At 33.8% G+C, this 58,210-nt stretch overlaps 1 protein-coding gene across 1 annotated transcript; it reads right to left on the bottom strand.

Moving 5' to 3' along the window:
- Nucleotides 1-14,235: 14,235 nt before the first annotated feature.
- LOC129940631 (transcription factor E2f1) lies at nt 14,236-38,765 on the bottom strand. Its single transcript, XM_056049022.1, has 6 exons — nt 38,420-38,765; nt 29,361-30,319; nt 25,379-26,161; nt 21,959-22,142; nt 20,887-21,867; nt 14,236-14,534 (listed from the first exon to the last, which is right to left on the bottom strand). The coding sequence occupies exons 2-6, from the start codon at nt 29,844-29,846 to the stop codon at nt 14,407-14,409; spliced, it is 2,562 nt and encodes an 853-aa protein (XP_055904997.1). The 5' UTR covers nt 29,847-30,319; nt 38,420-38,765; the 3' UTR covers nt 14,236-14,406.
- Between the last annotated feature and the right edge of the window lie 19,445 nt (nt 38,766-58,210).

Raw genomic sequence — 58,210 nt, 5'->3', positions numbered from 1 at the left:
ATGAAAATTTAACAGAAATCTGTCAAACTGAAATAAAAGACTAAATAACTCCATTACTCGATATTCAACAAATTTGTTTTTATCAAATTATTAGCACATAAATAAATTATTAAAATGATAAGTGTTGAAATGTATTACAACACAAGCAGCGAAAGTGACAATGATGAAGAATTCGTAGAGCGAAATATTGCAAAAGCACGATTAATTCTATGGAGTCTGTTCAAAACGGAAAAGTTCATTTTTTTAAAATTTGAGTTAAGTATGTAGAACTATACAAAAAATATCCATCTAACCCGATTTTTTTTTTTTTTTTTTTTTTTTTTTTATATCCGATGGAAATCTTCAAAAGACACTCGATAAGAATCGGTACCGAGTAGTGTGGGACTCTTACCGCACTAAAACCACCGGTGAATCAGGACCAATCTATGAAAGATCGACAAATGATTTTTATTTCTTAATTTTTAAAATCGCATTGGGGGAAGTTTAAGGTTATAACACTTTCCCGTAGCTTTTAGCCCATCAGCTCATGAGGCTTGGTTCTTCTTAATCTCCGAACATTGTCTCGTACATTTAATACGGTCTCCATTTCAGAGTTAGTATGACTTTGCAGCCGCTTATTGTGTGATACAGCGTGTTTCTTAACCACTTCTGTAACCATTTCAATTTGAAGGTCACGATGTAGATCGCTATTTCTTATATACCAAGGGGCATTTATTATTCCACGAAGGACCTTGCTTTGGAATTTTTGGATGGGTTCAGCATTTGTTTTCTTTGTACAGCCCCATAGTTGGATGCCATATGTCCAAACGGGTTTCAATACTTGCTTATATAACATTAGTTTGTTCTGGATAGATAGGTCAGAGTTCTTTCCTATTAACCAGTACATTTTTCTGTACTTCATAGTTCTTCTCTTTTCTTTTTGATGTGTTCTTTCCATTTAAGCTTTGCATCCAAATTCATTCCAAGGTATTTGGCGGTATTGGAGTAAGGTACTTCTGTACTGTTTATAAAAATTGGAACATTGTTTATGTTTTTGTTTGTAAAGTTTATATGCGTCGATTTTGTTTCGTTTAATTTGATACGCCATTTGTGCGTCCAATCACTAACTTTATCGACTGCATTTTGCAATTTTTGTGTAGCCTTCGTAACGGATTTATCTGGCACCAATATTGCAGTATCATCAGCAAAGGTGGCCATGATAGCGTTGATGTCCACTGGAATATCCCTAGTATATAACAGATACAGGGTTGGTCCTAGGACACTTCCTTGTGGTACACCGGCTTCAATTTTCTTAAGTTCCGCGTAATTTTGGTCGTACCGTACTCTAAAGAGTCGGTTCGTAACGTAGGATTTCAGTATTTCGTAGTACTGCCTGGGGAAGTCCCTTTGCAGTTTGTACTCAAGTCCCAAGTGCCAAACCTTGTCAAAAGCTTGAGCAACATCTAAGAATACAGACGAGCATACTTGTTTTTCTTCAAGTGCCTTTTCCACAATATCCGTAATTCGATGCACTTGGTCTATCGTGGAATGTTTATTTCTAAATCCAAACTGATGGCTCGGAATTAGTCTTCTTTCTTCAATTATTTTGTTAAGCCTTTTAAGTAGCAGTTTTTCAAAAACTTTTGCCATGATTGGTATAAGCGATATTGGTCTGTAAGATGTAACTTCTGTTGGTGGCTTTCCTTGTTTAGGTATAACAATAACTTCCGCAATTTTCCAATGATGTGGCACATATCTTAGTTTAAGGCATGCGTTTATTATAAATTGGAGTTTCTTGAAGGCTATAAGAGGCATTTCTTTCAGAACCTGAGCAGTTATAAGATCGTACCCTGGTGATTTTTTGTTTGACAGCTTATGTTGACACATGCTTCTTACTTTTTTGAGCGTGACAAAAGGTATTTCACATTCGTCGTTTCTGTCAACAAACTGTAAGGGATCTGTAGCTGTGCTTGCTGGGAATGGCTTGAAAACATTCGAGAGATGTTCAGCAAAGAGATCAGCCTTTTGTTTCGGGTTTCCGATCCATTTACCATCTTGAGATTTTATCGGCGGGTTTTGTGTCTGAGGTCTTTTTAGGCGCTTAGTTGCTTTCCATAAGGAGTATTCTGTAGAAGCATCCGTTGTCAGACTTTTCAGGAATCTACTTAGTGAATCATTTTTAAACTCACAGATTCTTTTTTTTAATTCGTTGTTAAGAAGGTTAAAAACTACCTTATCATCTGGGAATCTCGTGGATTGCCATTTTCTTCTAGCTCTTCTTTTTTCCAATATCAACTCCTTTATTTCGATAGGATATTTTATTTCTTTTTCTCTCGCATTCGAAATAGTTTGAGTACTTTCTTCTGCAGCCTGCTGCACATCAGCAATAAATTGTTCTACTTCATGATCAATTTGTTCAATTGTTTGCATAGGGGATCTTAGGTTTATAAAATTTTCAAGTTTGTCTCTGAATTCGTTCCAGTTTGTTCTGTTATTCACGAGCTTGGGATTACTTTTTTCTATTATTTCTGTTTCGCTCAGTGATAAAATTACTGGAGTATGATCTGATCTAACCTGATTAAAAAAAATATTCGATGGTCCTAATCGCATTTACATTTCTTATTTAAAATTGTGTTTGGTCAAAACGGCATAACTTCACTCATATTGTTTTAACCAAACAAAAATGTTATATTTTCTAAACAACATAACTCCAACTAAACCTTCTTCGCTTTTTTGTCGCTTGAAGAAGTTATCATCTGTTACTGGAATTGTGCTTGCAGATCAACGCGGTTCACACACTTTACAGAACAAGACCTCAGATGATGTGATTGACTCAGTTAAGGATCCTTTCCTTTATATGAGAGCCACTAAAAACGAAGGACAAACGATAATCTTATTTTATCAGCAAATTTATCTCTGGCAAAAATGTTCGCCTTGTATAAAGACACAGGACAAGAAAAGTATGTTTCAAAAACAATTTACGAGAGAGAATTTCATAAAATGAAATTTAATTTTAAAACCCCCAAGCAGGATACATGCAACACCTGTGATACCTTACAAATGAAAATTAAGGTTGCATTGGAAGAAAATAGTGATGAATTAGACCATCTTAAAATGTTGGTGGAAAAGTGACAAGATTGAAGCTCAAGAAAGACCGAACGAACTACGATGGCTTGTTTTGTCTTCGATTTGCAACGACGCCTTACAACACCAAGCTTTTTTTTATTGAACCATACAAATTTATATACATTTGGCTTAATTCTAACATAAATAATATTTAACAATAACTTTAATTAAAACATTTGTTGGCACAAAGGGGCCTAACATTATACATTGATGAAATTCAAAATTTAACATGTGTTTAACATGAAGTCGATGGCTAAAAAAAAGTGTCGTTGGCGAGGTTCATCTCGGGTTGTTCAGTCCCGGTTGTCCTGATGGAGGTTGGTTGGGTGTGGCGGTGTTCAGCCGCGGTAGTATGCTGACTCCAGGCCAGCATAGAAGGAGACGTCGTCGTCAGTGGGGAGTTTGTCCAAGATATCCATACCACAAAGGTATCTTGGGTCCGGTCCGGGTGTCGTTCCTGATTGGCCATCCTTCTCATTAATTGGTTAGGGTGGCTGGCGACTTTGGTGATTATCTTCCTTGCTGCCTGTGCAAGGAATTGGTCAAGTGGCTTGATTTTAGCTTTTTCGTAGACTCTACGATTACTATAGTGCTTCTGTCGTTGACGGTCGAATTGTAGATCGGTGCATATCCTTAGTATCTTCCTCTCAAAGACATTAAGTCTTTCCCTTGCAGTTTTTGATATGGTGAACCATATCAGAAAACCGCAGGTGATAACCGGTCTTAGCAGTTGTTTGTATATCAACATTTTCGTTGGTTTACTTAATCCAATTTTCTTCTTTAAGAGAGGATGAACTCTATGGAGTGCGATGTTGGCTTTTGTTATCACAGCCTTAGAGTGAGGGTTGAAGCGCAGCAGCTCATTGAAGTGTATTCCCAGGTATTTGGCGTTCTTCTTGGCTTTAATCCTTGATCCATCCGGCAACGTCAGAACAAGTTTTTGGGCCACTGCCGCCGATCTACAGCGGCTGTTGTTGGTGACAGGTCTCCGGAAGCATACCAGTTCCGATTTGGAGGTATTTATCCTTATTCCCCACTTCTGGTAGTACTCGTAAAGTCTGCTTATGTGTGCTTCTTCTCTTCGGGCTGCGATCGTAGGAAACATGGAGGACGAATAGGTGAGTGAGTCATCCGCAAACAGCAGGTTTTCACAATCCGTTGGCACTGGCTGGTCAGATGTCATCAGGCTGTAGAGGAATGGTCCAAGTTTCGATCCTTGGTCGATTCCAGCCCTTACGTCTCTAATCGTTGACTTGCAACTACCTATTTCTACGAATAAGTTTCTGAAAGAAAGAAAAGAAAACAACATTTTATTATTGGCTGTGGGATATTAAAAATTTGGAGTTTATGGATGAGGGCATCAATCCATACGCTTCTCGACATCCAGAAAGCATCCAACTGTGGCTCGGTGGATATTGAGAGAAGCGGTGGCGTCAGACTGAAACTTTAGAAGTGGATGGATCGTTGAGTCAGCATGTCGGAATCCAAACTGCATGTCGGGGATGATTCTATGTTCGTTGCAGAATTTCTTCAGTCTCCTTAAAATTACTTCTTCCAGAATTTTGCTGATGTTGATGTTGTTTGAAATAAATGCTTATAATAGTGAGGGACTCACCTTGTCCCAAATCTATTCTCACTGCAGTGGCTTCGCTGGTATAAAGCTCTGGGATGATAACTTCGCTGGTACTGTAGGATATATTGTCCCTCACGAAGATGGCTGTTGCTCTATGACTCTGGGTTTTATCCTGTTGGAAGGTTTTGTATCCGACGACATCGATGTTGTTTCTGCGGGCTACGTTGGTTTCACTGATGAGGGCGATTTCCGGCTTGTTGTTCTTCATAAATATGTTGAATGATGTCCTTCTTTCCAAGCTGTACAATGAATTCACATTATAGGTCAGGATGCGGAGCTTTTTTAATTGCATATCTGGAAGATGAAAGTGGCCAAAGCCACGGGCCCTGATTATGAATTACGAAACGAACGGCAGAAAAAACGAAACTCGAAGAAACGAAAGTCATGGTGAAGAGCGATTATAAGATACGAAAATAGAAAGCAAAAAAAGTTGCCAGGCAAAAACGAAAAATGATAATTTTTTAAAGGAGCAACTAACTTCACTCCTATTAACAAATGTCAAAATATAAATAAAGTCGATTAAGTTTCAAAAATAAATGTAATTTGCATAAATTCTATAAAATTTTTTTTCACTGCGACTATTTCCTTGAAAGCGAAGATGAATCCCAAACTAACGAAGAAGAGGAAATGCGTATAAAAAGAAGAGTTTTAAGAGATTCATCGAACCCAATGAGCCTTCCACGCATTTTGCGCTTAATATTGTACCTAAAATTTCCATACCTAACTAAGAACAGAATTAATCATAAACGCAGTTTTGTTTTAAGGAAACCTAAACTTTTCCAACCATCCATTGGTTTCTCTGGAGGACCGCATGAATTTAGCTTATCAGTCAAAGCCTTCCAAAGAATTTTGGATTTGGCTTGGCTTGGCTCGTCGGCAAGTAATTTTTTGCTATGTTTGGGTTGGTTTCCATAAAAGCTTCCAGCAAATCCAACTGCTTAGCATTAGTTGTAGGCCTAGAAGGTTAGAAATAACTTATTTGTATGTTTTTGACAATTTTATTTATTATTTACTTACATTTTTTTGCGCACTTAACAAAACAAAAACCAACCAAACAAAAACAAAAAAATAAATGACATTTGACATCTAGCCCCAAAACGAAAGCGCACTCGTAAATAAAAATACGAGTATCGTCATTTTTACGATTCTCGTTTTTCTTAATCGCAATTTGACGATTTAGTGCCACTACAATCGTTTTTTCTAATCGCAATTTAACGAATAAGCGTTATTTTGAACGAGTTTCGTTTTTCATAATAACCCCCCAGATTGGCGTAGTTCGCTGGGACGGTGCTTTTGGCTTTTTCCATGATGGTGAGCAGATTACTTTTAAAAATTCGTTGAACTTCGTTGTTAAGGTTCATCGATTGAGTTCGTTTCGTTTTGTTTGCAATGGTCTTCAATGGGGACATAGTGGCTTGTTTGAATGGAGTCGCTGCTGGACTCTTTGCCACTTTCGCGTAGCTAATGTTGGCCGAGTGGTTGGACCCTTCGCCAAATTAGCGTAGCTAACGTTTGGACGAGTCGTTATGCATGCTGATCGGGCAGCAAATAGCAGGTGCGTCTTCTTTTCCGCCTCAAGTTTGTTTTTTGCCGTTCGTTTTGCTATAAGAGATGGACACTGGACAGCCCTTATACCTAGCTGGATGACCTGTCTTCTGGCAGTTAGCACAACAAACATCAGTCTCTGTGCGTTCGGCCCGCTTGCATTGGCCAGTTTCAATTTTATCCTTGCACTTTACGCAGACGTATTCGCGTCCGCAATTAGTGGCAATTTGTCCAAACCGCTGGCATTTCCGGCATTAAACTATGTCATTGTATTGAAGTTGTTCCACGTGTATTGTCTGGTTCATCACTAAAGTCTTTGAGTAGACCTAGGTGATGTTGCAGTCCTTACTTAGCTCAACTATAAAGTTATTGTAGGTTTTACTCTACAGCTTCCTTGATTTGTATTGTGAAACTTTGATAACCGGACCACCTTCGATCCTCAGTTCGTCCTCAACATCGATGGCTTTGAAGGAGCTGTAAATGCCCTTGAGCAACAGCAAATGAGTTAAACTCAATTTTACGGTCACGAAGGAAGTCCTTGATGTCGTCAAAGGCTGCTTTGGTTCCTACGCTTATGATGGCGATCCGGGTGTTCTTATTCTTGAATGTTGCCGCCCAGTTTTTGCTTTTGCAAAATCTGCTGATTTCAGTTACATTTGCAGAATAGCAAAAAATTGGTGGTAACTTGGCATTTTTGATCGCTGGTGTTGGCTGCGGTTGTTGGTGCTGGAGCTATTTGCCCCGTTGTCAATATGTTAGTTGTTGGTTAGGTAGGATTGGTGTTGATGTAGGGCTTGGTGGTTAGTTGGCTTTTGGTTGGACATCCTCAGTGGGTGGAGCGACCTTTTTTGCTCCTCTTGTCTTCTTTGTTTTTTTTTAACCGTTTTTGTCCAGGCTTGGGTGTGTCCGTTTCATCGGAGCTGGATGGAATTTGGTGGGATAAGTTTTTTTCTGAGGCTTCCTTGTTGGCAGCTTCGTTTTCAGTTGGGATGCTTACATCATTATCCAGAATTGTTGCGGTGGCATTGTTTTCCTTCAATACTTTTGCAAAAGTATCGCATATATAAGATCCAAATTCTGGTCCAAGGTCTGTAATGATTTTTTTGAGTAAATTTTCTAAGGCAGAAAATGCCTCAAATGAAATAATCTGTTCTGGGAATTTAGGTTCCAAACAATAGGGCAATAATGATCCGTTTCCTGGGAATCCCTTTTTTTCCTTGGATACAGGTAGGCGCAGGTAGTCCCTCGCTAATCCGCTAATCACTAGGTAGTTGGTACTTTGTTACATTTTATATGGCCGTAGGTTTAATCCGTAAACACGTCCGTGCGCTATGACTGACTGTCTGTGTCTGAGTTATGTTGCAGCTAATTTCAATACATTTGGTATATATGTAGAATTAAAACTTAGAAGGTGTGGATCAATCTCATCCAATACATATTTAAATGATTCCTTGTTCAGACGGAAAAGTTGCTTGAACCTTGAAAATGTTTTAGGAATTTACTTAAATACAGGATGAACAAAAGGATTTTCATTTACTAACGAGGAACTTGAAATGCGCATTGGGTCGGATGAATCTATTAATAGTGCCCTTGTTACACGCATTTCACCTTCGGATTCAGATTCATCTTCGCTTTCAAGAAAATAATCGCAATGAAAAAACATTTTACCGAACCGCATGCAAATGAAATTTAAACTCAAAACTTTTCCAACATTCACATTTTGACATTTGTAATTATGTGTGAAGTTAGTTGCGTTTAAAAAATACAATTTTTCATTTTTGGCTGGCAACATTTTTTTGATTCCATTTTCGTTTGTCATAATCTCTCTACGCCATGAGTTTCGTTTTTCTGGGTTTTGTTTTTTCTGCCGTTCGTTTCGCATTTCATAATAAGGGCCCTGTATGTACAAAATACTGCATGATCAAAATGCTGTATCTAAAAATTCTGTATTTCAAAATTCTTTATATAAAAGTTTTGTATTTCAAAAAATAAAACTCGTTTTGACAATTCAAAAAAGTGCGCACTTGGCAGTAGGCAAAACCTACAGGAATGGCATTTATGCTATAATAACCCTTTCTTTTATAATACACATGCCGAAGAACCTTTTCCGGTCGAATAATTTTAACATGCGGTCCGTCTAGGGCTCCAACTACATTTAGAATCCCACATTATTCAAAAAAGTGTGTTTTTACTTTACGTTGTTCTTTATGGGAATATATTGAAATTAAATAAATTTTTGACAAATATAAGTCTCCAATACTCGTAATAATTCACTTAGAACGACTGACATCGTTGTATGTGCCATGGCAATATTAAAGTCATTTTCAACACTCTATTGGTAATATCCTTGAGCAAAGAATTTTAAGACCGCTGCCAATTAAAGTATATTTCGAATGAAATGCTGACTTTTGATTGGTTTAAGTTAATTATCAATAAAGTTTAATACCTCCAGGAAGGCTTGTTTGGAAAGTCTAAAGTTTTGAATGAATTAACAACGGATTTTTACTAGCCAAAGTAAAAATTAAAAGAAAGTAATTAATTACATGCGTTCCTCCGCAGGGCAGTCGAGAGGAAATAATAATTTTTTGTTTACAAAGCGAACCAAAAAAAGTGTTAAAATTGGTGTCTCGACACTATTTTTATTAATTTGATAATTAGATACTGTGTGGTCCTACGAGCAGATTTCCCATGTTAGGGACAGAGGCCCGTGTAAACATTTACGGTTCATGAGGGGTTCGATAAGTTCCTCCTCTAGAATAACAGACAATGAGACATATTTAGGCACTGAAATTATTCGTACATTTTATTGTATATTTTCAAACAAGAATTTGTGGTTGATAAGAAAATGTATGTGTATCTATTTTCTTGATATCCGTAATACCATGCCTATCAACACAATAATGATAAAACCTAATAAAATGCACAGTCGATCACAAATATCTATCAAGTTTCTTGTTGATAGTTGCTAGCTTTAATAGAGTTGTTAAATAAAGAGAAGGGAACTCCATGCTTAACGCCCATTTAGGTACCAAACGCATCCGAAATAGTTTTCCATCCGAAATCTGTGCAACATTCTACATGGCTCTAATGACTGATATAACTTACGTTAACAATAAAAATTTTGTAAAAACAAAAGGTTTAAGGGGAATTAATGAAACGATGCCCGAAAATCCGTAAAAAACCATACATTTTCATTGCTTTACTTTTAAAAAAGTCGGCAATATTTGTCAATGAAAAAATCTGGTCAACTGTCGAGTGAAGCGGAGTACGTGGCTTAGAATAATAGAATTGTTACAAAAATTTAAATTATACCTTAATAGACAGGATGAAAATGTCATTGTGAACTATAAAATGAAATTTCAAACGAGTTGTCTTTGAAATTATTTCATTCTACCTTCAGTTTTAAGTTTTTTTCGAAACGTTTTTCTTTGATTCGGAGAGTGAAAGTGAAGGCGAAGAAGTGTCCTGTGCTAAAATCAAAAGAATATATGAGAGATAATAGCAACCCATTCGAATTGAGCGAAAATGAGTAAATATTCAAAAAGAAAAGAAAGATCATGTACAACATTTGTAAAACAATTTTTGTTAGCTATGTATGTATGTGCAGCAGTTTAGAGTTAACAAGGAATGTTTTCACACGAGAGATCTTCCAGAAGAAGAACATCAATTCCACCAGTTCTACAGTTTTAGGGATTCATTCAGTTTTCCCTACAGCATATTGCTGTTTTTCCTCCCTTGCAGTTAAAAGAATTCTCCTCGCTAAATCAACGTGGGAACTCATAAAATTGAATAAAATCTCTGTCTTTTTTGTATTTATTAAAATAATATGTCAATATTTTTTTTCCATTTTTCTCATACAAAAATCACTGCCGACAATAACTAATTTCTGTGGAGTGAAAATTTTTGTTTCAAACGTCAATTTGAAGTTTGTGTGCTGCCAAATGTGATAAAACAATCGAGGACACTCGATTGAACCAAAATGTATGATTGTATCGACTAAATTCGGTTGTACCAAGTTACGTGCTGGCGCCCCAGAAAAGGGCCCAGATGGCTTTCTTGGAAAACACCAGATTTGGCAACATAGAATCTGTTTTCAAGGTATGATTTAATCCAATCTAAGAAAAATGTTGGAAAACCAAGAGCTTTGCGTTTAAATAAAATAATTCCGTGGCTTAGTTGGTCAAAAGCTTTAGAAAAGTCAGTGTATACACAGTCAACTCCTCCTCGTCCATACAGCTTCTGCAAAAGGAATTTTATAATACGCCTAGTCTCGTAGCGTGCTTTCCTATTAGACAGTGTCTTTCACAAACAACTTGTTCAAACAATTTAGGAATGGAAGAAAGCTTTGCAATGGACCTGTAGTTTGTTATATCCGCCATGTTACCTTTCTTGAAAATTGGTGTTACTTCTTCCATAAACTGGGCAATCATAGCAAGTTTTTTTCTCGAGATAAGCTTTTGGTTTTAAGTGCAAGTTTTTAAAGCATGTGACCATAAAATGTGTATTCGTTACGTTGACTCAAGATATCCTGGATCAACCCTTTCCTTTGTATGCAACTCCAATAATCTTAAGTCAGTTCTTGAAACGTGGTACCAAAGAGGAGAACGTTCAATGTTCCTTTATTATTAATCGCATCCAACTGATTGATCATCAAAGCCCAAGAAACAAAAAATTTCTTACAGTTCCTTGGTAGGTAGGTAGAAATGGCGATCTCAACGCAACCTAGCCTGAGATCCAATTAGCGCTGTAGTGCGCCGCCGTTTTGATACCAAAAACTCGTTTGACCTTTGATTGAAAGGGATAGATTGATAGAGAAGCTTCATAGCGATTATGTTAGAGCCATTTTGTCGCATTGAGAAAAAAATGTAGGTCTCTAATCTTTGTATCAGATAGCTCATCAAGTTCTTGAAAGATTGCTTTTCCAAAGCATTTCATTCTGGTGTTTGCCAAAGCAGGACATTTGCAGAGTAAATGGATTATGGTTTCACTTTCTCTTTGGTCACTACAGCTACGACAAAAGGTGTTGTAGGAGATACCCAACTTCTCTACATGAACTCCTATAGGCCAATGTCCTGTACAAACCGCAACAATCCTGGCTATGTCTAGCCTTGGCCTGCAAAGAAGATTGTTTGTACGGGTTTTGTTATAGGTGGGCCATATCTTCCTAGATATAATTGGGTAAATTGGTCCACCTTCGGTTTAATTCAGTTTGGTAGATAGAAAAGATTTTACTCTTCATAGCACCAAGAGGAATGTTAACCATTTCCGCAAGTGAGCTATGAAGGGCCAATCCTTGCCTGGCTAGCTCGTCAGCCCGTTCATTTCCCACGATACCATTATGGCCCGGAACCTAGATCAGGGTGACACCGAGGTTAATATTCAGGCTCGCAAGCTCATCGTGACATTGCTGGACGAATTTAGATGAGGATATGGCCGAGTTAATGGCTTTCACAGCTGTCTGACTGTCTGTAAAGATAGCCACATTTCGGTTTTGTTTAAGTAGCTTACATGCCTCCCTTATTGCCAGCAGTTCAGCCTGAAAAACGCTAGCAAAGTCAGGAAGCCTAAAGGATTTGGCTACATTTAAAGATGGGAAAATAACCTTAAAACCCTTACTAAGGTTCAAAGTAGGAGTGCAGTAGTCAGTGTCTACCGAAAGGGAGTTAATTTCGTAGTGTTGCTGTGACCATAAGGTTTTGACAACCAGCTATTTGATTCCTTCAGCCTAATAGCGCTGCAGGAAACTATGTATTTAATAAAAAGGTCGATTGGTAGAAGATCCAAAATAACGTTTAAGGCGTCCGTTGTTGGGCAAGTACGCATGGCCTCTGTGGTGCCCAAGCAAGCTGTTCTCTGAACCTTCTTTAGCTTATTAATATTATAGGCTTTGCTAAGAGCAGGCCACCACACAATCAAACCATATGTTAAGATTGGGCGTACTACGGCTGTGTACGTCCATAAAAACATCTTCAACTGAAGTCCCCACTTTTTGCCGAAAGTTTTGCTACAGGCGTAGAAGGCAACACAGGCCTTATTAACCCGTACTTCAATATTTAGTTTCCAGTTTAGTTTAGAGTCGAGTATAACTCCCAAATATTTTGCACTGGAAGACAATGATAGGATTTGACCGTTGAGTCGAGGTAGCGTGAAGGGCGGTACTTGGTAGTTAGTATTTATATTTTTATTTCGTCGTTCAATAATTTTTCTTTTTCATCACAAGTAGGGGTCCCAAGTGAGTTGAGGGTTTTAGCAAATTAGTCCCAATTTTCATTTTGGTTTTTTTGAAGAACCAAACTCTGCAACAATTCTCGCTACATTCGGGTTCGATTCATCAGTTTGACTAACCCTTCGTACTGTTTTTATTAGTTTTCTTGGAGCTGAATAAAAATGCATTGATTCATGTTTCTTACATTTTTTTATTTTCCGACATTTCTTTTCCATAAGCTTCGACCTTTTTTCACACAATATAACAGGAACAAATAATAACAGGAATGACGTTCAAATCAACGAACATTCGATAACGACAATAGAGTGAGATCAATCTTCGAAATAGTACGCGACATTTAAGTCGAATCAACGGTTCTCAATTCGCCAACGGTAATACAAACTTCTAACACACGTTTATTCATTCGACTCGCCAATGGTAATAGGCGTATTAAAGGGAATTGATCAAACGATGCCCGAAAATCCGTAAAAAAACATGAATTTTGATTACATTACTTTTAAAAAAGTCGGCAATATTGATCAACTGTCGAGTGAATCGGAGTACGTGGCTTAGAATAATAGAATTGTTAGAAAGATTTAAATTATACCTTAATAAAGAACAATCTTACAAAACTTCAAAAATAAAACATATCATTTTAATTTTTTGCAATTTTATTTATTTTGCATTTGATGTTTTTTTTTTGTTTGTTTTAAATTTTATTTTACCTTTTTGTACATATGTATTATTACAAATAAAAACAATTTTTGTTTTAAATTAAAATTTCCTCCACAAAATTGTCTCCTTGTGTTTTATTTTTGTTTTTTCTTCTGTCCTCAATCTATAATTTACAAAGCAGTTAAGAAATAATAATAAATGGGAAAAAGAGACCCGAGATTTAACTATACAATAATCTTGGTTTTTGTTATGAAAATGGGCATAATGCATAAATGATGTTCCATTGGTAGCAACAAAACAAAAACAATAGACAAAGATTTTGTTGTTATTTAATTTATATAAATTAATAAGTGACGGAGGTGTATAATTTGAAATACCTCATTATTTTCTTTACTATTTGTCTCACTTAATTTTTCTGCTGGTCAACTTTTAATCACAAGAATAAATAAAAAGTAATTTTAAGAAAATATATACGTATTTTAATAATAAAATTAAAGTGGCTCAATTAAATTCGCCATTTTGCATTAAGGTTTTGATTGCTTTATCCAAAAAAGGTTTTTTTTTTTAATTTCTTTCCATGATTATGATGCTGTGGATTTTTGATTTTTAAGTGTTTTGAGAAAATATTACTTATTATCGTCCACTCTTCGGCCAAGTCCACACTTTGATTTTTATGAATTTATTTAAACAACAACAAAAAATGTTTTTATTTTTAAAAAAACAAATTGTGGAACCTCTTTAAAACAGAAACAAACTTGTGTTATTTTTAAGAGAAGGCAAAGGTACTTCTTTTTAGGCATTTTTCGATTTATTAAATATATACTTTGTTGACTATTCGATTGGTGTTTTAATAAATAAAAATTTTAAATTTATTTTCTAAATTTTGTTTTATTTTATTTAATGAGCCTTCTCATTGATTCTTTCTTTGTTTTTGTTCTATTATGTTGTTAGAGGTGTCTGTGTTTTGTTTGTTTGTTTTATTTCTAATAAATTAGTAACTCTTCAAATTGTGTGGATTTTTTGAAGATTTGGATGAATATGATAGCTTTTTTATAGGAAAGGGTAAAAATTGTTTTGTTTGTTTTGTTTTTGTTTTTACACACAACACATGCATAATTGATTTTATTTTTTAACCTGTTTATTAAGGTTTCTCTCTTTGTTATTATTTAATGTTTTTTTTTGTTTGTTTTGTTTTAAACTTAGAACTAATTAAAAATCCTCAGATTTAAACAATTTTTTTTCTTCATTTTCCTTTGTAAGTTACCAAATCATCAAATAACTCCATAAGGCCTTCAGAATGACCCAAGGCGAAATTGTAATCAACATCGAGTGGCGGTTCGATTGGCAGGAAGGGCGGAAAATCATCAAAATCTGCAAAAATATTAAGTTAATAATTTAGATTTAATAAAATTATGGAAAGACATTATATTAGGAGTGATAAAAAAGTAGATAGTAGAGAGTATTAGAAAAAAAAAATAAAATTAAAGCGAATCAGTGTTGTTAAATTAAATTGAATGGATTTATTTTTGTTTTATAATAAAATTATTTGGTTATGCATTAAGATGTGAATGAATTGAAATTCACGCCAGAGCTGAATCTCATGGTGCTACAGAATTTCATAACTTAACCTTTGCAATGCAGACCCACGAGAGTTCAGATCCAAAATGAATTTTTCTTTGTTATAACTGCGGCTTGAAATTACAGAAAGAAATGTATGCGGCTTGAATGAGTTTTATTTTGTTTAAAGTAAACTAGTGATGGTAGTTGACGTTGATGGTGATTTGTTATTTAATGAAACATTATTATTTATTTTATTGTATTTTTTTTTGCGGCAGAATGTAGCGATGAAGTACATAAATGTTTATTTATAGCAGCAGCGCAAGCAAAGTACACTTGATTTTATTATTGTTAAATGAATATATAGATATTAATATTGAAAATTCAAGTTTGGTCTGATATCTCGTAAATGGTGTGGTGTCCGTGGCCTTTTTTTACACATGGAAGTTTTGAAATATATTTAATATTTTAAGTCTAGTTTAGTAATATTTTTATTTTATTTAAAAATACAGATTTGTTTTATTTAATTTTGTATTATTTTTTATTTATTTATACATTTATATATATGTATTTATTCAAAAATATATTGATTTTTCATTTATTTTCTAGATGTATGCACCTAAAATTAAACTATTTTATAAATTAAGGATATGGTTTCTAATACACCTAAGAAAAATATTCGAATGTTGTTAATGTAGTTTGTCTTGTATCCTTTTAGTTCCAACAAAAATCACTTCTCTTTTCACACGAAATATAAAAATGAAAATGTAGACTAGTGTTGTAATAGCATAAGTTTGTATGGATAATTCTTGTAGGACATAAAGATAAAGAATAGTTCCAATTGAATCAAAGGATTTTATGAGTTCTAACTGTTAAAAGCTAAAAACTATTTTATGTCAATATTTTAATAATATATTTGTACTTGTTTTAGAGTACTCGTATATTTAAAATTGTGATTCTTAAAACATATCAATCCAGTTTCGACACATATTGAATTTTGTTGAGCATTATAATATTGTTGTTGTTATTAACAACTTTTCTTTTGCAGAATTTGTTTTTATCACTGGAGTACACGCACCCTATTTCCATACACCAATGTATGCGTGGCCTACTTTGGTAGACCATTTAATAATGTTAATAATTTTTTATTTTGAAAACATATTAATGAAATAAATATTTTTGCGTAATGTTCAATTAGCCTTAAACATTTACTAACCATAATTTATGAATTTTAGGTTGGATTGTAAGGTATTTCAAGTCTAATACTAATTAAAAACAATTAAGTTATAAAGAAAACTGTAACTGTGTCTACTATAGAAGGCCACGCGTGTGGCCAGTGTTAAATATAGGTCCAGTGTTAAATATAGGGCCGTATTATCATTCGCGAGTCGCGAGTGACTTTTTCGCATTACTGTTTGCGATTCGCCAATTTGACGTTCGCCTTAAACTTCAAAAATTTGGCGAATCAAAATGTCGTTCTATTACAATTGGTGAATGCTCGCCTTTATCTGTCATAATCGGTCGTACTGTAATTCTTGGTAACTTTGAAAAAATCAGATTCGTTTGCCCTTGAGCTTAACGCATTGGGACCTCCTATACCAGAGGGTAAAGAGTGGCATAAAGTACGGAAAAAAGAATATTACAAAACGGTTTTAGAAAATAGGTTTGGCTAGACTATAAATTAAAACTGAAGAAGAAAACCGCGACAGATAAAAAGGATCTAGTCGCAACAGGTGGAGGACCTTTTGGGCAGTTACTTTACCACCATCGCATTTAAGCTGTAAAAACCTTTTCTATTTGAATATTGGTGTTATAACTGAGCAGGAGCTATGATACCAATGTTAGTTCCGTCTAAACAGCCGACTATCCCTTGTAAGCCTGCCCTTTGAAAAAAATAGTTTCTCACTTCCTGCTTTTCTTTAGTGGACATATCTGCATTGATCCATTGGGAGAAACCTAGCTCAAAGTCATTTCCTACACATTTCGTAGTGCGCACGCAAGTTTTAAAATTGGTGGAATTGCAGAGCTTTGAGTCGTTTGAAATCCTCAACTTATCTGACTTAAAACATATTTAAATGTGTGTTTGCTAAGCCGAAAGTATAACAGAAATCTATGACCAACAAATCTAGTTAAATTTTATCAAAGTAATTGTTAATTTTATTACAAATTATCTAGTACTTCCAGTGGGTTGGAAGCATCTCTTAAACTTCGCCTCAATCTGCAGATCATGATTTTTTCTTCATTTTTATCCTCGAAAAACAATTCAATGTTGCTAATCATCTTTATTTTTATTTACTTTTTTCACAAAAAACAATATTCTTCAATCTGACTTTGTTTTATTTATGACAATGAATAACATTTCACTTTCAGTTTTTAATGTTGGCAGTTTTTTTTTCAAAGACGAACTACAGAGCTTGCCATTGGTAATACCACCAAACTATTAATTCGCCAAAACATTCGACTTAAGGCGAATTTTCGACTCGCAAATGATAACAGGGGCCATAATTAATTTTGCCCTCAAAACAGCGTACGCTGCCAATGTTTTGTAGAAAGCATCTTAAAACATTAATCTGGGGTTCGATTTCATTGCAAATCAATAATTCGCACCATACTATCTTTATAAGACGAGTTAAAAGTGTACTTCTAACCCATAGTATCAAAAACATCTGTATCTTAATTTATACAAAAATCACTATTATTATAAAAGTATTAGTATTAACGTTAATACAGTTTACAAGAATAAAATAACCTTTAATTTAATTTAATTAGCTTCCTTTTTAATTGAAGGATCCCAGAGAGAAAAACAGTATAAGTCACCTTAAAACAATTTCTAGAAAAATTAATATTTAGGTTTACTTTCTTTTCTTATAGACTTATATAGAAGGAAAATTAAACTTCGAGTACTGTATTTGCTTTTTTTTAATTTATAGGCACCCAAGAGGTTATTAGTACCCTTTATATGTTTATATATAAAAGGATAAAAGGAGATACCGGCGCAAATTGGACTTAAAGTTCTGAACATCAAACTGGGAGGGAAAACAGATTTGGCTAAAGCATTCCACATTCTCGATGTGCGATTTAAGAAAGAATCTCTATACTTGACAGTACGCCCGGAATTGAACTCAAGGGTAAACTGATGAGCATTCCTAGAAGTGCGATTATTACGGCGGAAGCGTTTAAGGGGTGGAATGCAACTGGCTAATTCGACAGAACATTGTTTGTAAAAATAACAATAAAACAACGAAAGACATGAAAGATTGCGGCGGTGTTCTAGCGATGTAAATGATTTGATTATAGTTCTATCGCCTATCACTTCTAAAGCTCTTTTTTGTATTCTGTCCAATAGATTTAAACTTGTTTTAGGGGAACCTTCCCAGATATGCGAATTATATTCAAGCTTTGGACGGATGGAGGCTTTGTAAATTACAGCCAGATCAGAAGAGGTGACAAATTTCTTGCACCGTCGGAGAAATCCTAAGGACCTTGCAGCATTTTTGGTAATATCAAACAAATGATCATTCCATAAAAGGTGATCTGTGATACACATACCGAGTACTGACAGTTGAGTAGTTTCTTGGATGCCACTCATAGATAGTGGCATCGGGGGTGTGTTTATTTTCACGAACTGTCGTCACTTTAAAGACATGGATGCTCGTTTTATTAATAAAAGCCAATTAGCAATTAGTTTAGTTAGATAAACGGAAAGAAAGGTTTAAAATGTTGGACCTCCTTAGAAAATTACTAACTAATGAATTGTCAAACCCTTAACAATACATAGTTTTTTTTTTAATTTCGCTCCACAGTTTTTTAGAACATCATTTTCTAGGACCCAGAAATAAAATTAATTTTGATTTTATATATAAAAAGAATAAACATAAATAATTTCTACAATAAACTATATGACTTGTTTGGTTTTTAACCTTTAATCAAGCGTCTGTCTATCGGCGGGGTGGATCGCAGAGTAATTCATCGTAATTTTCTTAGCTTCCATTATTCATTATTGAAGGGTACATTTTGTTAAACATTCTTGGACCTTCTTAAGGAATTTGTAAGGTGCCGCAAGTCGTTCCATTTGCACTTTTTAGTTAAAATTTCAGTGCTGTTTATTCAAATAATAACATTTAGTTGTGTGCTTTATTTTTATTGTCACAGCAAACAATGCAAACAAACATACTCGTATATACCAAGAATAACAATATAATCGCAACAGTTCATACAAATTTTTCTAATTGTATATCTCTTTTAACTAAATCGTCTTTAACGAATAATTATTTATATAAGAACGAACAGTTTTAAATCTAACGAATTAAAAAATTGCATTTTCTTTTCTTAAAAGCAACTCGTCATCAGTAAGAGTGTTGGAAAACGAGTGCAAAATGCTGTCTTTTTTATTGTTTTTTTTTTAAAGCCATACATAAATACAATTCTTCAAAAAAAAAAATCCGCCCATGTTCCGAATTTCGATCAAAACTGAATGAAAATAACTTTTCAATTTCACGTGAAATAAAATTGAATGTTTTTCAATTCGATCGATTTAGAAAACTTCGAAATTGCTTCGAACTCTCAGAACTGGTCTATTTTTATTATTTAGTTTCTGAAGTAAATTGTTTGCTTTTTGGCAATTTTAAGTGAATAAAGGAGGTAGAATTCAAGAGAAAAAATAAGAAGACTAATTTTGGGACACAAATAAAAAAAAATTGATTTACCTGACACAATGTGAACGTGTGAAAATTATGTAAAATTGTTATGATAATTAAAATAAATGTTTGATTTCCTCTTTTAAGCACTCATTATAATTTTAGATTAAGCAAAGACGCTTTTTTACATGTCCTAAGGGAAATAGAACCTTTTGTAATACCTTCATCGATTCCTTCAATTCAAAAACTTGCTGCAACCCTCCGATTCCTAGCAGAAGGAAGCTATCAAAGACCAATTCACAGAAATAAAAAATGTGATCTGAATGTGTTCAAAAAATGGAACAAACCGAAATACAGAACATCCATTCCATTTGCATGTTTGAAAATCCAATTCACAACAACGAATTGTGGAACACCCAAATTCACTTTCACAATAAGTGAAATTCAGAACATGGGCAATCGTCTTTTTTTAATTAAAGACAAACATTTAATATTGGTAATACCAAAACACCCATTCTACAGTCCCATTGAGTTCGTTTAAACTGATTTTGACTGAATAAAATAATATTTGAATACCATACTGCACTTAATAGGCAATTATTTAAGCCGGAGATGTTATATAAGAAAGACACAATTCCATGGACCAGTGCTGTTCTTCTACATAACGTTTAGGGGATATGCTGTTTTCTCGCAGCATCGTTTTTAAGGTAGAATACATTTGTTTTAAGGAGAGAAAAGAACATCTTAAAGTAGACACAAAAAGCTACAAGATGCCATCAATACTTATTTTAAAAAAAAGGACTTGTGCTGTTTTACCCCTGGACCCTTTATGTGTGTAATATAAATATATTTTTACAATTAAAGATTATATAATATATAAAAGTTACTCTAAAGGATTATCTTATAATTCTAAAACTTACAACATTTGTGTTAATTTTACAAACAGTATTTTTTATTTGACAAATCTATAAACATATTTTCGTTCGTTTACAACAATTTGTTATTTACCAAACCACAAATATTACTTGTAAATAAATACTGAATAATTATTAAAATGCATCCATAATCGATTTCCAAGAAAGTTTTGTATTATTATTTTATTTATTTCATCAGCTCCATATTCCGTGTTAGCAATTGTTTATACATTTTATTTACATGTTGAAATATGAACACCGCTCAGCAAGAACTCAGACTGTGATGCGAATGGAATATTAAACGCAAATCACAGACAGAGCTCCCGAAGAGCAGAATTCAACTTGCAAAGTCATTTCCCCGTGTCTCATTTTCGCAAATCTTGTCAAGTGTTTTGAAATTAAATATAACAAAATAAAATAATAGAATGTGAAGAAGAAAAGAAGCTCCCAAAGCGACAATAAACAAAAACAATATTAAATTATGAAAAATATGATTTTCGTTGGTTAGTATGAAAGCAAAAAACAGAGAACAGAAAAAGAACAAACATCATACAAAAAAAGAAGAGAAAAATAGTGTGGAATGGAATTAGTCACCGATATTCTGACAATACTTACAGTTTTGCCCGTCACCCAACAGATTCGACGGACTCAAATTGATCGACTCAGTCATGAAAGCGTTCCGGACGCTCTTTCTATTATTGTTATTACCGAGCAACGATGGCGTCACTCCCATCCTGTTTCTACTATCACTGATTACCGATAATGGGTGCTGCGACTGTTGCTGTTGTTGATGCTGATGCTGCAGCTCCTCATTATGCTGCTGCGGGTGACTTTGATGATGATGATGATGATGATTGTGTATATGATCGTCATCATCTTCACTAGAAGTATTGTGCATATGATGGTGTCCAGTAACAGAACCACCAACATTACCAGCACTTTGTGTGCCACAACTAACAGTCCCGCCGTCGCTGCCATTGCTACTCATTGAACAATTCACCATGGCGACGTCATGTTTAAGGCCTGACTTATTATTACAACTACTAAGCGTATTATTTGAATCACTAGAGTCGGTGGAGCGCGGCGGCGATACATCTACTAATGTACAACTTCCGCCCGTAACAACACCACCAACGCCATTGCTTCCTCCTCCTCTAACTCCTCCTAAAACTCCACCATTATTTCCAACTGTTAAATGTGTTCCTACAACATTGCTGCTGCCATCACCGGTATTGTCTATAACCGACACATCATTCACAATATTATCTTCCGCTTGACTCGTCGATGACGATTGCGGCTCCTCTTTCATGTAAAACTCATTGCTCAATTGTTGTTCTGTACTTGTTTTATTCTCTGAGAGTTGAGACTGGGAACTTATGTGAGTTAGAACAGGTTTTGTTGTGGTAGGGAACATATTGAAGTCACCACAGCCCATATAATTATTAACAATATCACCAAAGCCGGCCATTGAATGCGGATCTGCGTCTACTACACCATTTCCAGATCCACTAATTTCAGATGCTGTAGCAGCATCTTCGATTGACTTGCTTAAGTTTCGTTGTGCCGAACGAATTGGATATGTTGATGTGAGTAGACCTGAAAATTTGAAAATTGTTTAATTGTTTGCACTTTTTTTTAAGTTTTTCTGAAATTGAAACTATGATGTTCAAATGACGGTATAGCTCACCTCCTAATCGTGCTTTTCTTGAGCTTTCAATCACCGGTGTCAAACGATTAATATTATTGAAAAGAGGATCATTTGAAAAATTGGGTGAGGTCTCGGGTGAATTGTCATGGCATAGAAACACATTGATTTCGCCATTATTTTCAGCTTTTACATGAATTTCACGGGGCACTCTCGAATCAGGAAGCTATAAAGAAAAATCAAAGAAATTAATATTTGTACCTCCATATAAAAGTGTAAAATTATGAAGAATAAGAAAAATATACTTAATTTTTTGTCGGTATCACAAATCGACACTATTCAATACAAAAATAAGGAATAAAATTAGACTAACTTAAAAATTGTTCTTGTATTGACTGTGAAAAGTTTAAAAAACATCTAACTCGAGACGATCGTTTCGATTCGCATGAGACAAGTCCATTTTGTTGTTTTGAGACAAGCGCAATACAAAATAAAAAAATTAAAATTAAAAGTGAAATGACAAATCAGCAATTATTTTTAGAAATGGCATATTCTCCGCTACAGCAGCCGCCACCGGAGGCCATGCGTCGCGTCGTCTCTGCTAAAAACACGGTGGTGCTGAGTAAAAAACTAGGCGTTCAATTTAAAACTATTTACTACAATATTCAGCATGCCGTTTTCAAAACAATAAATAAATACAGTAAGGGAACGTAGTTTCATAAAAATTTTAAGGACCTTCAATATTTGCATTATCAAGAATAATTACTTTAAGTTCAATTTAACATTTTCAGAGTTGAAAAAATTGAATCGATTGGGAACTTAAACAACTCAAGACTTAAAGAAGAGAAACATATTTACATTAGAATATTAAAAAGTTTGTTATTATGAGAAGTACGGGTCCGAAAAATACTTAAGTTGTATTCAATCTAAAAGAATATGGATTAATCCTCAATCTTTTACTTTTAAAAAATGTTTCATTTGGACTCTTCTTTGTTTTCGCCATATATAATTAAGATCCACTGATAGTTCCCACTGAAAATGAATTTGTCTTAACTACAGCATTTATACTGCCCCGCATCACGCCGCTGTGCGTCGCCGTCGCAGTCGCCATCATCATATCTTTATTTTGAGAAAATTCACAGACGATAACGAAGCAGTCCAATGGCCTGCCTAAATGCGTACGTCAACGGAAACACATTTGGATTTATTTTCAAACTATTATAAATACGGAATGAAGGAATATATAGGAACATCGAACAAACGCCTTGATTAAGAACAGAAGAAAGAAAGTGGGATAGGGTGTAATAATGCCAACGCGATCACTTTCATCTCGTGTTCGTATTAGATCAGACAACAAAAAAAAAAAACAACGAAACAAAGTTACAAAATAGCGAATCTGCGTATCGGCTGTCTCTGCCGCCGCCGCGCCGCGCCGATCAAGCTATTTTAAGGTCTTCCTTAAACCAGACAAACATTTATTATATTGATATAAATACATATGTATAACAAAAATAATGGTGTTTCTGTATCTTTTCTTGTTTATTTATTTAATATCAATTAGAGTTTATATTCTCAAATAGACTACCGAATCTTTTAAATATCCCTTGAGTCATTAAAAAATTAAAGCTATATACAAAAAATTACAATTATTATTATATTATTTCATTTGTTAAAAACTACAAGTTCAACATGTTTTTGAGTGAGTTTCTACTCAAATGAAAATCTATATTATCAGATACATTATCAATCTCCCTAAAACTGCGAGTTATGGGTTCATTAAACGCATAATTTACTCTATGAACGTTTTCCCGGAATAAGGTTTGAATTCTTAGTTCGCTAGAAGGAGCGTAAAGATTAATAAGTGATAATAAATAAGGACAATCAATATGAAACATCTTACGCGGGTTTTCTAATGTCTGCATACCAATAAGCTGACATCTAACGTTATATGAAGGCATCTCAATGTTCCAGCCTAGTTTATGTACTACAAATCTTGTAAATTTTTTTTGGGCATTTTCTATTCCTGTAATATGAACACTGTGATGAGGATTCCACACTACACAGCAATGTTCCAGAATTGATCTAACATACGCCTCATAAAGGTCAAGGGCTTTTAGTGTTTAGGAGTCCCTAAGACCAAACGAATTACGAAAAATAAAACCTAACATAGAGTTGGCTTTGTTCACCATGAATTCTGTATGCTGTACAAAGTTTAGCTTGTAATCAAAACTGACTCCAAGGTCTTTTTTAATAGAAACTCTATCAAAGACATGATTTTGCATAATGTAATCGTAAAGGTAACAAACGACGGACATTGACATTTGGATATGTTTAGGGCTAATTGGTTTATATTGCACCAGTTGATAAGACTGTTAACATCATGTTGAAGCAGCGTACAGTCTTTTAAGTTTTTTACACGTTTAAAATTTTTTAAATCATCCGCAAACATAAGACGCATTGAGTTTGTAAGGACATCAGGTAGGTCAAATCAAAAATCAAATGGGGTGGCGCAACAGTCCGTTGTGAACCAGGGCCTAGTGACTTACAACTCTCAACCATTCCTTTGTGTGAGTACTGTTGTCAGGAATGGAAGGGACCTACAATTTAAGGCCGAATCCGAAAGGCTAGTTTGAGAAAGCACTTTTTCATGACAAGAATTACTCTTGAAGGATTTGTCAATTCCTCGCAAGAGGCAGTACTCGCGAAAATTATTTTTTTTTTTAATTAAGGTGGCACAGGCAGGGATTGAACCCAAGACCTCTTGCATGACAATCCAACGCACTATCATGCTACGGGTACTGGGTATTACCAGGTAGGTCACTAATAAAAATAAGGAACAGAATTGGACCTAAATGACTTCCTTGCGGAACGCCAGAAGTTACAGATAAGGGATGTGAGGTAATCGAATAAATTGAAACAAGCTGACTGCGTCCTGTAAGATAAGCTTTCAGCCATTTTGGAATGATAACCTATGTTTTCTAATACAATTTTATGATGTACGTTAAATTATTATTGCCACCAGACATATCACTATTTACGCTGATTTAAATTATTGTTATTGGCGATTAGACTTGGCGAAGAGTCAGGCATAATTTTTGTTGCTAATTTGCGAGGTGTGGAATTTAATTGAGACATTTTAAAGGAAGAGAACTATTTTTTGAGATCATTTACACTCTCGGAAAGAACATTAAAATTATTAATAAACTGGGTAAGATTTTTTCGGCAATTATATTAAAATCGTTGTCACTTTATGAAAAAACGACCGCAGAAATATTCGCATTAAACGTATAAAACTTCGTTTTATACTTTGTTCGCACTTAGCGCAAACTTTAGACATGGTGAAGATTTAATCAAACCTACTGTGAGAGAAGTTAGTCGAAGACAAACTACTTTGGAACAAGTATTAGGGTAATATTATTAAATATGATAATACAAAACAAATCAAAGAGTAAATAAACTCACCACAAGCTTGGCTTCGGGCGGTGCCTTGACCACAATAATAATTTGCTCCTTAAACAGCTCAACACTCTTCAAATCACTGTGCGTTACATAAGAATGCTGTGAGTTCTTTGATATTTCTACACTCAGCTCATCTCTTATCTGGTTGATTAGATAGTTGAGATGATTTTCTTTTTGCTCGAGTCTATCGCTCTCTAATTGCATGTCTTCCGATGTCTCGGCACTGACCAGCGAATTGCCACACTTCCATTGGATATTATTTTTTGATTTCTTTTCAAGGATACCAATGCCTTCGAGGACATTAGTTATGTCATAGATGCGGCGCTTCAATACCGACAATTTTTGCGATGCTTCATTTAGATCGACGACACCATCAGGGGATTCTTGCAGCAGATCAACGAACCGTTTCGTTAGTATGCCAAGTGAGGTGTCTCCACGACCATCGGTTGAGCGTTTCTTACCAGTAGCTGAGGCAGCGGCTGCAGCTGCCGCTTCTGCAACTGCTAATGAATTGCGGGCGGAGGTATTGTGGGTGGTCGTTGTTATCGTTGTTGATCTATTATGAGCGTTCTGACGTTGATGGTGAGGAGGCTGATGTTGCTGGTGTGCTGATGATTGTTGCTGCTGTTGTTGTTGTTGTTGTTGTTGTTGTGGTGGTGGTGGTTGCTGATGAACTGTCGTAGGTTGGTATGGTGTTTGATGAGAACTACTGTGTTTCGCTTGTTTTGAAGGATGAGGCGATGAGGCACTGCTGCTATCTGCATTCGGAAGTCGCCGTTTCACTTGCTGTGAAAATTAACACAATATTTAATTTTAGAAAAAAGTATTTGGGCATATTGAAATATGGTGTTAAAACATATAAATACAGAATTTAGGGCCTACGAAGTCAAAACTTATAGAAACTATGTATCTTTTTTGTTTATGTTAATTGTGGGTACGAAGATAACAAAGCCAATTCAACTTAAATTTTGTTTTTATTTACAGACAAGAAATAAAAGGACACAAGTCCATATACATTTTTGTGTGTTAGGCAAGTGTAGAAAATAATAAATAATTGTGTATGGTTAGATCTTTATAGGAGGCACAATACGCAAATTCCCATTACACAAGTATTTTTTCGATTGCTTAATTATGACCTACGTATTCGTCTTTTTGTATGTAAACAGTTGCCCTATTCGCTATTAACAAAACTGTAACAGATTTGTAGTCCCATTTTTGTTGTTTTACGTTTTTTGGCGTCTGGAATATTTGACATGGTTTCTCAGTTTCATGTCTGATGCTGAATAAAAAAGTTCTGCAAGATGTCGTCGCGCAAACGTCTTACAATGGAAGCAAAAATTAAAATCATTGACGAATATAAAAGAGGAGTTTCGCTTTCGGACATTTCGAAGAAGTTTGGAATTCCAAAGTCTAGCATATGCACTATCAAGAAAAATGAGAGCAAGGTTTTCAAAAATCTGAGAAATACAAACAGTGGACCTTTTCGTCGACGATCATTAAAGAAGGTTGAATATCCAAAAATGGAAGCTGCATTGTACAAATGCAACGTGAGAGTCATTGCAGTTTCAAAAAAAATATCACCACGGTGAATTCACAGCAAGCAGTGGTTGGCTAACAAAATTTAAAAAGCGCATTAGAATTCGACTTCTTAAAGAGTCTGGTGAAAAGCTTTTATCAAGGGCAGAACTTGTCAAACCATTTAAGAAGAAATTAGCTGGATTAATTAAAGAAAATAAACCTATCTATAATGCAATTTTCAATGCGGATGAAAATGGATTATATTGGAAAATGATACCAAATACTACATACATGTTCACGCTGGAGAAAGAGCGCCCCTAGTATACTTTTCTCTCTTGGTCAAATGCTACAGGTTTGAAGAAAAAAGCCAAGGTATTTTAAAAACAAAGCTCTACTCGTTAACTACACCTACTAAAAATCTGCATGGATGAATGCAACATTCTTCAAAACGTGGTTCTTTCAAAATTTTGTTCCACAGGTTTGAAAAGAAATGCCGAATTTTTAAAGTTACTTAACTCCGTGTTTTTTTTTTAGGTTGAAGAATTTTTAAGAGACCAGAAACTTCCTAAAGGGTGATTTTTTTGGGGTTAGGATTTTCATGCATTAGTATTTGACAGATCACGCGGGATTTCAGACATGGTGTCAAAGAGAAAGATGCTCAGTATGCTTTGACATTTCATCATGAATAGACTTACTAACGAGCAACGCTTGCAAATCATTGAATTTTATTACCAAAATCAGTGTTCGGTTCGAAATGTGTTTATCGACAAATTTTGTTCAGCGATGAGGCTCATTTCTTGTTGAATGGCTACGTAATAAAAAATTGCCGCATTTGGAGTGAAGAGCAACCAGAAGCCGTTCAAGAACTGCCCATGCATCCCGAAAAATGCACTGTTTGGTGTGGTTTGTACGCTGGTGGAATCATTGGACCGTATTTTTTCAAAGATGCTGTTGGACGCAACGTTACGGTGAATGGCGATCGCTATCGTTCAATGCTAACAAACTTTTTGTTGCCAAAAATGGAAGAACTGAACTTGGTTGACATGTGGTTTCAACAAGATGGCGCTACATGCCACACAGCTCGCGATTCTATGGCCATTTTGAGGGAAAACTTCGGAGAACAATTCATCTCAAGGAATGGACCGGTAAGTTGGCCACCAAGATCATGCGATTTGACGCCTTTAGACTATTTTTTGTGGGGCTACGTCAAGTCTAAAGTCTACACAAATAAGCCAGCAACTATTCCAGCTTTGGAAGACAACATTTCCGAAGAAATTCGGGCTATTCCGGCCGAAATGCTCGAAAAAGTTATCCAAAATTGGACTTTCCGAATGGACCACCTAAGACGCAGCCGCGGTCAACATTTAAATGATATTATCTTCAAAAAGTAAATGTCATGGACCAATCTAACGTTTCAAATAAAGAATCGATGAGATTTTGCAAATTTTATGCGTTTTTTTTTTTTAAGTTCTCAAGCTCTTAAAAAATCACCGTTTATATATGCTTTATTAATTTTGGACCAGAAGAAGAGCTAATAAAAGAAACGGATGAGGGCAAAGTTTGGGTGGTGTATATGCAACCAAATGTTACACCTTTAATCCAGCCTATGGATCAAAATGCCATAAGCTCTCTTGTGAATTCCAGAAAGGGCATAATCAATGCCCTAAAGATCTTAAACTTTACGATGCTGTATTACTCATTGCCTTGTCATGTTAAAAAGTATCCGCGTTTGTACTTCACAAGTGCTGGAAGAACATTTTATCTCCAAGTTCAGATAAGGAAAATGATATTCCTCCTCTATCCGAAATCAAGACCATATGATCGTTGTGGCAAATACGATGGCTCTTATGAAAAATATTTTCCCAGAGGTAAACAAAATTTTAAATTGCAAAAACTGTTTTGTAAGCTATGAAGTTTTACATAATTTTTTCAGACTGAATTCACTACGCATGATATGGAGTTCTGGAATGATGCAGATCGAGTAATCCTTGTATGTAATATGTTGAAATGCAGAAATCGATACGGTGGATTATAATAGTGATGAAAATGCTAGCTCAGAAATTGAAGTTCAAAAAATGAGTCATCACGAAGCTGTCCAAAATTTTGACAATTGCATCCAAGGGTCAGAACAAAATGGAATTGAAAACACTAAAATCTTAGTTCTAAGAAGTTTACGGACTGAGGCATTCAATAATAACATTCAACGCCGTAAATAAAGTTATATATGTTTTTTATTCTAATAAGTGAAGTATGTATGTATTTTAATTCATAAAAATGTGGAAGTCAGAAATTTCTCAAAAAGTTTTTTTTTAATTACATATTGCAAAGCGTCACCTGGGGCGTATGCGTCTTTTTTTAACTGCAATGCAACAAATAATTTTCATACATATTTTCTATAAGTTACTACTTCTTTGGCAGACTTGGAACGTTTATTAGAAGAAAAATGTGTGTTGAAAAGAAAATGTACCTTATAATAATCTGTTATATGTGGTTCGGAATTCCTACTGGATGGTGTGGTGTATTTTCCTGTAAACGTCTCCATTGTTGCTCCATAACCATGGTCAAGCAAATGGACATTACTATGCTGATTAGCTTTCATTGTAGACGCCATCGCCGCTGCCGTCGCCGTCACTGTTGATTTCCCATTGTTACTAACCATTTCCAGGTATGTTCTTCCTGACGATGAAACTGTAACCTTATTATGGGATTTTGTGACGACAGTTGTTGACGATGATGATGATGTTGAGGCGGTCTCATATGACAGCTTTCGCGCAGCTGAATTCGCTGATGCTGTTGTCGCCGACGATGCTGCTGCTGCTGCTGTTGATGATGATGATGATGACGAAGAAGATTGTTGCTGATGCCGTGATGTGGCTCGAGAGTGTGTCGTTGTGCTTCCATTGGCATTGTATGTGTTACTACTACTGCTGTTCGAGGTATAATATTTGGACATTTTATATAGTTTTATGCTTTTGTTTTCAAGAATGGCAGTCACTTTCGTAAAGAATACTGCTTCTTTGATTTATCTATATATTTTTTTAATAAAACAAAATACTTATTCCACTCACTCCTTTCCTTTCTTTTATTTTGTTTTGTATTTTTGCTTATTAACTCTTTGTATTTTATACTAGCTTCTTAAGTTGTTTTGTTTAGTTTTTAAAACTAAGGTAACAAAGTGATTAAAATTTAACCATTTAAATAAGTTATCCCTGATGCATTCAGTTCTTTATAAAAAGTTCTCCCTTTTCTTTGTTTTTCGTAGATGTTTGTTGTTTTTGTTGTTGCTTGGCGATTTTTGTGAGGATTTAATATGTGTAGGTGAGTGTATTGTACTTTTTTAAACTACTTTATTTTAGTTTTTTTTTTTTTTGGAAAATTCAGCTCATTGTCTTATGTTCTAACTTAGCACCTATGGATTCTTCACATCTGAAAATAAATTAAAATCATATAAATAAGTTTTTTTCCCATTGAATTTCATTTAAATATAAAAGAACTAATGTAGAAATATAAGATTCTGATTTTATGGTTTTGTCCATCACTTGAATACAAATATTATTAAGACTTGAGCAGAAGAATTTCATTTTAATTCAAAACTTGTCAATCAATGTTTAAAAAAGCTGATGCAAAACCTACATCTAATGTTCTGCTTTTAACCTAACCCATACAGAGTCCGAGAGTTGGATGGAAAGTTTAACACAAAATAAAAACATTTTAAATTACTCTACTAAAAAGTACCTTTTCACTTAATTAGATTCTGATTTTTGAAAAGAAAAGATGAAATAGACTCTTAACAAGATCTTCTAAGACATACAATTTCTTTTAAGTTTTTATTATATCAATAACAATCCCATTGATGACACACATGACTCAACTTTTTAAACTGGTGCTATACATTTAAATATTTAGGTCTCATTGGTTCTAAATTCAAATGTATTCATCTTACTGTCGAATTCAAGAAGAAAAATATTAATTAATATATTTTTTTAACTAGAGACCGATTCCGAAAGTAGGTAATGGAGAAAGGGATTTTTAGAATAAAATTAACTTTATTTGTTTCTTTCATTTTCAAATAGTAAAAATGAGGTCAAGTCAAGTTATAAACATTAATAGTAAATTAATATTGCCAAGCTATTGGTTCCAATTTCGGAATTTAAAGATGACCACAATCTGTAAAATATAGGGTGTGTGTGTTTCCAAATCCAAATCAATTTGGTAAAATTATTAGAGCCGAGTTACAGCTTGGAGAACAGTTCGCAGTTCTCAGGAGAGTTCCCCTTTAGTTGGACCGGACCGGAAGGAATTAAAAAAGGGAGAAATGTTTTGTGGACTGACGAACCGAAGATCAACTTTTTCGGAAGTGATGGCAGGCAAGTTGTTCGAAGGCCAAAAAGTTGTGATTTTAATTCTAAACTCAAGACTGTAAAAACATGGAGGTGGAAGTATTCTACTTTGGGTATGTTTCTCCTGGTATGGCGTTGGACCTGTTCATCTTATTGAAGGCAAAATGGATAAAGTAGCATATGTTAATATTATGAAGAACACGATGCTTTTATAAGCGGAAGAGGATATGCCTTTAAAATGGATCCTAGAGCAGGAAAATGATCCAAAGCACTCGTCAAAACTTGCAAACAAAAATATTTTAATGACGAAAAAATTAAAGTTATTGATTGGCCATCACCTGATTTAAATCCCATAGAACAATTGTGGGGATATTTAAAAAAGGCGGCGGGGAGATTTAAAAAAAGGCGGTTGGGAGACACTCCACTAAAAATAAAAAGGAATTGACTCCATGCCCAATTGGTGTCAAGCTGTAAGTAAGGTAAGGGTGGGACAACAAAATACTAAACAAAAAATATTATAAACTATTAAATGTTGTAGTTGTTTTAATGTTTAATTTTTGTATCTATTTTAATGACCAGGAAATATGTTAATTTTTTGTTTAAATATATGAATTTTTTTTTGTTAATAATTTATTGTTTTAACTTTTTTTATAAAAACTAGTTTTAAAAACAGAAAAAAATAAATTGAAGTCCAAATACAAATTTATTTAAGTTTTTATTGAATAAAGTACTTGAATTCTTAAAACTTTAAGTAGTGTTTCTTTCTTAATGTCCATCACTGTACATACAAATGAATGCTTTATGTCGTCAATGAACTCCAAAACTACTGGACCGATTATTATGAACGTTGGTATATATATATAGGTGTATTTATTTTCCATGGAAAACGTTTGAATGATTCATTGATGCCTCAACACCAAGTGGCACTGCAGAGTAGCAGCTTGTGTCCAGTTCAACCGATTATCATGAAAATCAGTATGATGATGCATTTTTATGGGTAAGATAAATATGATATTTGTATTAATGGAAGTTACTAGCAGATGTCGCTTTCATGTATCAAGTTGTGGCGGCACTCTAACGACAGTCACGCTCCTTTTGGCGTATTCCAACATTCAACATTTTATCTTGAAAGTGTACAAAAAAGTGAACTAGAAAATTCCAGAACAGAACAAATTTTTAATTCAAACTGTACAAAAAAACCAAACTACCAAAGTGAACACTGAGCAGATACAAACTGAAAATTTGAATATTCCAAACCATTCATACTTTCATTCTTTTTGAACTCGATCTTGTTTTCTGATTTCCCACCGCAAAGTCTCTTTAATTTGAAAATCAATATTCATTTAGCTTTACTTAATTGTTGAACTATTATTATTAAAATTGTTAAACTAAACTCATCTTTCCTTCAGTTCACTTGCTTTTGTAGTGACTTTCGCACTTGTTTAGTTGGTGTCAATAAAAGACACCACAAAGTTAAATACTAATTGACTTTGAAAACTAACATGAGTGCACAACGGGATGCATTGGCTGGAAATTTCGCAAAACAATTATTGGATATTGAAAATGGGCGAACGGAAATTGATGAATCCACACAATATATCACCCTGCTAAAATTTAAAAAACCATCAGTGGCTATTTTAGCAGCAAAAACCATCACCACCACCAGTTCCACCAGTGAAACGACAGCATATAAGCCCATCGATATTTTGGAGAATCAAGGCGAGGTTGTCAACTATCCAACTGAAATTTTGAATTCGCTTGATTTCCCAGGCATGCCACCGCACGTTCTTACATTGAAATTTGGCGTGCCCATCATTCTTCTTCGAAATATAAATCCACCATGACTTTGCAACGGAACCACGCTCTCAGTCAAGAAAATGATGAACAATATTATCGAGCGACCAATTTTGACTAGATGGATCTGTGGACCGATATCAAGGAAACGTGGTATTCTATCCCACAGAGTAGATGAAAAATTGTGTTCTCCCAACAAAGTACTAATATCGAGCAGCTGCTATATAAGAATTAACCCAGGTACTATGTTCTCTTTAATGGTTCTCCAGAATATGAACATAAGTCCCAATTTTTGGGGAGTCAGTTGAAATTTTTGTTTTCAAGTCAAAAATATTAAATTGTTGTTAAATTGAAATTCTGTTTAAATGAGTAAAGGATACAATTATAGTGAAACTAATAAAATAATTTTTCATTCAAATAAAAAAGTAGATATGATGTACCCATAAATAGCACCAGGATTCAATGAACCCGCAAAATTAAAAACAAACGAGACGTTCACAAGAATTTACAATTAATTAAATTTTTGTTTTCTAATGTGCACGTATGACAACTTTATAAACTTGGAAAACATCAAGAAAAATACGTTGGGCCAGGGAAGTATAAAAATTAATTCACAAAAATCACTAATAAACAAATTTGGCGCGAAATTTAAATTGCTTTTATTTACTTCATATTTAAAATTGAGCAAGAATAAAATAAAAACTTTTAGAAGGAGAATTCTTATTTGTGCTGTTTCTTATATAAAATTAATACAATATGCAAATTTAACGGCTTTTATTTTTTAAAACTTATAACAAAGCTTCGACCTGAAACGACCACGGCGCGGCGATACGCGGAAAGAATGATCAAGCTAAACAATTATTACCGTTCACTCTGGTCATAAGTATATATATGGCAGTTCTGTAACAAGGCACCGAACGTTCTGTCGGTAGCCACCATAAGAATTGGGGTCGCTTAGGACATCCTTTGGAGCTGAATTTGTTTGTTTTTGTCCTATGCATCTATACAGTATCTAATACTAGGCTCAAAGGTACATATTGTCTCTCTTCAGGAGAATTAATTTTGGTGGCATAACCGGTGATACCAGTTCCAAATATAATATCTCATATGTATTTTGTTCTCATCATTCCCAGACCACTCTATCCATATAAGCTATGTGTTGCTGATATAAGAAAATATTTTGTGTATTCCTTCTGTTAAAAAAGATTATACAATAAAATACGTGCTTCACTGAATAATAACGAGAAAAGAACATATTATTTCCATGAGAGAGGTCTACATATATCCATGTTTTGTTCAGGTAGGTAGATTTAAAATCATTATTATCGTCATCAGCCATCCAATCCATCCATCCATCCAGGAAAGACGAGCCACGAACTCCTACATCGCTATAAGAGTAAGGGCAGGGTATGGGAATATGGATATAGGGTCCATATAGAGAGCAGGAAGAGTATATTTTCTGGATTTACTGGCATACAACAAACAATTTGGATCAAATTTCCAAGAAAATTAAAAGAAAAAAAAACATGCATTTTTAAATATTTGTTGAACTATATCGTTTACCCGAAATTGGATCTAAAGAGAAATCTAGCTACCTACCTACTTATCTACCTACCAAGAGTTTGTGACGGAAGACAAACTTACGACGACCACGATGAGGCAATGTGCTGGGGTAGTAGTAGATTTACCTGCCAACATACATAGGTTGTTCTTTTATTTTTTAAATCATGGATGAATGGATTTTTGTGTATTAAAATTGAGAAGTCTAAATGAGGTTTGGAACAGATTTTTATAAAATGTGTTGAATTACCTGTCTATATTTTTAAATTAACTGGAAGTAATGTTATTGGCGTTAACTGATTTTGGTGGTAAAGGATTTTTAAAGTATTGAGTGAATATTGATAAAGTTCTTGACGAACAAACTCTCCAAAAGTAACACTTATAGTCAACAATTGGAAGAATTGACAAATGTTTTTACGATTGTATACAATAATATTGATATTTGTAAAAGTTTTTAAACAATTATTAAATTCGTTATCTTAATGAAAATGCCATCTAATCGCTTCTGGAAACAAATACAAAAATGCCATCTAATCGCTTCTGGAAACAAATAGAAACTATTTTCATTAGTATTAATTTTGAGGACATTGAATGAATAGGAAAAGTTAACAAGCACATGAACACAATTTGTAGCCACATTGATATTCCAAACTTTGTCACATAAAATAGGAGATGTAAGGACAGACGTTAAATAGCCACTGATTTGATAGGTATGTTCCACACACATCAAATTTGATTTGTGTTTTCAAGCATACAAAAATTGCAATTGGCTATAGCATTTTGGTCTATATAGGTACCTACTTTATTTTGAAACCGTACCTATCTGTAGATGCTTAATGGAGAAGGGAGGATTGAGTAGCTTTTCTAATGATGGAAAACACACACTTGATAGGAAACAAGAAACTACATCTTATGGTAATAAGAATAGCCAACATTGGTACTAAAAATAATTAAATTAGGTGGCGCAACAGTCCATAAAGAACCAGGGCCTAGTGACTTACAACTCTCCACCATTTCTGTGTACGAGTAATGTTGTCAGAGATGGTCATAGGTACTATCTGAGTTTATTTTATGAGATTGCAGATTACGACATTAATTTCATGTACATATGTATATATGTACAAACCTATAGTTGTGGCGAACTAATTAAAAACGATTAATACTGCAACACTATTGCTGCAATAGTAAGACAGATGATAACTAAAACTTAAAGTACCGCTATTTATTCACTCATAACTGTTTGCTGCGATTGCAAATATGTAGAAAAACATCAAACCACCAAAAAAGTAGTAACAAAGAAAAGACCCAGCAAAACTAGTGAAGTTCAGGACAAGCTGATAGTTCGCACCCAAAAAAAATCCTTTTTCAAGTGCAAACGCACTTGAGAGAGGAATTTTTCGGCAAGGATCCAAATGAGCTTTCTGCACACTCCATTAAAGAGCGATTGACTGAAAGGCAGCTTTTTGGTACGTCAGTCAAACCGAAAGGCTAGGTTAGCTTTTGCAAGACACGCTCAAGCCCAAGTCTACATTAGTGTACCTTAAAATGTAATGCTACCTTTTGCAGATGAAGAACTCCAGTAACATGAATATTTATGCAGGACAACGATGTCATCGACTGGCTATCATGCCATCCAGACTGTGTGCCTACCAATGAGGCATACAATCAGCAATTTAAATGAAGTATATGAATGCACAAGGGTAGTTTGAAATAATGTAACACCAAAAAAATGCCAGGACCTTATTGCAAATCAATGCCAAGGCGATGTACGGCTGTACAATGATTCAAAACAAAAGCAAATCTAAGGAAAGACGGAATTATAAGTTTAAAATATTGCTTATCCTAGATTTGTCTTAATTATATTGTCATGATAATTATCTTATACCTACCAAAATAGGTATATTGAATTTAATTTAATATTTTCGTGTAACGGTCTTAATTTTAACCTTTAACAAGCTTTTGTAAAATAATGTTGCATAATGCCAGTATGCAGAAGTCCAAGACAATTTGTAGTCTGCTTCAAATATAAAACATCGTTATGCCTACGTATCTGTTCAATTCAAGTCTTCCTTCCCTTATTAAGTTTATCATCTATAAAAACCCTACTGCTTCCCCAAATTGATTAACAGATGGCGCTTTTGTTCGACAATTAACAAGCCAGCACGCATTTAGTACCCCGCTGCCAATCGACGGAATTTAATAATAACATTTGTATCCAATCAAAACTTAAGTGTCAATAATAAGTAACTAGGTAAAATATACTGAGACAAACAATTTGTTTAGTATCTAACCCTACCTATAGATACATACCTAACTAATTATTGATTTTTATAGAAACTTTTCAATCTACTTTAACCTTCTTCTTTTATAGTATGTCATATATAAAAGCCTAACATTTAAATATAAAAATTATTCTGTTTAATTCATGTACCATCAAATAAAGAGTACAATGCCCCTACCCTATTAAAAATATATAAAAACCTCACAAAACTAGAAAAACAAAATAATTAAAAAAAAAAAGAAGAAAAATGCTTCATTCAATTATAGTAAACAAAGTTTGCATAGTGTAGTTAGTAGGTAGGTAGGTATAGGTACCTATAATGAAGATTGGAAGGTGAGCAGGCATATAGACGAGGTACAGTTTCTGTTTTTAACAATGTATGTAGGTAGTTATGTACTCGTATATCTATCTATACATAATATAATACACATGTATTATATCCTTTGCCATAATAAAGTTTGGCTGTGTATACTCTTTTTCATCCCTGTGAAGCCATTTTAATTTTTGCAAGAGAAGAGAAGTTCAGTGCCATTTTTCTGTGCGAAATAAAACAAAAAAAACTAATCACAAGAAAAGTTGAAGCCATTAAAACAAAATTTGTATGTGACGCCACCCTGTATTATCCGTATCCCCTTTGGTAAACAGCTACGCTACGCTATGGCACGACATAAATATTAACCCTCCCGATTTCCAGAAGGCACAAAAATGGTTATATACAAAAATTTCCCATCGACTCGACTAGAGGCATTATGCTCGAGAGCTCGAACTCAAGCTCGATGCTCCGCTCCGCACCGCTCGTAGTGCAGGGGTAACAAAACGCAAAACGAACAAACACAGGGTATACCGTATATAATAATAAAATACAATAAATAACAAAAGCAAAAACAAGGAATAGCGAGGGTATAAGTATGAAGGTATTGGTAAGAAAGTATATAAAGAACATAATTTTTTTCTTATGTGTATGTGTGCGCTCTTATAATATAAAATGAGGGAAGACATTTTCTTTTCCGGTCTTGAAGTTGTTGTGGAGAGGTACGGTGCGGTGAGCGGTGCATTATCATCCACAGACGCTTCTTTTTTGATGTCTACACTTTTTCTTTAGACTTTGATCCTTGTTACAATTTTATGTAATTTGACAACAATGTATAGGCAAAGCCCTACCCGTCTGATTCTGACAGAACTCTCATTATAAATTGACATTTGACACATTTAATATTTATAAAAACAGTATTATAAAAGTTCATTGGACGTTAATTATTATTTTTTTAGCTTTAAGAACAAACCAAATACTATAAACCGGATGTGGAAGTGAAAGAAGGGGATGGCGAGGGGAGAAGTGGGCGGCGTTCAACTATATTTTTTAACAGAACAACTCACAGCGCAAGGACTGTTCTTGTTCATATAGGTATTGGGTATATGTATATTTGATTTGGAATGAAACGGAAGAGGAACTTTTTATGAAAAAAAGAAAAACTATTTTCACACACACCCTTTTGAAAATTTAACTTATTTAAAAAAACAAAATTATTAATAAAATGTAGTTTAACAAACCAATTAAGCTTCGGATTACATCACAAAACCTTTGAAAACTATTTGAGGATATTGATAGAGCTTTTCCGGTACCCATGGCCCTAGATAGTGGCCTGGCACGGGCACCCCACAACGTCATAACCGGCAAATTCCACTTTTACACATCACTTAACAAAAAGAAAAAACTAAAAAAAATTAACAAAATATATATATAAAACACTACACGCGCGACATTAGACGCCGCAATACTAGTGTTTTAGGCACTAGCTAGAACCGTCATCAGCAAGCAGTAAATACCAGCACTGACGCGGCGGCAGCAGCAAAATAGCACACAACCAACAAACCAAGCGTCATACAAAGCACTGATGGCTCAGGCTCAGTGGCTGCGTCTGCTTTCCCAACTAGCAGCACTGGAGTCTTCTCTATACAATACACTATACGTCGTCGTCGCTGTTGTTTTTGTTGTTGTCGTTTTAGTCGTCGTCGCCGCCGCCGTGTCGTTGCCGTCGTCTGCTCAAAACAAGAAGGAGGAAGAGAGCCAACGGCGGCGCGACGAACCACCACACCACCAACCAACCTTCATTATTATCATCATCATCATCAACCATTCCATGCCAACCATCACCAGTCACCACCACACTATCCACACCATTCCATAGTCCATCCATACCAAAATCGCTACCATTTTAACATTTGGAATCCACCAAAGTACAGTTAGCTAATGGAAGGAATTTTGTATCTCTTTCTTTTTAATTCTTTATTTAAGCATTTGTTTCATTTGGAGTATTTCTTGCTTGTTCTTAAAATGTTCTATATTATTTAAGATCGTAAGGATTTTCGCGGCTTTAGGCGTGTGGAACGTATTTGTGGATCGTAGACAGATTCGTTTTTTGTTTTTTTTTTGTATTCTACATCTACAGTTCTACTCTACACCAACTTTATAGGGTAGGGGCTGGAAATGGGCTTTTTATTGATGGAAGTAGCATATTGTTCTCTCTGTCTTATGCATTATATTTTGCAGTACTATTACACTATTTACTATAATATGTATGACTCGTTTCTACAAACTATGGGAAGAGGGTGCATGGCCCTTTAGGAAAGTACGCATCAATACTACGAATACGAATGTGAACAGAGTACTAGTTTTTGTTTTTTTTTTTTGAGTGCATAATATAGTATTGTATTTTATTTTACTCTTGTGTTTTTGATGCTTTGGATAAAAATTCACGATAGTTCACATCACACAAAACAATAAAACAAGTAGAAAAGGGGGATAATAATGTATAAGTATAACCAGAAACAGAAAACAGAAAAAGTCTGGCTTATTTTTCATACTATGCTATGGCGTAGGAAACATTTAAAAATAAAAAGAATGACAAAAAAAAACTTAAATAATACCTACAACAAAACAAACTAGAATCAGAATGAGAACAAGAAACTTTACTCAATTTTTCTGTGTTGTATCTTTTGTTTTGACTCTTTGTTTTGAGGATCGTGGGAAGATTGCAATTCAGGGATTTCAACTTGGAGTATCGTTTTATACATACCTAATATAATGCACAGAGAGCTTAATCTGTCTTCTTAGTGTCAGCAGCATTTTGAGAAGAATTTTCTTATGATGGATATATCTATCTCTATAGTGGGCTAGATAAAAGTATCTATGTAGGTATGTAAGTTTCCTCCCTTAATGCATTTTTGTCTTTCATATATTTATGTAGGTATAATCGTACATGACTTGGAAAATCGATTGAATATTATTTATGTACCTATCTATGTTTTCCTTAGCTACTTGGCGGGGAATGAAGTTGATGGTATAGATATTGTTTTAATTAGATGGATACCATTGTCATTTTTGGAATACCTATTCATCTAGTGAAAAGAAAAGGAACCTAATACAAGAGCAGCCTCCAAACGTTAATTTCGGAAAGAAAAGGATTTCATTTCATATTCGTATTTTAGATGTATTACTGATGATTGAATGTCCTTGAATTTCGTTTCAGGTAATGGAAGGTAAGAATTTGTATTTAGAGCACTGAAGAGATGGAGAACCCTGAACAAACAAATAGGATTAGGTGGCGCAATAGTCCATAAAGAACCAAGGCCTAGTGACTTACAACTCTCAACCAATCCTGTGTGCAAGTAATGTTGTCAGAGATTGACTTATTAATTAAGCTTAAGTAAAAGTTATTACTCATATCCTACTTCTACTTAATTTAATTGAGTTTTGTTAATTTTAAGGAAGCTTAAAAAGTCTCATTCAAATGGCTCTAATAACTAATATTTCTGAATTCTTTTATTTTTGAAATAAGCTTAAAGGCCCAACTATAATAGACTTAAGCCAGCTTAAGGGAACTGACCATTTTGTTAAATTTGGCTAACTTTCGCGCAATTACACAAGAGCCATTTAAAGGAAACGCATTTCAACCCAACGTTTGCTTAAATTACTTGAATCCATTATGGTTACTTTTTGTTTTGACGATAACTTCTGATAACTTTTCCTTCGGTTTTGACATTAGCTTACTTTCGGTTAAGTCTATTATAGTTGGGCTTTAACTTCTTATCAGAAGCAATCGAGCAATTAGGGTATTAAACACGAAGAATGAAAATGTTTTGGGAGAAATGCGCATGTTTAAAGGTATTTTCGTTAGATTTTTTCTGATTGTAAGTTTCTTGTAACGTTAGCTGTTACCTTAACGAAATATTGGGTGTCAAGTTATTGTTTACTGGATGTTATGGCCTCATGCTCATCTCATACGCATAAAGCTATCGAGGGGTGAGGATTTACCTCACTATTGACATATTGCCATTGGATTTTTAGCTTTCTGGTCTTCCTTCCATCTTTATGAAAGCTAAATATCTGTATCCTTGTTTTATCGAACAAAAAGACTTTGGGGCATTCAATAAGCTAGTGGCTACGTAGTCAAGGAATTCTGATTAAGTTAATGCAAACTACAAAATTAGTTGAAATTTCCCCTCCTCCAACACGTAGTGTAAGCATTTCGGCTACAAAGTTGGTGGACACTTATTTTGACGTTTTTACTCGTATCTTCATTTATTGAATTTAATAACAAACACAAACTATTTAAAGTTCTAAAATCACAAATGTTTCTTATTTTATATATTTTCATTTTTCATTAATATGATAGCTTCGGATTAACTAGCTTTGTTGTGCAATTTTGCATTTACAAATCTATTGAATTTTGACTACGTAGTCAATGGTCGCATTCACAAAGCTAGTGGCTACGTAGTCAAGGCATTCTGATTAACTAAATCTAACTACAAAAGTAGTTGAAATTTCCCCTCCGACGTAGTTTAAAAAATTCGGCTACATAGTTAGTAGAGAATGATTTTAACGTTTCAGAATCAGCTGCTCGGTAAAGACACACGAATTCAAAATGAAATAAATCGTTCAGTAATTAAATAAAAATATAAATCATTCAAATTGTGTCTTAAATTTGATTTTATTGAATTTAAAAATACAAAAGATAAGTTAAAGTTATCAAATCAAAAATGTTTCATATTTTATATTTTTATTTGCATTTGTCAATAATATGACAGATTGTAGTGTAGTTTTGCATTCACAAAGCTACTTGAATTTTGACTACGTAGCATTTAGCTTTTTGAATGCCCCATTTTCATTTTCAGCAGGAAATAAGTTGCGCAACCGCTATTAGCATCGTCTCCTGGTAAACATAGGCTTCTTGTGTAACACTCCACTATAAAGTCCAGCTTAGATCAAACTACTTTTAATTTCTCTGACTGAAATAGGTGGACATCTTTTGTATCCGAAATACCTATATTGGTCAATGAGATCATGTTAATTTCTTTAAGCAGCTTTCAAAAATCTGACAATCTCTCTATCATATGAACCCGGGTTATTCTAAGTTTTTGTTTTTTTAGAGCCTTATACGAATTTACCTCATCATAATTTCTAATTGTTCAACTGTTTCTATTTTCGGTATTTAATAAAATTCCAATACTTCAATTGGAGGTAATAAGTAATTTTTTGTATTAATACGATTTGTAGCATACGATTGTATGCTTTCTAAAATCTAGCCATTCTCAGAATGTTGGCAATGTATTACTACAAACGCGAATAGTAGACAGCCAATATTTCTTTTATAAAATGACGCATTTTTCATAGAGTAATATCATTCACCGTAGTTCTCAAGGCATGATGGTTGGTCTTGGGTTCAATCCCTGACTGTGCCATCTAAAGTATTTTTTCACGGGTACTAGCTCTTGCGAGGAATTGAGTAATTCTTGCCATGAAAAGTGCTTTTTCAAATTCGACGTTCGGATTCGGCTTAAATATGTAAGTCCCCTCCATCCCAGACAGGAATGATTGAGAGTTGTAAGTTACTAGGTCGTAGTTTTCCAAGGACTGTTGCGCCACCCAATTTATTTATTTATAATCATTCATCAAAATAATGTTTTCTATTATTTTTCTCCTAGTTGTATATGGTATGTTTTGAAATTGGTTTAAGTTTGATCAAATTTATTAAAGTTAAGTTATTAGTTAGGACATGTTAGTGAGGATTCACGTAAGATAATAAACCGAACACTCATAAAAGTTGAAGAATTAATATAATCTCCATACCACAATATACTTAATAGAATGTTCATCAAAATTATTTGATTTTAAAATAATGGAATTTGAGTGCGGTGAACTTAAAAGACATCTTAAGGTTAAAATTAACCAAATTAATGGTATTCCACACTTGTCAAGACATGTGTCAAGGTAGCAAATTAGTGGGTAATACTTCAGAGACTTTTTTATAATTGTTTAATTTTGCTTGAACAAAATTAAAAATATCTTACAAATCTCCATACTTTAAGGAACAAATATTCTACAAAATGTTTGAACTTAAGTTTAATTTTAAGCTCTTTCCAATACGCTTTTTATTGCAATAGAATTTGCATGCTAAAATCTTTTCTATTATTTACCAGGAAATTTTCTAAAACGATACGATTTCTTATTTAAAGTAGAGTATCCGGCTGGCAGAAAACTATTTTTATAAAAAAGAAACAATATTCATTAAACGGAAAATTAAATAAATCGAATCTGTTTGTTTATAAACGGAAACATTAATTTCAAATTTAAAAATAGCTTAGTCATTGTATCACTTAATATATAAGATCATAGCTTTCTCGTTTGCATGTTATTTCCCCATTATTGCTATTACTATTATCTAAGACTTTTGGTTGCATGTTTTTTTCCTTATTACAATCACTGTATTTTTTAACTAACACTGTCAATAACTCAGTTTAGGGCAAACCTCACTCGTCAAAACTATCGCCCGGACCGATATTATGAGTAAGGCTCAACAAATCGCAGACAATATAGGTATAAACTTTCTCTTTTTTCATTTCTTTTTAATCAAAGGTCAGTTACACTTAAATTTAAACAAGGAGTCATAAATAGGAAGGCCAAAATGTTGGGCATTAGTATGGTAATCCTTACAGAATATTCAGTTGAATTAAGCTGTGAAAACGTCCTTATCCGTACTCAATAGCAACCTATACATAAGTAAAGCAGATGTGGCAAAGGCCAAGTGATAGAACATCAAATTCTTTTTACTATTAACCAAATCGGCAAATTTGTTATAATTCTTTTTGTTAATTTATTTTCAATTTTGTGTCAGTGCCTTCGTTGGAAGGATGCAGTAAGGGGAGTAAAATTGATAGATTTAATACAAAATATTGAATAAAGAAACCCCTGAAGAAGAAATATATAAAATATCTTTATATTTTTTTCTTTCAATTTTCATCATGATACATAAAAAAATCAAATATAGTTATTATAAGGCAATCACTTAGTTTTAAAACGTTTACGATGCTTTAAGCGGTTCTTTGTTATATACAAAATTCAAGGACACCAAAATTACATTTGTGGTTAAAAATATCACTTTGTTTCTCCTTTAAATAATTAATATTTATAAATATATTTTTCAAAAACTCGAAACTTCCAAAGTTAAAAACAACTATCCCCTAGACTAAACAACTTCTGGCAGTTAATTTTGAACACAATATTGAATGCTACGCGTTTTTGGAATTTCATAAGCTCGAGGTGTAAATCCAGTGGATTAGTATGAAGTAGCAGGATACAATTACCAGTGATGTACCTACAATTTGCAATTAGCCACCTTACATATATAAGACGAGTCGTCAATATCGGTCCATTTGAAATTGAAGAGGGTTTATCTAAAAATTGTGTGCACATGTTGTATTGCATTAGCTCAACCACTTTCGTGGATTTTTAATCATCGTTAGATAAAGGATAATTCTTGGATTGCTGGAAAGTATCTTCTTTGTCAACGATTTTTGAATCGGACTCAAAACGGGATGTTACCAATTATAGACTCACTTGTAAACTTTCTTGTATTTTAAATTTTTTTAAAAGTTAACTGAGTTATTTCATAATCATATTTCAGTTTTTCAATATGGGTTTATATCAGGAAAATCAACGACAACAAACTTAGGATTCATGAGCAATAACATTCCAAACAGACAGAGTCAACCATCAAATCTTCTATATCTTCTCTAGGTATCCACTCTTCTTGAATCTTATTTAGCTGGTATAGTTCAGATTTTGTATTTTATTTATTTCAATAATCGCTTACAAGGTAGGACATGAGTGTTATAAAGTGTTGAAAGCTGTTTCGTTAATACGAACCTTTATAAAATGAATTTTATTAAAATTAAATTCTTAAATATTGAATTTAACTTTAAATTAAAATACATAATTATGTCAGTTAAAAAATCGCACTATTGTGAACTGAATTGTATGAATTGTGAACTGTATTGGTATAAATTTCGAACTCCCCGCCCATCCGGCCATATTTTATTTAAAATTTTAAATTAAGTAGAAAAAGGAAAAGAAAATTAAATAAAACCATTCCATACGATAGATCCGCACTCAAAAGACGCATTTTTCTTCAATCCGCATTTTGTTTATCGTTCAAGTTTAACTTTTAAATTTGTGAACTTTTACAGATCAAGTAAGAGCTAATTTACAAAAAAGCTTGTTCAATTTTCAAAAGCCTTTACATTAATTTCAGACTTTGAATACAAATTATACACCTAAGACTTCGATTTACATATTTATATAAAGAAAAGGAAATTTAACATCAATTATTTGCCAAATAGTTGAAAAATAAAAATTTAAACATACTTATCCTTCTTATTCTTCTCATAGCGATGGGCAGAGTGTTCCAAAGGCGTACAATATGAATACAAAATTGACGCTCAGTATTTAGAAAATTGTATCGGGGTAATATTAAAACAAAGGGTCTTGTTCAATGAGGGAAATTCAGCTTACCGTATAGATAATTAGGTTGTTGTTTTTGGAACTCATAGAGCGAAAGTTTATTAAACTACAATCAGAAATCCGTACCGCAAAATGGATACCTGATCATAACGATTTACATTAAAAATATAGCGGGCAATATTGTTATAAGCAACATTCGATTTGCGGTTAGTCCGCAGTCTAGTTTACAAAAGATTTCACACCCATACAGCACAATTGGTTTATAAGGGCCTTAGCAAGTAGCAGTTTAGTTTTGATCGGAATGAAATTTCGAGTGACATGAAAAAGTCGGAGACTTCCATAGACTTTACCAATGGCACTATTAAGGTGGTCATTCCAAGTGAGAGTGCGATTGAATACTACTCCTAGGTCTCTAGCACTGCTAACATATTCAATGGTTTCGTCGTCAAGTTGATAGTAAAATTTATAGTTCACTCTCAAAATTTATTTTGGTTTTATCTGGTGTTCCGCAATGAAATCATGTGGATCCATTGTTGTTTTTTTCTTAATTGTAAACGATATTACTAATGTTTTTCAAAATTCTAAATGTTTTATTTTCGCGTATCTGACTATTTTTTTGACTATTGGTTTTGGATGATCTATCAAAGCTTGAATATTGGTGTAACAAAAACCACCTTCTGTTAAATTTTGTGTCGCTTTTCAGAAACTCTTATCCCAAAATTTTTGACTGTTATATCATCCACACAAGTTTAGAACGTGTAACTAGGAAGAAAGATCAAGGAGTAATCCTAGACACCAACTTTTATTTTTTACCTCATTATGATTTCATTATTAACAAAACAAATCAATTGCTCGGTTTTTTAAAAAGTAACAGTGTAGTATTTTTTGGAACTTCAACTGACATAATTGGAAAAGTTCAGAAGCATTTTACAAGATATGCATTATAAGCTTAATTGGTGTATTCCTATGCCTTCTTGTTACAGTAGATGTTTATTTCATATTAATTGTCTTCCTTTACTAACATTAGTTAATTGCGTTAACGCACTCTGTCGAACTACACGCTATCGGTTCCAATTTTATGGGAACTTTCATCGCCCAAATTAGGGCTGTAATGAGCCAATCTCGCGTTGCACTAGAGAAGTGAATTTAATTTTCAATCGGATTAATTTTAATCTTGATATTTCTAGAGATATATTTAAAACCTATTTGTAATATCAAAACTGTAAATCCTTAATAGATATATCCAATTTAATATTGGATTTCATACATTTTATAGATAATAGTTTCATTGAATGAAATATTTATTTAATTTTATAAGATAGGTTTAGCCCAATTACAATTATATTGTTAATTTTCTATTCTATAAAGATATTACATAAATTATGAAAGGAAATAAAAGGTATGAGATCGATTTTATTAAATACACTGTTGTATCTACATTTAAAAACATTTATGAAAAGAAATACTTACTCATTATTTTCAAACAATAAAATTTGAGCCCGCAATAAAAGATTTATACGGATTATCCAAAAATAAGTTTGCTTGGCTAGTATATTACTTAGCAGCATAACTTGACGTGGTTTTGTTTTAGATTCTTCGAAAAGATAATTCGAAAACTTGTACTATTAAAGGCGCTTCTTCTTTTGTTTTATAATTAAGAAAAATAAAAACAAATATATGGCTACACCGTCTTGTTCTCTTTTTAATTTACTTTAACTAAATTTAATAAAATTGCATTTTATTTTAAGTGTATTCAAAATCGAAACAAAAATTAAATATATTTAACACTTTTTCGAAAATATTACGAAAAAACAATTACAAAAAAATTACAATAAATAATCAAAAAAATAAAAAAAAAACAATTTTAACAATTAAAAAACAAAATAAAAATTAACACTAATTTGTATTATTTTTGAAAAATAATGGAATTACACCTCATAACTTATTTTTTAAGATATAAACATAACATTAACCGAGATAAACATTTAACTATTTTATTTTTAAATAAAATTAATTTCCTAGGTTTTATTTTTTGGTTTCGTTTACAGATGGAGCCACATTTCGTGTATTTTTTTTTAGTTTTGAGTTTTTATTTGTTTAGAACATTTTTTAACTTTATCGTCGTAGGTATATACATATTAGGTAAATTTGTTGCGCTGGTTTTTTGAATTTTGAATAGAGTGGTAAAATTGCGCGTCCCGTTTAATTTTTTGATTTGGTTATGTCTTTTGATATGGTGGTGTTTTAGAAGTTGCGTACGTACGTCTTGCGCGTAACATAACATGCGACTAAATTCAAAAATGCAATCGGAGTCTGGAATAAGGGGCGAGCGAAGAAGGGCCCTTTTTCGTCTGGTTTGTATTGTCGATGATTCCTGGTAAGGAAGAAGAAGAAGAAGTAAAGTAGCAGGAGCAGCAGCAACAACTTAGTGGTGGTGTGTTATTCAACTACTCAAATAACTGGTTATTGCATTTGCGAGTGCCTAATGCTTGCAGCAGCAGCAACAGAAACAGCAGCAGCAGTAACTTCAAAACCAAGGGATGTGACACAAAACACCACCATTCTAAACCAATACTAACACTCGGGCAACGTTAACATATACATATGTAACTACATCAGAAATTCCATTCTATTTTCCGTGAAGGGATGAGCGGCATCGACATCGTCAGCGGCTGCGGCAGCGGCACAAGGGAGGAATAAATACCTACCCATTGAGTTGTATCAAGAAAAAATGCCTGCTGGTGCCGATTTTGAAAAATATTATAATAATGACGCGAATGAAAGTACCAAAGCAATGAAAGAGAAAAAGAGTGAATTTATGTGGAAAGAAGAAGGGAGCAAAAATAAACGAATTATTTTTTAAAAAAGCGAAAGAAAAGTTTGAAACGAACGGACGACGCACGATAGCGGTAATGGAAGAAAACTAACAAAACACAAATATATAAGTTATTATTTGTTATTTGTCAAGATAGCATAGCGGAAGTTGTCAGAGTAATAAAATAAGGAATTTTTGCAATTGATTTTTAATCCTGATCATAGCTTGAATGTGTGAAGCCGTGAACCTATCCGTAATCTTATCACAATAGGGAGAGCAAGGTGTTATTCGAAGCTTCTCACTAAATTCCGATACTAGAAGTTTATGATAGCAAATTTGAATTTGCTGTTGTTTTCTTTCTTGGTTTCACAGAACGGAATGGGACCTACATACAGTGGCGTACAAATAATTAGAAACGATTTTTCATAGTAATTTTGTTTTGCCTGTCTTGCTTTCTTCTATAATATTTTTAATTTTTTTAAACTTGTTTTCGTATCTATTTTATATAGCATAGAGCTATAGAGCTACCCAAGTAAACAAACTTTTTTGGAATCGATTTCCAAACATCTTGAATTACTTGGAATAATTTTAGACACATTTCCAATTTGTTTGTAGCTCATTTTTATTTTTAGGTGCTGCCATAGGTTTTATATCGGGTTAAGATCCGGGCTGCACGACAGCCAGTCCAAAAGAGTAATAGAGTTGTCTTCGAACTATTTTATATTGTAACTGGCCGTGTCGTTGATCGTTGTCTTGTTGAAGTTTCCATACTATGGGTAGGTTTTCTTCCGCGTACGGCAGCATAACATTCTTAAGGGTTCTGCAATATTGAATCCTGTCCATATGACCCTCAATTCTTTTGATCAGGCCAACGCCACACAAAGACATTGCTCCCCAGATCAAGCGGGCCTTTATGTGACATTCAGTAATGGCTTCTTCCTTGCTATGCGACCAAAGAGACGAGGTCCATCTTGCATACAAATTTAATCATACATCCATTCTTGAACGTTGAAAATATTGTGTTCAATCTAATAATCCTAAGATTTCGAAACGCATTACAAAGTAGGGACCCTGAATTCCTTGGAATAAATTTAGACACATTTCAAATTTGTTTGTAGCTTATTTTTAATTTTAGGTGCTGCCATAGGTTTTCTATCGAGTCAAGATCCGGGCTGCACGCTGGCCAGTCCAAAAGAGTAATGGAATGGAGTTGTCTTCGAACCATTTTTTAGTGTAACTGGCCTAGTCGTCGATCGTTGTCTTGTTGAAGTTTCCATACTATGGGTAGGTTTTCTTCCGCGTACGGCAGTATAAAATTCTTAAGGATTCTGCAATATTGAATCCTGTCCATATGACCCTCAATTCTTTTGATCATAATACTGCAACCACTCTGCTTGACAATGGGGCGAGTGTACTTTGAATTATATTCTTGGGATCTCGGGCGGTGAACACAAAGTTTTCCATTAGAATTAAGCCTATTAATTTTTGTTTCATCCGAAAAGAGAACATGTTACTTCTGATTGACCGTCCAGTGCTTATATTTTTTAGCAAAAGCCAAGCGAGCCTTTCTGCGACGTTTAGTCAGTAATGGCTTCTTCCTTACTCTGCGACCAAAGAGTCCAGCTTCGCGCAACCTTCTTTTGACATTGTCTACAGACGGTCCACTATCTGCTTCACCAAACACTGCCCTTCTAATTTCCCTCGCAGTTGCAAAAGGTTTTTTTGCTTTCACGAACAATAAGTGCATCTTCTCAATGAGAGATTGACTTTGGTCTCGGTTTTCGTGGTATTTTTTCTATTGTGTTATTTTTTCTTTTTTTTGAATTATTGAACAGCATTAAATACCATCTTCTTTAAACATTTTAAAATGTTAGAAATCTCCCTTTAAGATTTTCCTTATGTTGGCTCAATATTTCACGTCGAGTCTTTACGTCACATGATTTCTTTTTCCCCATTTTGATGACCAACAATTAAAATTCAACTAGATACAAAAGTGTAACTTACAATGCCCAAAAATAACTTTTTAATCTTGAAAATCTCAAAATAAGGTTCGTTTCTTATTATGTTCACGATCGATCTTGTGGTTTTGTGCTTTCTTTAATGAAAAAATAACGGTACCCTATGTTACTATTATGATTTTATAGTGAAGTTGGCTAGATTTCAATGTAAAAGAAAAAAAAAGATGGCCGCATTTATTTAAAGAACACATAATAATCGGAAGTTGAAGTTTGACCTGAAAAGCGTTTCTAATTGAGTGCACGGCACTGTACCTACAGTGTTGGACAGAGAATTAGCACATGATATTTTATTTTGTACGAGTTGACAAAAGAATTTCTTTAAAACTTTCCATATTATCACAAAATATGCTGTATCACCCTGTGATCTTTGGAAATTTATAGTTATTTACACATGTTTATGTATTCCAGATGATTAGATCATTGCCAAAGTTTATGTGGCTAACTAATTAACACAAATGGGTTAAATCATGTGTAAAATATTGTTTAGATTTTAGTGAAAAAGAGAAATCTAAAATTTAAAGTGCTTTTATCAAAAGGTTTGTATAGTACAATTTTCAAAACTATTTGATAAGATGGGCCGACAACTGTCTTGTACACCTGAGCTCAGGAAAAACAATTTTTAAAAACGCAAAGCAACTGAGACGGTCAAGAAAATTAGTCTCCAATGTCATTAAATTGTTTGAAACTCATGACATGACCAATTCCACCTGAAATATCTGAAAACACTGCTGACGACCTGATGATAGCTGCTTAAGCAAAATAAGCAATTCGTTTATTACGTCAGCTAAAATTCAGCATGAAGTCCTAGACAATGGAATATTATTAAGCAGTAGAACAATCCGTAAAAGACTAAATGAGAAGGATAGACTAACGTTCGCTCGAGAATGCGGACAAAGATCACTACTATTTGGAAAAATGGCCAAGTTTAACCGTTTTGGCAACGATGACGGAAAGCGTCATATTTTTACGGAGCTGAGCACGATGGTGGGTGTATCCTAGTGAGCTGCGTTTTTATGTCTCAGCGTAAGGAAAATTTTTAGAATAGAGCAGCAAATGAACCAGCATCAATATAAGAGCATCTTGGAAAACTATATGGATCTCTGTGCTGACGATAATTTGCCATTTTCGTAGAGAGTTATGCATGCTAAGGACACTTCGCGGCTATTGAAGCAGTGAATTAATGGCCTGCACATGGCCTTGACCTGAATCTCATAGAAAATTTTTAAAACGATGTAGAATATAAGGTTGGATTGAGGAAACTAAAAAAAATTACAAGACATTTGGGAAGCTATTAAAGAAGGCTGGAACAGCATTCTTATTCATTTTTGTCAACACCTATTAAAGAGGTTATAAACTTAGTTAGAGAGAAAGGTTTCCATTTTTGGTTGTCTGTATCATTTTTAGAGGGGCATATTTTATCTGTATGAGATATCCTGTCAGCTTGCTTTACCCAAATGGCCCAACCTATATACCAACAAACCAAAAGTCCTCGCCATCAACATTGGATTTGATCATAACGAACTCACCAGAAGCAGTTACTCAGCCTATTACTATATACGCTTTGAGTTCAAATCATATTCCAATAAACTGTTATATTCTTCTAAACAGTAGAATAAAAGATTTGCAATATCTAGATTTTAAAAATGCAATTTGAGATAGATTTAGGACCAAAATAATACGACCTGTAATATAGATAGTATAAGTAGCCCCAAACAAATTGAAAAAAATGATATTTTTACACATTCCTTACTTAAAAAGGTTGATTGAACCGTTCCTAAACAAATCAAAGAACAACTGTTCTTCCACAGTATATTTTAAAATTAACTAGGCAGAGAAATAGATTTAGAAGTCAGTGGAAAAGATATAAACACATTTATTTATGATTTTATTGAAATGAATATTTTCATACGACAAATAGCTTTCCAAACTTCAAAATTCAGGAGCAAACATGGAAACGAAAAACTGTAAAAGGTATTACAGAATAAAAACAAATTTTATTTTTCACTTAGAACACAATGATTCATTGCTTATAACTGGTGAAGAAAAGGCATAAGTTTTTGCAAACTCATTCGAAAAAAATGATCAACGACATCATCTTAGAAAAGAACACGGTAAATAATTCATGTGAAGTGATCAATATTATCAATAGTTTCAATGATCCTTGTCAACAAAAGTTGACGTTTCAAATGAAGATATCTTGAAAATAATTTAAAATATGCGTAACAATAAAGTACCAAGAATAGACACTCTCTAAAACACGTAATTTCAAGAACACTCCCAATCATTAGAGTAACTCGCTGGCCATATTATTAGACGCACTTTATATATTATGTAAGATCTTAAGTTCCAGCTATTTTAATCAAGTTTTCGAATATTGTAATGCATTTAAATTATGCAGAATATGAACTACTTCCTAGAATTAAAGGAACAGATTTAAAGAATTTTTTTTAAATTAATATTTTCAGTTTTGTTGTTGTAATTTTGCATTTTTTTCAATATTTTGTTGAACCTACCTATGCTTTAATAAGAGCCTCAATTCTACGCGGCATACTGTCAATGCATGATTTGACTGTTTCCTATATTTCTGGGTGGTGATTGACCGCATCTTAAGCTACTTCCCTCTTCATCAGCTCCCACACGTTTTCAATTGGGTTCAGATCACGGCTGTTTCGCGGCCAGTCCAACTGAGGGATGTTTTCTTCCCTCAAATAAGTATTTATGGACCGGGCCGTGTGGCATAGAGCTCCATCTTGCATACGGATTTAACCATACATGCATTCTTGAACGTTAAAAATATTGCGTTTAATCTAATAATTATAAAAAATTCTGTAATATGGTTAACGCTTGTTTAAAATTACAATACTTCCCAACCAAAGGGAAAAAAAAAACAATAATTACACCGATTTTCAAGTCAGTAAATCAACGTAACAATCCAAAGACCTATCCTAATAAGTCTACTTAGTAAGGTTAGCAAAATATTAAAAAAGTTATCAAAATCAAACTAGTCGACTTTCTTCAGACTGAAAATGTCAGTCCGATCCAACAATTTGGAATTAGGCAAGCTTATATTACCACACATCAAGTACTTAGATTATGTCACCATATAAACGAAAAATTTACTGCGAAATAGCATCGGGTTGATAGAGTCAGCCACACATTTCCACTCAATAGACTATCAAGAATTGGTTTTCATTCTTATCACGCTTATTTAGTAGTGCAAAAAAATACAATTATCTTTAAACGTTTCAAAATGTCAATGTTTCTCATTCTATCGTTCTTACTATCCTACTTTCTTCGAATATAAAAAGTGTTCTTGAAAGAGTCAATGAAAAGAAAGATATTGGTGCTGTTTTTGATCTCAAACTCAATTTTATCAAACATGTTGAATATATTGCTGCCAAAGCTAACTCCATGCTTGGTTTTATTAAAAGAAATTCAACAGACTTTTCAGACTATTAAATCTTTTTTTTTGTTCATACGTAAGATCTATTTTAGAATATTGTTTTGTAGTATGGAATCCATTCTATAGAATTCATTCATTAAGAATTGAAAGAGTCCAAAAGACTATCATTAGGTTTGTTGTATGGAAACTTGGATGGAATATTAAAGTTTCTTCATATGCTACGAGATACAAACTTATCGGTTTACAGTCACTTGAAAATCGACGTAAGATCCTTTCTGTTTTATTTATGCGTGATATTCTGTCGCATCATATCAACTGCCTATACCTTCTATCTTTAATTGAGTTAAATTTATCTTCTCGTCAACTTAGAGATTATGATCTAATTCACGTAAGTTACCATAGGGTTAATTACGAAGTTAATGAACCTATAACTATGGGGCACTTGCGCAAAATCACACATAAAAAATACAAAACTTCACAAAACAAAAGCTTGAAAATGATGATAAATTTACCATGGCATTAATCCACAAAACTTTTATATAAACAAAAAACTAAGGTAAAAATTGAAAATCTGAATCAAAGATTTTAAGATCCAAATTAAATTCCTTTCGAATGTAATCTTCAATTGCAAATTAATTCCATACACATATAATAACATTTGTCAGTTGTAAGATATAATTTAAATATCAAATCTCTGAGCAAGCTGGGTATTCTTCCATTTTTGAAGCGGATAGCCTAAAATATGACTAACAGCTAGATTCCCAAAATCAAATAAAATGAAATTTTAATCAAAATTGAATATCGAGTAAAATTGCTTCAGGGATCGATTTCACAACTCGGAATTCTTTTCAAAATCACTTCAAGTGAAATATTCAACAAATAATTCAGTTCATTGTCATAATTTGTATAAATTCTGTGCTTTTCAATAAAGTAAATATAAGATATTAGAGTTTTTTATTTGCACTATGTTAATAAACATATCAGCTAGCTGACGGCTTGCAATTCTTTGAGATAAGAAGTTTTCGATAAAAATGTTTGAGAATAACTCCGACGTCGAAGCTTAGTTTTTGAATGTGTCAATTTTTTAAAAGAACATTGTTTTACTCGAAATGTTATCGAAAAGACATTTGGCGTGCTGAAAAATCATTTTGAATGCTTTGTCCGTTGCTTCACCTTCAAATATAAGCTGCAACTTCTCATGAGCCAAGCGCATTACATACAGTTAATCTCAAAATTGAGCGTACACCAGTAAAACAAAACTCTTTTGCTGTTTTAAATTATTCAAATGTTATGTTTTTGATATTTTGTTTTCAATTTTATTTTTTTTATAATATATTATGTTGAATAAACAAGACAAAAAACAACAAAAACAATTAATAAATAAGCGTCAAATTTAATTTTAAACATTTTGTAGGGCCACCTTTAGCCGTAATCACATTTTACCTAAAATTTTGTGATTTTCGCTTTCAATTGACTTTTGTTGTTTGGGTTGCTTTGTAATTCTGCAACCTTCGCTTTATTTTTTCCCACAAATGCTCGATGGGATTGAGGTCCGGTGACTGAGGTGGGGTCTTGTGCTGTTTTCTGGCATAATACAGCAACCATTCCTTCACAATAAACGATGTGTGTTTTGGGTCGTTCTTGTTGGAAGTGAAAGGTTGCTGATAAATTCAGTTTTTCTCCAAATTGAGGCATATTTCTTTTAAAAATGTCCAAAAATGTCCACTTGTTTATGATTGTGTCAATAAATTCAAAGTTCCCAGTCCAATTCGCCGCCATTGATTCCCATAACATAACATTTCCTCCCCTATGCTTAGAAGTGGCAAGCAAATTCTCTGTCCTAAACTGAGTATTGGGCTTTCTCCAAACAATTTGTTTTCCGTCAGACCAATATAAGTTAATTTTGGTCTCGTCTGAGAACAAAACATCGTTTCAGAAACTTTGGGGTTTGTTGAGGTGCTTTTTAGCAAACTCAAGACTTTTTCCCTTATTAATTTCGAAGATAAGAGGTTTTTTCCGAGCAACTCTGCCATTAAAATCATTCTTCCGAAGAACGCGACGAAGACGAACAGTTTCGGTTGAAACTGGTCTTTCAATAAGTGTCGCCATTTCGGCCGCCAAGTTTGGTTAGCAGATAGTTCAAATCAATATTGGATACTAAAATCAGCACTACAAATTTAATCAAAAGTGTATTTTATAAACTTTGTATTGAATTCTGCAACCTTCGCTTTATTTTTTCCCACAAATGCTCGATGGAATTGTGGTCCGCTGACTGAGGTTGGGTCTTGTGCTGTTTTCTGGCATTAAACAGCAACCATTCCTTCACAACAAACGATGTGTGTTTTGGGTCGTTATCTTGTTGTAAGTGAAAGGTTGCTGATAAATTCAGTTTTTCTCCAAATTGAGGCATATTTCTTTTAAAAATGTCCACTTGTTTATGATTGTGTCAATAAATTCAAAGTTCCCAGTCCAATTCGCCGCCATTGATTCCCATAACATAACATTTCCTCCCCTATGCTTAGAAGTGGCAAGCAAATTCTCTGTCCTAAACTGAGTATTGGGCTTTCTCCAAACAATTTGTTTTCCGTCAGACCAATATAAGTTAATTTTGGTCTCGTCTGAGAACAAAACATCGTTTCAGAAACTTTGGGGTTTGTTGAGGTGCAGCAAACTCAAGACGATTTCGCTTATTAATTTCGGAGATAAGAGGTTTTTTCCGAGCAACTCTGCCGTTAAAATCATTCTTCCGAAGAACGCGACGAAGACGAACAGTTTCGGTTGAAACTGGGCTTTCAATAAGTGTCGCCATTTCGGCCGCCCAGTTTGGTGAGAAAAGATTTGCTTTGATCCTCTTCCAAGTTTGTTTAGGATCGTGTACCTTCATACCGCTATTTGTTAAGTATTTTTTTGGACCGTTGAATGTGTTTGGCCGACGATTTCGCCAATTTCACGTACAGATTTATTGTTTAAATGTACTTTTCACAAAAAATGAGGAAATGAATATTGAAACTAAATTCAAATTCAATTTAAAAAACAAGTAAATATAGCAGTATATTTTTTGAATACTTGATTTAAGAAGCCAAAAATACAAAGTGTACGCTTAATTTTGTGCGATGAAATGTTGAGATAATGAAGTTTTTTTTTTAAATATTAAATTTTGTTTATTGTTCAAGTAATGTTTTTTTATTTATTCGTAAGAAAAAAAATTAAAGATAGAAATTAAAAAGAATTTTTCAAAAATATTGCATCTTAAATAGGAAAAGTAACAAATAACTAATTCCTAATTGAGTGTACGCTCAATTTCGGGAACAACTGTAAAGAATTAAAAGGTTTATTTTCCTTAAGTGAAAACACTACTTTTTTTAAACACTTTTCTATTGTCGAATTTAAATCACACCAACTTTGGTAGAATTCAAATAACTTGAAAATCCCAAATGTAGAACACGGAAATGCACATCGCTTTGCGTTCGAAAAAACTCTTATCTATATTTTGAATCGATTTTAATTAATCATTTCGAGTGAAAGTGAAATGTATAAGAACCTAGCTGCAAGTCTAAATTCTTGTATTCCGTCTAAAGTAAATTCATTTATACTAAACTTACTTGGGAACCGTTTTAATCTGGCCTTTGAGACGAATAATAACGATAAGTACACAAAAGATTTAAATGTCCTTTTTTCGCAATGAATTATGTCACCTTCTGATGTTAAGAGTTTTTATTTCATTTCTTTTTTCCAAATCCAAGAGAACAATATTCAAAACCATCCAAGGAACAGATGTCACACAAAACTCCTCCAGGTAGATAACTAGAGATACTTACTCTACCAACAATAAGGAAAAATAACATGGATATCCAAACGAAGAGACATACTTCCCTACATATGTGGAAAGGAATTCAATTGTTGCTTCCAGCTCAAGGTGTACATAATTTACTTCCGTAAAAATCACATTATGGGAAGAGCAAGCAAGCGTATGCGCAAAAGTAAAGCTATTGACATGTGCCGATATTATGTGCGTATAATCCCAGCCTTCGAGATGCCCAACATAAGTAGTTGGCTAATAGGGTGGCACAATCACTGTCGCATCATCTCCTATTCTCTAATAGAAAATACTCTAACCTTTCAAGGAAAGGGAATCGACGACTTCTTTGCTTTTTCTTCTTGTTCTTCATCTTCATCTTCAAAGTTGATCTGAAAACTCATTATCTAAGAATAACTAAAGCAATTGTGTAGTAGAGCTATGAGTGAAGCAGATGTGATATACATTATATAATAATGATGGGTATTTATTATTTTGAAAAGTAAAAGG

This window comes from Eupeodes corollae, chromosome 1, assembly GCF_945859685.1.
Source record: "Eupeodes corollae chromosome 1, idEupCoro1.1, whole genome shotgun sequence".
NCBI classification, from domain to species: domain Eukaryota; kingdom Metazoa; phylum Arthropoda; class Insecta; order Diptera; family Syrphidae; genus Eupeodes; species Eupeodes corollae.
This window is presented reverse-complemented; position numbering and strand designations above follow the sequence as displayed.

What these genes read in the sequence shown, in the direction of transcription:
- LOC129940631 (XM_056049022.1), bottom strand. Translation starts at nt 29,846, where the DNA reads ATGTCCAAATATTATACCTCGAACAGCAGTAGTAGTAACACATACAAT. An exon ending in CGCCCGAAGCCAAGCTTGTG is followed by an intron (nt 22,143 to 25,378) that starts GTGAGTTTATTT and finishes TTTTCTTTATAG; the next exon opens with CTTCCTGATTCGAGAGTGCC. An exon ending in GTTGGGTGACGGGCAAAACT is followed by an intron (nt 14,535 to 20,886) that starts GTAAGTATTGTC and finishes ATATTTTTGCAG; the next exon opens with ATTTTGATGATTTTCCGCCC.